This window comes from Apteryx mantelli, chromosome 33 (assembly GCF_036417845.1).
Source record: "Apteryx mantelli isolate bAptMan1 chromosome 33, bAptMan1.hap1, whole genome shotgun sequence".
NCBI classification, from domain to species: Eukaryota; Metazoa; Chordata; class Aves; order Apterygiformes; family Apterygidae; genus Apteryx; species Apteryx mantelli.
Genome location: NC_090010.1, coordinates 1,509,884 through 1,579,923, shown reverse-complemented (window position 1 = coordinate 1,579,923; position 70,040 = coordinate 1,509,884). Strand labels below are relative to the sequence as shown.

Below are 70,040 nucleotides of genomic sequence, written 5' to 3'. Positions count from 1 at the left end.
GGACGGCGTTGGGAATTAGGTGCTGAAATCCCAGGGGAGGTAGGAACTGGGCCTACAGGATCCCTGGGAGTCGCCTGACAGGCTTAAGGAGGGGAAGAAAAAAGAAAAGAAAAGAAAAGAAAAGAAAAGAAAAGAAAAGAAAAGAAAAGAAAAGAAAAGAAAAGAAAAGAAAAGAGAAAAGAAAAGAGAAGAGAAGAGAAGAGAAGAGAAGAGAAGAGAAGAGAAGAGAAGAGAAGAGAAGAGAAGAGAAGAAGAGAAGAGAAGAGAAGAAGGGAAAGAGGAAAGGAAAGGAAAGGAAAGGAAAGGAAAGGAAAGGAAAGGAAAGGAAAGGAAAGGAAAGGAAAGGAAAGGAAAGGAAAGGAAAGGAAAGGAAAGGAAAGGAAAGGAAAGGAAAGGAAAGGAAAGGAAAGGAAAGGAAAGGAAAGGAAGAATCCTTCCTTTAACCTTAAAAATTTAAATGCCCTGTGGGGAAAAATACCCACGGGTTCCCTCCGCAATGTTTGTTTTTGAAAAACATTGTTGCCAAACACAAACCTGGGCCAAAGCCGACAGGGCGTAAATTGGCCGGGCCCCAAAAACTTCAAAGGAGCCCGGCTGCCTAACGCCACCGACGCATTTGGCCCAAGGAAGACTTTTTCCTGGCACTTCGAGCTTCCAGCCGTGACAGGGCTGAGTTCGGCCCGGCCTCGGCGCCCGGCGCGCACGTCCCTCGGTGCCCGGGGTGCACGCGGGCTTTGCTGCGCGTGGGGCTCAGCTTGCTCCTACCGCCCAGCGGGCTGAGCCGCTAATTTATAGGGCAGGGAGCGAGACCAAGGCAACCTCCGCAGATCGGAAATGAGGGAGCGCGCACACGTGTTTTCCGCATGAAGGAGGGAAAAGAGGCATTTGCATGTGTTTGTGCATGCAGAAGCGTTGGCTTTTGCGTTAATAAAACCAGTAGAAATCCTTTTCTTTGCTCCAGTGCTAACCAAAGAGGTCCACACGTGAGCTCGAGAATAAATCACAGCTCTGCACTACAGAGGGAATTTAGCTTTTATTTCTATGGCCTCTCTCAATAAGTGGCAAAACCCAGGGCAAAACCAGCAGGAGAGACTTGTCCCCTGACCAAACTTTCCCATTGCCCCCCACCTCCATAGGGAGCGATCTCCAATGGACGCTGCCCAAATTTTATGCCCTGAAACACAGTGGGATTGGGGATGAAGAAGACGGAGATTTTTACCTTCTGTCTAAGCGATTTAGGTGCCGAAGAGTTAATTTCTTCCTGACTTGGGCACTTCTGAGGCTCCTGAGATGAACGGGCACTTTAGGAAAATGTGCCCCTGGTGATTTTCCAAGCCTTTGGAAATGGCATCCCTGCATTTTAAGTCCCTTGGCCATTTGGTGCCATTTTTTTCTCCATACTGCCTTGGAAAGTTTTGTTCTGCTGATGGAAATAAATGAGACAAAAATGTCCAAGAGAAGGGGAAAAAGAATTCAGATTTGGGGGAGGGTAGAAAGGTCTGGGAGAGGAATATTTCCAGAGGCAGCAAGTCATGGGAAAAATCCGACGTTTGACTGCAAAACACATTTTTAACCATGCGAGACACAGCGGAGTGGGACGCTTCCCCCGGCTTTGCCAGCCGAAGGCATATTTAGCCGTGGGGGTGTGTGCGAGTGGGTTTTTTTTTTTTTTTGTCTTTTTTTTTTTAGCCTTCGTTAATTTGTTCACATAACTACAGCAGATCCCATTACCCCCTGGATTCGCATCCTGCCGAACCGTCTCCCGGGACATTTTTCATCCGTCTGCCCTGCGGCCATCCCTCCATCCCTCCTTCTGCTCTCTGCTGCCTCCAGCCCTGGTCCTGGTCCTGGCACCCACTTTCCCCCTCCGTTTGCAGCAGCCTTTGCAGCCTTGGCTGCAAGGGTTTTTTTTAATACGGGGTCATCTCCAGCCATCAATTTTCAAGCAAAACCCCCCGTCCGGGTCAAGAGGGAACTTTTGTTTAAACCCGGCAAATGCAATGTTATCCTATCAAGAGGACTATTTCGTAGGAGCGTGAGTCATTTCTCTTCCTGTTGACATGTTTTATTTGGTTGAATTTACGCCTGAGAAATTTAGGAGGCGAAAGAATGAGCCTGAGAATCTCTTCAGGGTGGCGATTTTTCATAGAGGGCTGTTGTGAGAGGGAGGCATTTAAGGCAGAATAAATCTCGCCTCGCGCGGGGAAGCACAGAGGGACAAGTGGGAGAGAAAAAAAAAAACAACAAAAGCTGAAAGGTGGTATATTGTAGTGTTTTTCTTTGGGGAAAAAAAAGCCCTCGAAAGTCCCCAATCCCTGGCCATTGTTTCAGAAATCAGGGTTTTTTTGGCAACGGGGACAGAAGAAAGGGAAAAAAAGAACAACAGCAAAAAGTCAAGTGAAATCTTCCCACCAAGAGATAATTTATCCAAGATTTCATCTGCGGGCGCATCCAAAAGCAATTACCCGAGCCTCATTACTGTTATTTATTGAACCACCCCCTCTAGCTACAGGAAAAGCAAAATACCAGCGAAAACGTGAGGACAAGGGCTCTTACAAAAATAGCTAAAAATCCTTCAAGTTCGAAGGACAATATAAGGGAAAAACAACAAAGAAACCGCTCTGGAAACCAAATGAAATCACAGTATGCACAGCCTGAAGGTCCTAGCTGGGTCTGGGCACCTCAGGGCCTCTTCCTCACCGGGGACTGGAAGAAGGCTCTGCTCGACTTGGCCAGAGCAGGGGCAGAGTTGCTCCTATTGCTTCATGATGGAAAATGTCCCTAAACCCCACCAGGAGATGTCTTCAGCCTCCTGAGACCCTCCTTCCTATCCTTGGGGGTAAAAAGCAAATTTCTCCCATTGCTTTTTCGGCCAGTAAATCCTTTCCTGAAGCCTGCTAGGGCAGCAGGGAGAGGTGTGAACCTTCTCCGTTCACAGGAGGATGAAATATCCCAGGGAATATATAAAACCTTCCCTTCTTTTTTGTTGCCACTGGAATTTTCTTTGGAGACTCTTGGGTCTGTGAAGGGCACCCAAGATAAAATACACCAGCAACTTTGCATAGAAGAGAAATTCAACATTTTCAAAGAAAATGAAATTGTAAAGCTGTCGAATAAATACTGGGGCTAAGGCGAGAGATAGAGGTGAGTCTTGGGGGAATTTCTCTAGCAAAGTTATGGCCCAAGATTGCCCAAAGTAGGCAGAGAGATCTTGCAGAGGGCAAAAATATCCCCGCCAGTACAGCAGCATCAAGGGGGTCCAGGACCACGGTCGCAGCCTTCCTGGGGGGGTTGTCACAGCCCAGGTTTTGGGGTGGACCTAGTGGTCCTTCTCCCAGGACACCACCACTACTCCCCCTTCCCCAAATTCACCCGATCCCTAGCTTGCCCATTGCTACTTCAGTCTGGCGTTAGGAGCCTTCCTGGTTGTTCATCTGGGATCTTCTTCTTGGGAGGAGAAAGGGATTTCTTCCCCTTTCCCCCCAGCTGGATCTGGGATGTCCATCCCTCCAGGAAACCCAAGATATTTCCGGATGAACCCCTGGTGCACCATAAGCCAGGTCATTTGGAGTAAATACGTGGTTGCTTCCATGTCTAAATATTGTCTTGGCACTGGTTCCTGTAACCTGATTTCCTTGGAAAGCATCTTCAAGGGGGCTTTAGCATCATGGGGGCTGCAAGAATAACTCTCTGGTCCAACCTTCCTCTTGTCCTCTCTCTCTTTTCGCCAAAGGCTGGGAGGTTTTGTGGTATCCTCAGCTAGATCAAGAGATCCTGGGAATGACAGGCCTCCTTGGGCCTCATAACATGTCTATCTGGGAAGCCATGGAGAGGACCAGGTCTTCTGGAAGAAGCAGTACTTCTCGCCCTAGGTCTCCCACTGTGGGAAAGGGAGCCGTTTCCGCAGCCCGCATCTCTCCTCCCCACCCCTCCCTTCCCAGCTCCCTGCACACCTGGCTGGAAGCGTGCGAGGAAGGAGAAGGGGGGGTTCCCAAAACAACCAAAGGGGCTGAGACTCCCCAATGCCTTTGAAGTCATTAGCATAGTGGAGATATTTGTCCAACAAGACCAACCTGGTCTAATGGATGTATTTGAATGACAGACTGACCCGGTCTCTGCCCCTCCTGCCTCTGGGGCAGCAGAACTAAGATCCACTCCGGCCCCTGCTCCCATACGTTGTCCTGCCCTGAGCCTTCCCCTATATCCTTAAGAAGAATCAAGCAATCAGTCCTCAAAATCTCAACATCAGTCCTGCCCCAAAAGATGCCACATTTGAGTCCCATGCGAACGGTCTCCAGAGCTGGAAAACGCAACCGCGTCTGGTATCTCACAGACCTGGGAGAGAAGGGAAATGAAATAACTTTTCGTTTTTCACCAGGATCCTTCAAGGTTGGCTCAGAGGATCTTTGAAACAGAGCGGTGGAGGGAGAAGGCAAAGATGAAAACGTGACACGGGCAAGAAGAGATGGGCAACGTGTGAGGCTCATCCGTCGGATGGAGCGGGGCATAAGCAGCAAATGTCGGCGGCTCTAATCTGAGGGGTGGAGGCGCCCCAAGATCATCTCTGCACCCCAAAAAACTTCCTGGGAAAACTGCAGAGAGGACCGCGGCCCGCTGAGGGTCACGGATGAGCCGGCGAAGGAGCCAAACTGATCTTCACTCCCTAACACCCTGTGTCCAAACATCACCAACCCCATCAGGGCGAAACTGCACCTTTGTAAAAGGGACGTAACCAAATTTTGTTATTATGAAGAAAGGGGTGAATCCAACCAGGAAAGAGGGAGAGGGGAAGAAAACACATGGGAAGGAAAAAAAAATAAAAGCGAGAATGTTCTTTTTTTACTTTTCTACTGAAAATTCTCCCGGAGTTTCTTGCTTTTTGCAAAATTGTTGAATTTAAAGGTTATGGGGGAGGGGGGAAGAAGGGCAAAAAAAAGGGGGGATTTGGGCTGCGCAAATATTGGGGGCGGCGGAGGGGAAGAAAGGGCGGAAAACCCGCAGCCCAAATGCGCAGGTGGGGAAAGCGCGGGGCCCGCTGCGCGCCCGCGCAGCCCCGCGCAGCTCTGCGCGCGCGCCGGCCGCCGCCGTGCGGGGCCGCGGAGCGCTGCGCACCCAGCACCGCGCGGCTGCGCCGCCGTTTGCGCCCGCCGCTGCCGAGCGGGGCTTTTCCGCGCCCCCCCGCGGAGCAAAGGCGCAGATCGCTGCGGAAAGGGGAGCGGGGGGGGCGGGGGGGGAAGAGCTGCAGGTGCCGCTGCGGAGGGGGGCGGGGGGGGCGGCCCCCGCGGCCGGCTGAGGCTGGAAGCGCTCATCGCATTAGTCATAGGTCACCGGACCGGCTCCGAGTCAAGACATGCACAAACCACCGCGGAAATCTCTCCTCATTCCCACGGGAGCGAGCTGGCACCGAAACACCCAGCGAGGGCTTTTTTTTTTTTCCTGATTTTTTAACATTTTACTACTAATTTTTATCCCTAGGAAAGCCCAAATTCTGCCACCCGGAAAAAAAATTAAAATAAACACCCACTGACGGATTTGAAGAGCATCCGGATTCCTCGCAGTTGGGGAGGTGAAACGAAAGGGCACATGGAGGAGAGAGAAAAAATGAAGCCCGAAAAAAAAAATGAAGCCCGAAGAAACGATTTCCTTCCTTAAATAAATTATTACCAGTTCAAAGACGGGCGCGGTGTTTTCAGTGCAGAGAAAGATCGATTTTTTTTCTATCAGGACTTTGCTCTGCTAAATTAATAGATATTAAAAAAAAATGGATCAAGTAGCAAGGAACCTGCGATTTGTGTTCACTCGCGGGTATATATTCTCGAGGCTGGAGCCTATATTTGCGCTAACACTTGAAATTCCCGGAGGAAAAACACATATAAATATGTCCTGACGAAATATAACAGTTTTTATTAGTAGCTTAAAGCAATGGCGCATTTAAAAATATGGACCTTATACAGAAACATAACTTTAAGCCTCAAAGAACTATTCCGGGACCAGTTTTAGGTATTTTAAAAGCAGCTTTTCTTATTTTCGATGTTTCTCCTTTTAGTACCTGTAACCCCCCGTCTGGGGTATCTTCTCTACGAGATTAAAAAAGTCAAACTTTTTTGGAAGAAGAGAAACCCGACAAAAAGTAGGATGATTTAAGGCTTGCTCACTTTTTTTATGTTATCTCCGAAAAAGTTATTTAACACTTTTCTGGATTTCTTTTAGCACAAACCACTTTGCAAGGAGCACCTCATTTTTGCCCATTTTCGCTGATATTCAGGAAAGCCCCCTGCAACACTTTGGATAGACTTTGAACACTTGTCCTAGGCACATATATATATATTTTACATACATAGACATTTTATATATAAAAAAATATATATATATATTTTTTTTTTATGTGAGTTGCCCAAGGTATTTTGCATTTTGCCCGACAAATCAGAAAACAGCCCCCAGGAAAGAAAAAAAAAGCTAAATTAACAACTCAGCTTGAAAACTGGAAGGGAAAAGCCTGGGGATGCTCCTGGGAGATGTGGATATGGCCGGGGTGGGGGGGGTCCCACCAGGCTCCCCCCTTTCAGGAGGACACTGTGAGCGGTGAGAGGATGTGGAGAAATCAGGGAGAGCATTTGGGGTGCAGCAAAAGCTTTTAGGCCTTTGCTGGGAAAGAAATTCCCCCCCTCAAAAAATAAAAAAATAAAAAGGGGCAAAGGCATCAAATCCAGGGGAAAAAAAGGGAATAAAATGACCCAGGGGAGCCACATCGTGGTGTTTCTGAGCCAGGCAGTGCCAGAGAGAGCACCGAGACCCCCCTGTCCACAACAACTTCGGGGTGCCCCGGGGCCCCCCACCCTCCCCATGGCACCACAGCATGGTCCATAACTCGGCATCCCCTCTCGGCCGGTGCGAGGTGGATTTGGCCAGATCCGGCCACACAATTGGGTTTATTTTTCCTTTCTTTTTTTAATCTTGTTTTGTTTTTGGTGGGAGAGCGGGAGCACAACGCGCCCCCGGGATGGTTGCTCAAGTCATCCGGGGATGCCCGGCCCAGTGCGATCATTCCCTGCCAGCCGCTGCCTTTATTTCTTTGGCCATCTGAGTTTGTCCAGCTTTTTTTGTGGAAAGAAATGCAGCTTCTCCTTCCCTCGGGAGCCTCCCTAGTCTGGCACGTCCCCTCGTACCACCTGTATTTAAGTGCAGGTGTGTTTGCATGTGCAGATTTATGTGTCTATATGTACCTGGGAGGGGGCATATGTTTGCCTGCGGATGCATGCGCAGAGGCGTATGGGCACGTATAGGGTTTTATTTGGGTGGCTGGATGGCCATATAGGTGGATAAATGGATAGGGACAGAGGGACAGACAGATGTGCATCCGTATGGAGGGACTGCCAAGGAATGGAGATCGGCTTCAGGCTGTGCCTGGGCTCAGAGTGGAGTTTGTCACCCCAACGTAGGAATGGGACAGGGACACGGGACCCTGGAGCCCGCAGCGGGTCTGGCATCCATGGACGAGCTGGTGGCCCTGTGCCAGGAGGGAACGGGATTGCTCGTCCCCTCCTGAGGCCACCGGGGTCATTGCTGCAGCCTGGACTGTCCCCTTGTCACAGGGACAGAGGCCTCTTGACCCTGGAGGTGACACCTTTCCTGTCCATGAGTCTGAGCTGGATGAAGCAGGGAGGGGACGGGCAGCCGGAAAGAGGGACAACACATTTCACCAGGGTGAAGATGCACCTGGATGGGCCTAAGTGGCTCTTTGAGGGCTCTTTTTTGGGGCAGGGGGATCTCTGTGCTCGGGGGTCCCTGAAGGAGCCACCAGCCCAGACAGCCTGGGCAGAAGAAGAGGACACAAACACCCACAAACATGTCCCTGAGGAAGTGGCCAGATGTGGCTGGGCCTTGGCCACCAGCCACTCCCATTGTTTTGGGAAGGGAGGAGACGCCCCGTTGTTCTCCCAGGGGCAGGAGGGAGCCTCGGTGGCCGCGGTCCCCACGGCTGGTGGCACTGCTCCATTGTTTGGGGACGACGAGCCATGCAAGGCCTCGCTGTCCCCATGGGACTGGGAGGGCGGCTGAGATTTGAGAAAACTTGGAGCCTAAATATTCAAAGAGGATCAGTTGCCTCCAATTTGCGGATGGGGCAGAAGGGACAGTTCCCAGGGACTGTTCACTCTGAAACCTACAGACCCCACCCCTGAAGAACAACTCAGCCAGAGAAAGCCAACGGAGGGGGACAGGCATGGGGTCTTGCAGGAATGAAAGACCTCGGTGGCTGTGGTTTATACTCATCCAGGTCCTGGGGAGGCAGGTGGAGGAGGTAGAAAATGTGGGAGCTGAAAGAGGTTGCTGGGAGCACCAAGGGGGCAAAGTTTTGCGCAAGGTGCCCACAGCTGGGGCTCAAGTTGAGGCTCTTGGGCTCGATGTGCGGGACGTGCTGTGCCTCTCCCTGCCAGCACCCCAGGCCTTGGGGTGAAACCATCCCTGCTCCAAGCAGGGACTTTGTAGGTGAGCAGGATTAATCCTCCAGCTCGGCTCTGTAACGAGCTGTTTTGCTCGGCAGATCCCAGGTCAGAATTTGGCTGAAGAGGAGCAAATGGTAAAATCTGTCAATAGGAAGCAAAGAAAGAAGAACCGCAAAAAGCAGGTGGCAGAAAAGCAGCCGCTGTTGCAAAGAGAACATAATTCACAATTATCTGAAGCTGAAGTTTTGCCAGCAAAATTTTTCCTCTTGTTTCTCTTGGCTTCACTCGATCTCAATTCCCTTAAAAAAATAGAGATTATAATCACTGTCTCGTCTCATCTCTTCTCTTCTCTTTTCTCTTCTCTTCATTTTTCTTTTCTCTTCTCTCTTCTTTTCCTTCCTTCCTTCCTTCCTTCCTTCCTTCCTTCCTTCCTTTTCTTCCTCACAAAAGGGTCTGCCTGGCATCTAGCAACGAACTGCAGAGTTTGCAATGAAATAATCATTTTTTTCAACCGCAACGACACCGATTTTCATCCTTGCCTCCAAAACCTCAGCTTCGCTTGCCTGCCCGAATTCCCCAATCCGACCCCAAATTCCACTAAAAACCCCGTGTGAACATTCCCCAAAATCACGGCGTTGCTCTACCTAACCCGGGGCTGCGATTTAAGAGCTGGATAACTTCATTATCGCGTTTCTCCAGATCGGCAAGACAATATCCATGGTTATTTAGGGGGGGCGTTTGCCCCCCCTAAAAGCCCTCCACGAACCGCACGGTCCCTGCTCCGCAGCCGCCTGTTTTGTTTTGCCGGGGAGACGTGGCAAATTTTCGCATTTTAGCTCCTGGTTTGACAATAATTCCCAATTTCTCACTCCGTCGGGTTTCCCCGGGGTTGGACACGAGTGCAAAACCCGAGGGCTGGGGCTGGTGGCCCCCCCGCCCCCGGGGCTGGGGGTGATCGTGGCCCAGCAAAGCAAAGGGCACAAAAGGCACCTTTTTACGTCCCTGTTGGATTTGGGACCGCTCCAGCCCGGGGGAAGCGCCTGCCAGCGCAGAAGATGGTTTTATTGAAATCAGACGCTTTTACCCCTTAATTTTCGTACTTTTACTGCCCTGGTAAGGTTTGACTGTAACTGGCCAAAAAATAAATAATAATCACAATAATTCGTGCCTACGTTTGCACTCGGCATAAAACGGCGCTTTTAAATTATTATTACTATTATTACAGATTCGGTTTGCATTAAAATCGCCCAGCTCACCAGAGCTCCGACCTTTTTTTTTTCTTCTTTTTCTTTTCTTTTTTCTTCTTTTTTTTTTTTCCTTAAAGACATCAAATCCTCCCGATTTTTTTTCTACCCGGGTGCTTGGCACATCCCGGGGCTCTTTGCAGCGTTGCCTGAGCGAAACATCTTTGCAAGGAGGAGCAAACCCAGGAGTTTGCAGCAACCTCGGAGCAGGAGCCGAAGCAAGGCTGCAAAAGCAATGCAGAAGCGTTTAGGTGGGGTTTGGAGCAAGAAAACACTTTCACCGACAAATATTTGGAGCCGAGAAGCCTGATACAGGCCGGTAATTCCTATTTATTTATTTATTCGGCAGTTGGAAGTGCTAACAAGGCTGCTCTAAGACATCTCCGGCCAGGCTTCCCCCGACGGCAATGCAGAGCAGCACCGTGTGAAATAACTCACGGGCAGCTGGAAAAATCGGCTCCTATTTCGTGAAATAACCCACGATATTCGGTAGCCGCCCAGGTTTTGCCATCTCCCCGCACGGGGTTTTGCAGGCAAAGCAAAAAATGAGCCGGGTTTCCGTGAACTTTGCAAAAGTCCAAGCGAAAGGCTGGTTGCCTGCTATTAAAAAATAATAATAATTTTTAAAAAGACTGAAAAAAATCCTTTTCCCCTCTTGGCTTTCACTATATTGCTCAAGGGGCGAAAGGAGAGAGGAAAAAGAGGGAGGAATTAGCCTAGGTAGGATGTCAGAGCAATAGCGGGGGTGACATCCGCAGAAAATCGCTTTCTTCCATGGAAACGATGCGCCTTTTTCTATTTGAACGCACACGAGCAGGTTCTTCTTTTCTTCAATAATAAATCCATTGCTCTGAATGTATCAAACGCGTTGTATATTTAGGATTTTTTCCAAGGATCGATCCTTTTGCCCTCAGACCTTGCGGTACCGTTAAGGGAAGCCGGGTGACGATGAACGAGCCGATGAAGCTGGAGGAGATTGGTCCCCAGCAGAGTTTTTACCGGGGATATTTCTCAGTAAACAGCCCTAGGAGGGCTCGAAATGACAAGCTGCGTTTGCATATAATATGATATTGCGAAAGATGAATATTACACGGGGTAATCCCTCCACAAGCCACCAAACCACTTTCTTTCCCATCGCCGACACACTCCCAAGTTCAACTGTTGCCTAAAGTTTCCATCTTCAATTCCCTGTATTCCTGCTGAAATCCATTCCTTTTTTTTCCCCCGGGAAAAAAATAAATTCCCCATCTCTCTTTCCCTTTTCCCCTAAATCTCACACGTCGACTACCGCGATTTGGCTCCAAAATTAAAGCCTTTATAGTGGCCCAACTCTGATCCTTGTTAATGCTTTGACTCCCCCCCACCTGATACGCACTGGCGGAGCCAGCAAGCAAGAACAGGGGCTAAATGCCGTCCTAAAGAGGTGACAACCGGTAGCCAGGAGGCCTCTGTGCAAGTCACTAGGCTTTATTTAAAGGATATATTTGCAGATTCATCACTGTGAAGACACAATCTGCCACGCGACTTCCAAAGCGAGGGGTGGGAAGACAAAATCCAAAAGAGCATCCAAGATATCCTGGGTGATGTGCCAACCCGCCGAAGCGGGATTTAGCACGGATTTGTGGAATTACTGTGCAGAAAGCTCATTTTGATAAGTGACGCTTTCTTTTTCTTTTTCTTTTTTTTTCTTTCTTTTTTTTAAGTGGCAGGAATAGCATTGAATTAGAGAATATGTAAAGTAATATCTCGGAGGGTCTCTGCGCCTGTTTGAGGGTGCTATTTCCAAACACGAAGCCAAGAGCTGCATTTAAACCATCCCTCCCAGGTGGCATTGGAAGTTTCCTCAGGTCCCTCCTGCGAGAGGGACACAACCCAACCGACATACAGACATAGATAGACATAGGGGTGTAGGGAAGACGTATTGGAGAAGCAGACTGTAGGGGAGGGTCACAAATATTATATATACGGTATATAATCGATATAGGATATCCAATAATTGCATTGGTGTAGGATAGGCAATAATTGCATTGAGAGATGGAGAGATGTTTTGCACGGATTTTGCTTGGCTCCCTCGGGGTCTGGCAGCCTCACGGGTGTCGGGGGGGGGGATTAGGGACAAGAGGGGACCCCGGCTCGGAGCTGGTGACTCCGGCCAGAATCGCTCCGGCACCGTCTCTTCCCTTGCCGAAATCCGCCTGAATCACTGCGGTGCAGAGAAGGAAACCGGGCTCCCATCTAAAGGGCAAACCCTGCTCTTAAAAACCCACATGAAAGAAAAAGGAAAACAAAAAAAAAAGCTAATTTTCTCTGTTTTTCCCTCCAGCCCTCCCCCGGCTTGTCGGTCTAAGACGCAGCGTATGATGAACTCTAGCCCCAGCTTACAAACGGAAACGGTGTAATTGCTTCAGAAGAACTTTTTGGGGTAAACCTCCGTATTCTGCGGTACCCAGAGGACCCCCAGGAGCAAAATTTTAGCAATCCTCCGATTTAATTTTTTTTCCATTCCGCTGAGCTTAGCAGACGCAAGCTCACTGCCAGGCAACTCTCTTCAGCTCCTGCCTTTCCCGGCTTATTTGTAGCTGTCCCCAAGGAAGACTCTATTTTACGCACTTGCCGTTTAATGCGGATAAGCCCCACAGTGACAATACCAAAGCGGTTTTCTGGCTTGGAAAGGCACATCCTGGAGGAGGGAAAAACACCACGAGTTTTTTTCCCACGTGTTTGAGGACTGGAAAAGCTCATAGGATCTGTGCGGGTCACTCGTGACCTGCTGGAGCCTGATGGGAGGGAACCGGCGGAGTCACAGATGCCTGGAGGACAGGGGGAAAAGAGACTTTTTGGAGCAAAAAACATTTCCCCCCTTCGTAACCGAGTGCAGAAGGAGCAGAAAAAGTGTATCTTGCTTTTCCCAAAGTTTTGGTGGGGCTTCAGAGGAGGAGGCAACGGGCATGCTGCATCCGTATGTGATCTTGAGAGTGGTGAAAAATATTAGCAGCGATGCGTATTCCTTGATATGGCTTTTTTTTTTAGCCCATCTTCCACCCCAAAGTACATTTTTTGGGGGTTTAACCTTATAAATGGAGAACCTCGTCGGCCAGGTTTGGGTATTTCGGGTAGATTCTGAGTATTAAAATAAAATAAGCACTATTCATTTCCAAAAGTGCTGATGTTTTACAGGGAATATTAAAAAAAAAAGCCATACCTGAGATGAAGGCACAGTCCTGCTCTTGGAGACAAAAGCAGGTTAATCATATCCAGGTGCAGAAAGATCACACAAGGAGCAAACATGTCCATTCCCCCCACACACACAGCCAACACAAATTTTGAGGGAAAATTCAGCATTTTAAACCTCTCTATGCCCAAGCTGGAGCCCTGTAATGCTGTATTCCCCTACTTTCTTCTTTAAAAATTTCAACATAGCAAGCAATTTTTGGAACCGACTAGGATCTCTCAATTTACTAAAACCAAAAACATTTTACAGAGAGAAATGTTTGGGTTTTTTTTTTCCATTTTCTTGCTTCTTTGCTTATTGCATACATATTTTTTCCTAGCTAATGCCTAATAAATCCCAGGTTTTGCATAGCGAATTATGCTTCCCACATCACGATGTTGCTTGGAAATGGAGGACTTTGCTGCTTTCATGCTCAGTGTGAACGCATGTGCAGTTGGTCGTGCTTATCCGCAATTTATATTTCTCTATTTAATACACGGTGGAAGGTCAGCTTGGCAAACCCAGTTCATTTAAATTCAGTTTCTACCTTTGGCAACGAAGCCCTTCAGTGTTTTCCTTTTGAAAATGCGGATAAACTTGGCAAAGAGTTCACACTCTCACAATCCCTCCGAGCAACTCCGAGGAATGAAATATTTCAAGCCTAATTTGGACATCAAGCGGACCAAGAAGTAAATATTTTGGGTGGGACACGGGGAGAAACCGCTCTGAATAGAGAGCTCCAATATAACAGGTTCTGAATAAGATTTGGCAAAATAAAGCATAAGTTTCCTTACATTGGCCTGCTGTTGGTGTCCGTCCTTCCAAATGCATCTTGAGCTAATTTGGTATCAGGAGGGAGGAGAAAATAATCGCGGATCGCTGCAATCCCGGAACCAAAAAAAAAGGACTATATTTTAGCTCACTTGGCTTACAAATGAAGATAAAAAAATGACATTTGGGGGGGTGGGGGGAGAAAGAAGAAAACCCAAATAAAGTCTAATCCAACCGGCTCATGCAAAGGGCTATAAACCACCTGGCTGTCCCCGGCTCGCTCCCTCTTTCTCCCTCCGAGAATATGAAGGTAAAACGATGAGAAGTGATAAAGAACCGCCTCGAGATACGGGTTTGCTGACACCGGCAGGACCAAATGGCCCTCGCTCTTTTGTCAGGGCTGCAGGCTACCGCCTGTTTTAACTTGGAATTGAACTTGGACTTCCGACCAGACAGGGGCCCTAAACCGAGGCAGATATTTTATTTGTCTGTCTCCGGATCGCTGAGTCAAGAAGCCCCCGCTTGGCCGGGCCGCTGGCGGAGTAAGAACAATAATTAACGGGGGGGGCGGGGGGGGGGGGAATCGCCAGGAGCTGGGACATTCCGCACCGGCTGTAAAAACAAAAAAAAATAAAAGAAAAAAAGAAACAAAAAAAATAACCTCCTTTCCCTAAAAATGTGGTGCGGCCGGGCGGCGTGATGGGGAGAAGGGCATGCGGGTGGGAGAGCGGGGCTTCGGGTTTTGGGGAGCAGGAGGGGGCTCACCACCGGGGGGGATGTGCCACATGCTGGGGACAGAGAGGTGTTTATCCCTTTTTCCCCCTTTCTCCCTCTTTGTGCTACCGTATCTCGAGGGAAAACGGTGAAAAAAAAAAAAAAAAATAAAGAGGGGTGTGGGGGAATAAAACCGGATAATAAAGCCCCGGGGTTGGAGCCGTCGGGTTTTTTCTTTGCGGATCCGTCTCTGGAGGTGCCCAGGACGGTGGAGGCACCCAGCACCGGCAGCTCCGGGAGGAGGAAAGTCTCGGGCAGCCTCAACCCCTCTCACCGGGATGCAGAGTAACCTAATATTGTGCTTCCGTCCTCCAGCGATGCCTCTTTCCTCCTCTCTCTCTTTAAAATAATTGCAAAATAAAGATTAGATCGAGGGATTATTTTTTTGCACCATATATACATCTCCAGTGCAACAGAGCAGGGTGGAAGAATCGGCGATAAACTGGAAGAAACGCCGGGCTGGTGCAAAATTTGTCCCGTTTTGGGCGCAAGGCGTTAACTCGGGGAAGAATGCATTTAGTCTCATTTGAATGCGCTATTTCGGGCATCGCTTTTCCTTTTTCTTTTCTTTTTTTTTTTATTTTTGCAAGAATGTTCATGGGCTGCTGAGCCCGGCCGCAACCTCGAAGTCTTGCCCGGTTGCACTAATTCACCAATGAGCTGAAGCAGGGATCTTATTTATTTTTTTTTTCTCGAGAGAGCGAGCCGCGGAGCAGACAGCGCACGCAAACTTTGGGAAGACAAGTCGGCTTTGGCTTTTATTTATCCCCAGCACATTAAAACAAAGCCTGGGAAAGCTTTCCTTGGACTCCTCCACTAGAATATGAGCTTCAGTGTCATAGTTTCTTCACTAAATTGGTACTCCGGGGGGAAAATTATACGCTGATCGCAGACTTTCTCATACCACGGGCTCTAATTTCCCTGAGGGCTCCACAGCGAAAATTCCGCTCCTTCATTTTTTCCCTCCTCCAAATGCATAATGGGAAAGCAACTTTCCTTTCCAAATCTAGGTAAGGATTTTCTGGGCGTTTTTAGAGGCACTGGCAGCAAGGGAGCCGCTTTCCCTTCCCTGTAACTCGTATCTTGGCCATTTTTCTTTGTGCTCCACTTTTTGTCTGGAGGTGAGAGCAACTCTCTATATAGTTTTCCTTAAGACCATCGCTGATGTACCTGGGAGGATTTCTAAATCTTTCAGGCATCAATAAGGGGATAAAAAAGGAAATTAAAGAAAAAGGGAAAGTAAAAAAGCAAAAGAAAAATACCCAGTGTGGGACAGATTTACGTTGAATTATTTTCTTCTTGCCCCAAACTGAAATAAAGAATGACTTTCTTCTTTGCTGTCATCCAGCCCGTATTTTTTTTTCCCCAGGACATGTGGATAACAAAAAAAAAAAAAAAAAAAGATTTTATAATAAAATTCCGCAGCTGATTAATTTTATTTTAGCTGTAATTCCCGTGGCCTGGAGAAGCAGTGCTTGGCTTTGAACCATATTAGATGTGCTCGTACGTGCTTTCTAGGTGTCTGGGCACAAAGAGAGACGGCAGTATTTTCATGGAACAGTTATTTTCATGCGTTTAGGGCAGAAATCCTTCTTTTTGAGTGTTTGGCTCGAAGACGTACCAGTCAGCTTGGCTTTTTAACAAACACAGTGCAGCGAAAACCTTAAGTTCTCCAGCTGCAAACAGAAGTTCACCTGCAAGATTTTGTTCAGCCTGAAATCTCCGTGTATTTTTTTAAGGAGAGAGCGACAATACAGAAAATTGCTCATTTGAAGGGTAGAAAGGTTCAAGGGTAGAAAACCTCCTTAAAAAAAAAACAAGAGTTAAAACCTTGGAGATGCAAAAATCAGAGAGAACTTGCATTTTTTTTGCAAAGCGGAGCTGGACACCGCAAGGATATAATTGATTTTCCCATGGACTCTGAGATTAATCTGCTTCTCTCTTCCTTTCTAGTGCTGGAATAAAATTAAAGAAATAAACAACCCGTTTCTCCCAGGATCTCTCGTTAGCCCCGCTACTCCGCCACCCAGAAAGGGAAGGGTAATCAGACAAACCCATACTTGTCTTCATAAGACGAAAATTCAGCTTCTTTCTTTCCGGAGCCCTGCTGTAGATATAGAGGGAACCGCTCCCTTCAGAAATATCCATATAAAATATTCTCCGGATGCAGCGTGATCTTGGAGCAATCTGCTAGCCTATAGCCGCAGTGAAGAGGAGAAGGAGGATTTTATAAGTCAATATTATTTTATATTGCCCCATTTTTCCTCTCCTTTCCCTGATTAAAAAGAAAAAAGAAAAAGAAAAAGAAAAGTAAATGTGACGGGCTATTCCAATCATTGTGTGTAAGCGATGCACACATTTATTTCAGTCTTTCGCTTTCTATCTGAATGCACATGCAGAGCCAGGACTATTATATTTAAAGAGGGAGAGAGCTTGAAAAATGTTATACAAAAAAAAAAAAAATCCAAACTCAACCTAATGAACGCAATGGGTCTCACATCTGTTATTATTTCTAATCGCTCCTCTTCCTATATATTTTTTTTTAATTTATGGGTACCACTCTCCTAAGAGCTTTCACATTTCGGTAAGCATAAAGATCCCTGAGCTGTTTGGGGTTAATTAACTCGCTCGCAAGTCCTCCAGCTCTCAATGCCTCGCTATCGGAGGAAAAAATATATATATAGTTTAAATTAGATGCTGCCGAGCAATTTAGAGAATGAAATGGAGTTTTGGGGCTGAGGATTGAGGGGGACCCGGTTTGCCCTGGGTTATCGAGGCGGCTCTGGGGACGTTCCTCGCTCCCTTCCCAACCAGGGACCCCTTCTCGTCCCCAGGAAATTCCCACCACCACGGCTTAAATGTGATTTTCTTCTCTCTTGCCTCGAAAAAATGGGGGGGTTCTTCTTGTTTTGCCTCCCCTTCCCCGCCTCTCTTTCCCGAGTTTTCGCTTTGCAGCAAGCAATTGTAAAAATCGGTGGTTAATTGAATCTATATTTCACCGGGATAAGAATTGTAAATGTCCTTACACAAACCTGGAAAGGAGTGTGCTATTATTTTTATTTATTGCTTTGTCTGCTTTACTGAAGGCGGTATACCTTAAGCCCTTAATGTTCAGAAACCGCATCTTTTCGTGTTTGACGCCGATTTTGTCCAACAACTGCGTTGTTTGGCTCCCTCAATTATACCAGACGTACCACACCTCTATTACGCTTATCATAAATCTTTACATTTTCACACTGAATCCTCCCTCCACGTTTCACAGAGAGGACATATGCTAGCAAATGTTAACTACTTCATAAAATTAGACGCAAGGATCACCTGTAAAAAAAAATCAAAAACCTCGCAGCTGGGTGAGGGAAGGGGTCTTCGTTAGGAAATTGGGGGCTTTGCCCTGCCGCAACTCCATCCTTCCTTTGGTCTTTAATTTCCTTATCTTTTCTTGCTCTGTTTTTTTTTTTTTTTTTCCCCGTCCTCCCTCTGAACCATGTATTTCTGGGGAAACATTTCTCCTCGGTGATTTCTGGCTGCAATCAAATCGCCTGCGGGAATCCAATGCGCTCGGGATGCCGGGGATGGCGAGTGCAGGAGCTGGTTTTATATATGTATATATAAATAGAGAGAGAGATTCTTATTTCTTTCCTTGCCGTCGCAGCCTTTTTGAAATAAGGTTTTAAGCCCGGGTGGGAGGCGAGGAGAAGCGGCCGGTGCCTCCGAGGGTCCCGGCGCCGCTTCTCCATGAACTTCATTCCCGGCTGCCTGGACACTAACAGGGAACCGATTGGGCTCTTTTGCCTTGAACTTGGACTTCGACGGTTGGGTCGCTTGTGATTTATTTATTTATTTTCACTCTGGGGGAAGGATTTCTCAAAATTGATGCCTCTCCCCGACGGCTCCGAGCAGGGCAGTTTAACCGATAACATCTCCCCTTTCCGCGGGCTATTTTTTCGCACTGGGATCTCTTGGCCTCCTGGATTTGGGTGGGTTTTTGGGGTTTTGGGGGGGAGCAGAGGATGAACGGGGAAGAGAAGGGCCCTGCGGGAGGCAATTTCCCCCATAAACCGCGAGCATCGAGGCGGGTTATGGCTGGGCAGCGGGACACGGAGTGTGGGCCGCTATCCTGCGTGGGCCGCAGGTTCCCACGGAGTACTCTGCTATCCGAGGGGGTTCCCCCCCCCCCCGTGCCAAGCCCTCTGCGGGTCCAGCGTGGGGAAAATTTGGGGGAAATGCAGCCCCGGCAGGGCTGGGTGCGTAACCCCCTGCAAGCGGCTGAGCTCGGCTCCCCCTTCTGCACCTCGCCAGCGCTTCCCACGCTCTAGAAACACTAAATTACCAAAAATATATATTTTTCCCCTTTATTTATCTCTTTTTTTATTATTTTTTGTCGATGAAGTGTTTTGAGTGTCCCCCCCCCACAACTATTTCTCCCTTTTGTGCTTTCCCGACGGCTGCGAGCCCCGACTGCCGCCCTCCCCTCCCAGGGCACCTCGTGCAAACGCTCTCCCAGGCAGCAACCTGCGATTTTGCTTTTTTGCGCTTTTCAGGGAAAATCCCTCCACCCTGGAGCCCGTCCCTGGCTTAAAAAACATATATATATATATATATATATATATATATATATATAAAATAAAAGGGCGCTGCGTGGAGGGCGCTTGAATCAGCCCGGCCCGTCGCTCCACTTTGTTCCCCAGGCCGCGTTGCCGCGGAGCTGCCGCACGCTATAACGCCCTCTCCCAGCCTCCCCACGGCCCGCGTGTGGAAACCGGGAAAATTAACCATTTGGGGGGCTTCACGTAGAAAAAAAAAAGGAGTGGGAATTGCCTGGAGTGGGCTTTTTTCCGACGTGCGGGTTTGGGGGTGGGGGGGAAGCACCTTGCGACGGGGAAGAGCCGACAGGTTCAGCCCCGCACCCTGCAAAAGGGCGTAGCTGGGGGGCGGGGAGGCTTTCCTCGCCCTCCCCCCCCCCCTCGGAATAACGCGCGGGTGCAAAGCAGGGGTGGCGCCGTGGACGGTGAGTGGGGGGGCTCCAGTCCTCGGGGTGGGTGTGGGGGGGGGGAAGGAGACAGAGCTGCAGCGCGGTATAGCGAGGCGGGGGGGACCCCCCACGCGCGGCCACGCGCTCTCCTTTGTGTCGGCCGACAGCGGCGCCCTCCCAGGGGTGGGGGTGGGGGGGGCGCCCGCCACCTTTAAGAGCGGGCGGCCAATGAGGAGCGGCGCTTCCCCCCCCCTCCACTCCCCGCGCGTGGAGAGGCGGCGGCGTGGAGGGGGGGGGCAGGTCACGTGGGCGGGCCGTCGGGGGTATTTAGGGGCGGGGGGCGTGGCCGCGGTGGATTTCTTAATGGAGCGGCGGCGGCGCGGCGGCGGCGCATGCGCGCGCGGCGCCGATATGTTGGGGGGGTCGCGGCGCGGCGGGGCGCGGCGCGGCGCTTCCCCCGACGGCGGCGGCGGCGGCGGCCGCCCGGGCGCGGCATGACGGCGCCGCTCGCGCTCCCCCCGCGCTGGCCCGACGGGCTCGTGTGCCGCTGCGAGGACGCCCCGCATGACAAGGGCCGCCCGCGCCCCGCCATGGAGGCGCTGGGGCCCTGCCGGGAGATGCTACCCCCGCCGCCGGGGCTCGGCCCTCCGCCGCCGCCGCCGCCGCAAGCGGGAGGCTACGCGGAGCTGGCGCCCGCCGAGCCCCCCCGGCAGTGCCCGTCGGCCGCCGCTTCCAGCGCCGCGCTGGGCTACGGCTACCCCTTCGGCGGCAGCTACTACGGCTGCAGGTTGTCCCACTCCCACGGCGTGAACCTGCAGCAGAAACCCTGCTCCTACCACCCGGGCGACAAATACCCCGAGGCCGGCGGCGGCCCCCTGCCCAGCGAGGAGCTTCCGTCGAGGGCCAAAGAGTTCGCCTTTTACCCGGGTTTTGCCAGCTCCTACCAAGCGGTGCCCGGCTATTTGGACATGTCCGTGGTGCCGGCTCTCGGCGGCCACCCGGAACCGAGGCACGACGCTTTGCTTCCCATGGAAGGCTACCAGCACTGGGCTCTTTCCAATGGCTGGGACGGGCAAATGTACTGCTCCAAAGAGCAATCGCAGTCGGCACATCTCTGGAAATCACCTTTCCCAGGTAGGCTCCCCTCAGATGCTTGCCTGCTTACTAACCGCCGGCTAAAAACTATACGTCGGGCCGTGCGCATATGAGTGTGTGCGTATATATGTATCTCCCTGTATGCCTGTATATATAATTAAAGGGAAAGAAATCGCTTTGGAATGCCTCCTGTGCAAGGCAATGTGTATGAACATGTATAGGAAAGAAGGTGAAGCAATCATTTCTGAATCAAAATACACGCCGTGAGCTTGCTTGGAAAGTAACTTTGCCGTTTAATTCTCCCCCTTTTTTTTTTCCTCTCCTCCCTCTTGTTGCCTCACCTAACAGCGTCTCTCGTTGCGTTTCTCTACCTTTTTCCCCTCTGCTCGCCACTTCTCTAGAGCTAAAAAGAAAAAAAAGGGAAAAAAAAGGGGGGAAAAAAGGAGAAAAAAAAGAAAAAAAAAGAAAAGCAAAACACCCTTCTCTAATGCTTCGCTCCCAAAACGAGAAGCGTCTGGTGCTGGTACAGTAAATCATATCGCAATTACCCGCAATTAGAGCAAGAGGTGTCAAGTGACAAATGAAGCTGGTGAGGAGGGGAAGGAGCGAGGCAGAAGGGCGACCACCTTGCCGCCAGGTCGGGCATCCTGCGGCACTGACAGCCCCCCCAAAAAAGCAAAAAACAAACCCAAAAAAAAGGAGCTGGAGCATCTTTTTTTGTCGGGCCGCCAAGGGAAGAAGTCATTTATCGGCCACTTGCTCCGTTCCCCCCTTGGCCAAGCTCCCCCCGTGCCCTCGACGGGAGCGAGGGAGGAAGGTGATGGTGCCTCCTTGCTCCCGGCACCGCGCTCCAGCCCCGGGGGTCCCACCTTTGGGTGGGGAAGGTCACAGCCGCCGGGAGAAAAAGAAAAATTAACCACAACACGAGGGGAAAAAAAAACCAGCTCAGCTCCGTGGCCCTCTTGGATGGAGAGCGAGGATGGGTCGTGTTAGCCCTGGCTGGGTGGGAGGTGCGGGGGGGACGTGGGGTTATTTATTTTGCTCATCTGGGACAAAGAGGGCCGGAGGAAAGGGGTTTCTGGGGAGATTTCGGGGGGAATTTATGCCAGGGGGGCCTCTGGGATGGGGAAAACGCGGCGCTCTTGGATGTAGCGATGGGAGTGTGATTTGGGAGGGGGTTTGGCCATTCGAGCTTTGTTTTGGGGAGACCCCAGCCCCATTGCTTTCTCTCCCAGCCGCATGCAGCGCTGATGAATGTCCGTGAAAGGCATTTCTGCTCCCACCCCGTAACCCACCGTGGGCTTTTTTGCGGCATCCTCCGCACCGGGGACCCCCCAAATTCCCCTGCGCTGGCAAATATCAAAGGCACCAGCCGCCCCAAAGGTGCTTTGGGGCTCCCGAATTAGCTCGTGTCAGCAATAATTGGGCTTTGGCGCTTGCCAAGGAGAGAGGGAGCGCTCCCTATCCTCGCTTCGCTTCGGCTGGGTGCCACCCCAGCAGCCGCGGGAGGGTGGTGGGAAAGAGCTGGGGGTGCCCTCAGGGCTTGGGGGGGGCTCTGCACCCCCAGGACCAGCCGGGCAGGGGGGAGGATGCTCCCCACATCTCTGGTGTCCACCTCCCGGAGAGCCCCTTCGCGAAGCGTGGGGTATCTCCCTCCCTGGGAAAATGCCACCAGACGGGGAATTTGCGGGCGGGTTTTGCCCCCCGAGGGGGGTCTCGGCTGCCCCGACGCACCCAGGAGGGCGCTGGGTGCGGGGTGCGCACTCGTCTCCGCAGCGCGGCCGTCACGGGTGCGGTGGGTGGGAAGGCTCCTGCGAAAACTTGCTGCCGAGTAAATGGAAAAGGAGGAAGAAAAGAAAGGGAAGGGGGGGGAAAAAAGAAGGGAGAAGCCTTGTCTAAAATGCATTTGCTTGGAAGGCCCTTTCGATTATCTTTGCACATCGATTTGACTCGATGCCCCGTGTTTATTAGCGTAGACAGCCAAGAAAACCGGCCTTTCCCCAAGTGAATGTGTTAATATTCCCCTCGTTGCCTGCGTTTTGCCTTGCCTTTCTTTCCCTCTCTCTCTCCTTCCCCTCTCCTTTTCGCTCTCATTCTTCCACGCTCTCCTCCTCTCCTTTTTCTCCTTCTTTCTTTCTTTCTTTCCTTCCCGGACGTGGAGGAACCACCGTCCCACGCCCCGGGATGAAGTAACAGCGCCTCTTCCTCTCTGTTCATTTTTTTTCCTTTTTTTTTCTTTCTTTTTTTTTTTCGCAGACGTGGTCCCCCTGCAACCCGAAGTGAGCAGCTATCGGAGGGGGCGGAAGAAAAGGGTCCCGTACACGAAAATCCAACTGAAAGAGCTGGAGAAGGAGTACGCGGCCAGCAAATTCATCACCAAAGAGAAGCGAAGGAGGATTTCGGCCACCACCAACCTGTCCGAGCGCCAAGTGACCATCTGGTTCCAGAACCGGAGGGTCAAGGAGAAGAAGGTAGTGAGCAAATCCAAGACAGTGCACCTCCACGCAACCTGACAGAGGACGATTTCGGAAGGGAGGGCAAAGCAAGCAAGCAAGAAGCAGAAATATTTATCTGGTAGTTGGTCTGACCGCATCATTGGACCTCTGCTGATTGGAAATTATTTAAAAAGCGACATTAAAAAAAGGCACGCACACACACACACACAAAAATACCCAACGCATCTTTGATTTATCCCTCGGTCCCATTCGCTGACTGTGAATATCCGGTTCTTGCGCTGAGAAATCCATTGATGAGGTTCAACTGTGTATATTTTTTTAAATAATAAGCTAAAAGTGTAGTTACGTTAAAGGAGATGAACTCTGAGTGTCACCTTGTAACGCTGTATAGTCCGATCCCCTCTCCAGTGATGAGTCTTTAATATTTTTGGCTGTTTCACACACTGGTGTAAAATGTATGGAGAACAAAATTGCATCAGCTTTGTCTTCTTTCGTCACTAGGGACTGAAAAAAAAAACAGATAAGGCTGCTATTGTGGGAAGAAAATCGTTCCTCTGTATCACTTCAAACTAACAAACGCTAATTTAGGTCACACACGAAAGTGAGCTCCTATACAATACTATTTTTGGCCTCTTCTCATGAGGGCTTATCTCTCTCTGCCGTAAAACTGGAATGTCTGTTCACCGCTGACAATACGGAAAATGCACAGTATTGTCTTTGGGTTTTGTTTTGTTCCTTTTCCCTCTCTAAATCGACTAATTATCAACAGTGTTCTTTCGATATGTAAAAGCATCATTTTTTTTTATGTCTTGTATATGTATATAATATTGTGGTGTCCAGATGAGATGTACCGAATGCAAGATTACATTTCCTAAAAATAAATAGCTTTTTTTTTTTTTCCTGGAGAAAGGGCGGCCGCCAACTGTTTGTGCCCTTCTTCGTACGCCCGCGCCCGAGCAGCGCAGCCCTTTTCCTTTTTAATTCCTCCCGGGACCCCCTTTCGGGGTTCCTGCTCTTTACCCAATTGCAAATACAGCCCAAATTATAACCTCAGCCTAGCCGGTAGCCCAAAGGAGAGGAGAGGAGGACCTGAGCCCTGAAGATTTGGGGAGAAAAGAAAAAAAATAGAATAAAAGGGACCCCCCCAAATCGGGCGGAGGATGCGGGGCGCAGATGCGTGTGCCCCAAGGCGGGCTGCTTCCCACGGTGAGTAGATAGGAGAAAATACAAATAAATACGCGGAGGTTGAGCCCAGCCAAGACAAGCTTTTTTTTTCCTGTGTGTGTGTGTGTGTCCTTATTTTCCTGAGCTCCGCAATTATCCACCCGAGCAGGGTGAAGGCGCGATGACTTTCCAGAGACGCTTCTAATCTCCTTAAATCTCCCGGGTGCGAGAGGGATCTGGCTCAAAGGATGCCTTTTGCTAAACCTGTTTGACTCAGCTCTGGCCCGAGATAAAAATCTCGCAACCTGCCTCCGCGCCGCGGAGCAGGGCCGCGCCGGAGCCGTTCGCCCTGCCGGCTCCGCGCCCGCGCAGCCGCGCGCCCCGCAGCCCCGGAGAGGGAGCGAATTGTTTCCATAGGCGCATTGCAATCGACCTTAATATCTTTTAGATTGAATCACCTCGTTAAATGATCCAAAAAAAAAAAAAAAAGTGGGGGAGCGGTTTTTAAATTTATATAACCTAAAACAGTGTTATTGCTGCTGAAATTTGCGCTGAATGCGTGCGAATATTTACACGAGTGGGGGAGAAGCAGCGGGAGCAAGCGATATAAAGTCATCCGGGGAAAAAATTAGCATGGGTGTCTGCATAAATACGCGCATAGATCCGCTAGGTGTTCAAGTTCATGGGCAGAAGTGCGTGTGTGTGCATATATATATATATATATATATAGTATATATATGTATTTACACAAGTGTATATAATGGTGTGTGGTATAACTGTGTGCGTCCGTTGCTTTGAATGTTTTGGGCATCGGTATGCATACATAATATAAATGTAAGTCACATGTACGTGTGTGAAGCATAGCGGTGTGCATGTAATTTATATAAGTCTGTGTATTAAAACGTTCTTCGTGTATCTGCGTATACATAGGTATATTATATAACATACAATATTTGAAAACTTCTGCTTTATAGATATATATTTACGTAGACGTATGCAAGCACAGCCAGCTGTATCATTATATGAAATGGTGTGTAGCTCTCATGGATGTTCCTCTGTAGCGGTGTGCTTTAAACGGTGTGCGTGTACGCACGGGGGTACATATAGCTTTATAAACGCAGGGGATAGTTGTATATAGAGGATGTATAGACACGATGCATCTCCCTGCGTTTGGTGCGCCGACAAAGCCTGCACCTTGGAGCCTATATTGCCAATACAAAAGTCGGGAAAGCCCCATATGCGTTTGGAAATTTCCTAGAGGGATCCCAAATCTCCCGAAAGGTGGGACGCAGCTGCGATCGGTGGCTTATTTTGCACGGGTGAAGGCGGCTCTGTGTCCACCAAACCGGCCTGGATCTCCTCCTTCAAGCTCCCCATCCCTTTGGGTGTCCGTGCAAAAGAGAGGGATTTTTTTTTTTTTTTTTTCTTCCCTGCATTTAGCAATCCCGAGAAGATTTGGGAGCTCTTTAACCTCCTCGAGCTGATGAGCGGAAGCTCTTGCGGGGGTTGATCTGACTGTGCTTTTGTTTTGGTTTATTTATTTATTTATTTATTTTTGCAGGACGTGAGCTTCAGTGATTTGGGAAGACAGGCAGATATTTGATTTTTTTGTTGTTGTTGTTTTTTTAAGACGCTCAGCTAGTAAATGTTGCAATACCTTGAGAAACCCATCCTCGCTTCTAGAGCGGGATTAGGGTATTTTTTAAGAAACCTGCGCTGCGCTGCTCACGGGCAGCGCAGAAACACTTCACAGATTCACGTCTGGAACACGATAGCCGAGAAAATATGTGTTTTGGATTAAAAAAAAAAAAAGCTCACCCTATTGCTGTGTGTGCAGACATTGAAATGCATAAATGCAACTCCATACAAGCCCGAATCCGACATCCCGACGGCGAATATATTGCTCGGTGTGTGTCTATCTCTGTGGAGTCCAATTCTTCCTTATTCTACCTGAATTTGACCAGTCCTGGGAAAAGTTGATGAAATCGAGATTATTTAGCGCGGGTTATTGGAGGGGTTGCGGGACTATTGATAAATGCGCTTTTTCAAAAGTGGATTATTGAGCCCACGTTATTCACGGATCCTTGGGAGCCAGTTTCCAATTCTGGAAGTTTTTGTCAACTGCGGCTTAATTTTGCGTAGGGAAGAAGGGGCTGTGTGTCGGTTTGAGTGTCGTTCGGGCTTTCAAATCGCGTGGGAAGATTTAAAACACCGGCAGCAAGAAGCAGAAAAGAAGAAACAAGGAATTCATTCATTGCAGTTTAGGGCATGAGGGATTTGATGGGCTTCGCTGGCAGATATGGGCGAGACTCTAAAACGAGGCGCTCTCCTGCCATACCCATTACCCTCCCGATATTTTTAATATCTCTCATTGTTGAAAAGTAGCTCTCACGGTCGAAAAATATCCCCTTGCCTTCAATGCTTCCACATCCGGTGGCACTTGGCGTTGTTCGTCCCTTTAATGCCGTCGGATCGGGGGAGAAAACGTGTTTTGAGGGCTGGTCGGACCAAAAAAAATCCCCCCACTTAATTTCTGAGCTAACTCCTTCTTCCTGATCACAGGCACAGGATTTGTTTAACAGAAAAAGAGCAAAATATAATCTATGGCTCAAGTTATTTGGTCATCCATCCTCTTCCAAGATAATGGGCTTTGGAAGAGGCATTTGCCTAGAGGAGGAAAAAATAAATAAATTACGCAGGCGCACGAGCAAAACGCGCAAAGCCCCAGAAATAGGTCAGCTCATTTTTTCCTTGCTTAACTTCCGCGGGCGCGGACGGCGAGCTCACGTGGAGGTGCGAAGCGCAGGCTCAGGCGCTGCCACCTTTCCGCACTTCTTTCCTTGCTTCTCTCCTCCTTTTTTCCCCCCCCTTTTAGGAAATGATCGCTGACTTTTTGCTCGCTTATTTGCCCATTTCTCCATTTCGCTCGCCCTTCGGCTTGCCGGCTATTAGGTCAGCAAGCCGTGACGTCACTCCCGTATTACCCTTGACCGTGACTAGGCGTTGCTTGACCTTGACATCACGAGCTGCGGGCATAAGAAGCGAGGGGACCCCTCACCCTTGATCTTCCCCCTAACCAGCCATCTCCGAGCAGCTCCGGCTCCTGTTTACAGATAAACAAGGTGTTATTTGAAGTCTAGACAGCCGGGCTAATGGCCAACAATAAAGTCCTGAAAAGGAAGTTTCCCAAGTTTAAGCCTTTTCTTTCCTTTGTATCGGGTACTTTGAATAACTTCCCAACCGCAGCCTTTATGGTAAAATCCCGGACCAGGGATTTCCCTCTCCCTGCTTTTTTGTTTTGTTTTGCTTTCCTGACATTTTCCTTTTTTTTCCTCCCTTTTTTTTTTTTTTTTTTTTGCCTGCTCACATTTGCAAACCTTTTAAAAATGCACCTTTTAGAGACTAATTTCCTACTCTGGAGGGGGGAATTCTGGTTTCGCAGCACCGTGCTCGATGCTGAGGTGAGTATAATTGTTGCTGGTTCGCTGTTTCTATGTGTTTGCGAAGGGCTTGGCCTGAAAAAAAGGGACCGTTTCAGCAGCAATAGGAGACATCCAGAGGGTTTGCCAGGAAATTATTTCTTGAGACACTGACAGCCATCAATGGGTGCGTGTCTGTGTTCACGTACATCCCACAAACTTCTACAGCACTGTTTTCCTTGCTTAGAAAACGCCTTGCCTACGTACTTCAGCACACTGCCTGCTCGTTTGGAAGCCCCTGCATTTGCGAGAATTTAAGAATTATACAAAAAAAAGTCGTGTCTTTTGTCGCCTCCGCTTTGGTGGGAAGTTGCTGCCCTGGGAGGGAGGGGAGCTGAGCTGCGTTAGGCGACGCTTGGACCAGCCGGAGGTTTCATCAACTCTCTCCCTTGCCTCAAACTTTCTCTTCCTGAATAGCCAGGAACATTAAATAAGTGAGCTTACCCTTTTCGGGCTCTCCAGTGGAGGTTTTAAAATAGTCGTGAATTCGAGCCCATGAAGCGGTTTGTTGATACAGTTGTTGCCTGCGTGGATTTCTTCGCTCTCCAAGGGATTTCGGTACGAAACTCCAGCCCTGAGCCAGAGCAGAGCTGCGGACGAAGCAAACTCCCCCGAAGTTGGGCATAAACCTTTGCCTTACAAAGGATGCAGGCATCAGTTTACATTAAGCTAATAGGAGGAGAAGATCCTCTGCTGGCAAAGCTGGGGAAAATGTAAGGATATTCCAGGCATTTAACTATTAAGTGCACCGAGGAAAGCCTCAAGTGAGGTTTCGTAATGCTGTAACCTGCCTTCTTTAAAAATGAAAGCTGGCCCTGGTGATTTGTATATTCAATGAACTAAAGTGTCGGAGACATTTTTATTCTCATACATTTGCCAGTTTTCCATATTAATATTTTTTGCCCAGCTCCTTCGTATCCCATTTTACTACCCTCTCTCCATGCGCGCATATATATATATATATATATAATGCTGTCTTACATACTCATATATATAGATATATAAGGTGTACATAGACATGTAATTTCCACATCAGAAAAAATAACCAGGGCAGGCTTAAATGATATATAGCTAAGCCGAAATAAGAGTTCTGTGGGCTTGCCAAAGCCCGCCTATATTTTATTCCCCGTGTCATGTATCTAGATATTTATTCTAAATACTTTCTTTTTGTCCCTGGCAGCTAACTTCTTGTTCGAATCAAGGAGATTTTTTTACAAATCCCAGCCTATTTGGGGTGAAATTCAGTTAAGCAGGAAAGCTAAGCAAAGAAGGGATCTGTTCTTCCAACCTGCACACGCACAAGGACACATTTTAATTTGCGTCTCCCTTTTTTTCCAAGCAGAAAGACGCAACATATATATCTTAGACTGTGATTCTCCCTTCCAATAGGGTTAAATTTCATGGTCTTTTTCGGGAGAAAATCGAAAGAGGGGTAAATCCTTCCCATTTGAAACATAAATATTTTGCTGCGGCCATTAGGCTGGGGCCGTTTGTATTGATTTTATTTTTACTCTTTTTTTATTATTATTATTTTTTCAAGAAACCAGGCTGGGAGGAAAAAAGAGCCTGTTCATATAGGAGCCCTCCGCCGAGCTCAGCCCTGCGGGCTGGGGAGGGGGGAAGCTGAAACCCGGGAGGAGGGGAAGGGGAGATTTTCTTTCTCACACTTGCTAGAAGAGGGGGGGAAATGGGGCAAAATCGGGAGGCAAGGAGCACAGCGACAATGCCAAAGCAGGGGACAGCGCAAGACAGAGGGGAGCCAGCCCAGAATTCGTTTTTTTTTCCCCCCTCGGGCTCCTCTCAGTGCAATGACTGATGTTCATCCGAGACAGTCATTTGCATAAGATGTAGATCCTATTTATTACACTAGACAGTGACCTTGAACTGAGACGTTGCAATCTTGCTTTTGCACCGTCTTTTTCTTTCCCTCTTTTTTTTTTTTTTTTTGGAAGGGGGCTGTTTCCCCTGCCTCGGAGGTGACTGCTGCCATGGGCAGGGAGCGTCGCCCGGCTACTTCCTAAGGGGAATTTTTCTGAAAGCTTCGTGTGCGAGTGGTGGAGCTGGAGGAAAATAAACCCCCCCGTGGAGATTATGAAATATTTGGGTCGAAAAGGTCTCTACCTGAAAGCGGGGATCGCTGCAAATGGAGAAAACTCCACGATTTCTTGCACAAAGGGCTGGGCAACTTTTTCTGGGGGAGCAACGCGGCGAAAAAAATATATATATTTGTACAGGTTTGCTCGAAGGGACAAGAAATAGAAATCGGTCTATATTTTTGGAGAGCCGGAGCCCGGCGCCGGGGGAGCTCGGGGTGGGTTGTGCCCGAAGCAGAGACTTCCCAAAGCAGCAGTGTCAGTGCCCCAAGCAGGAGGACTCGGCTCAGGGTTTCGCTTTTAAGCACTGCTCAGCCTGCGCTTGCGTTTCAAAAGCACGAGCGCTGAACCTGGGCTGCAAAAATGCGTTTTGAATGGGGGAGAGACTCCCGGGGAAATGCGGGAGCTTTGCTAAAGAGTCGTTAGGATTTTTTTTGTTGTTGTTGTTTTTTTTCTTCTCCTCCTTGGACCTGCTCTCTGCTTGCAGCGGGAGCTGCGCCTTGCTCCGACGCTGATCCTTTTTTTTTTTCCCTGCTGGAGGGAAAGGCCACCGGAGCAGGGAGGTCTCCCTTTTGTTAATAAATTTCTGAACAAGGCTGTAGCCTTTCTTAGCTCTAAAAGAGGGAGTCGGTGGTGCTTCCCTGCCTCTGCCTTGCTCTGGTGCCCACCCTGGCAATATCCCCCCCATGCAGGACTCCAGCGCGCAGTTTGCGATTCACTTGCTCCGCAGCTCAGCCCTGCAGCTGCCTCCTTTGAGGGGACCGGGAGCTTTTTTTTCTTTTTTTCCCCTGTTTTTATTATTATTTGCAACAAGAAAAAAACAAATTCAATAAAGAAGACAAGCCCAAACGCCCGGCCACTCTTTCGAAGCTAAAATGTACTTTCCCAGGAGGACAAAGCCGCACTGCACCCGGACACCGTCTTCTGGGGGGGAATTTCTCACTGAAAGAGTAAGGTATAGCAAGGGTTTTCTTTCAAAAAAAGAGCACAAAGCCAATTCATATGGCCACCTCCAGGGATCACGTGCTCATTTTTATATAAACTATTCCCTTCCCCGGCTGCCCAGCGTTGCAAACGCTTATTCCGCACCGAGAAGACACTCTGGGAGAAACACTCTGGGAGAAACTGCGAGCAGCTTTGCACTTATACCTGCAGGGAGAAAAATTCCTTGGCAAGGTTAAAAAAAAAAAAAAAAAGCTCCTAAACTTTCATTCTAGCAAAATATTTCTAGTAGTCATATTTCTTCCTTTGCAGGCAGTGCGTATAGGAAGGTATGCACATATCTCTCCAAGGTATGTATGTAGCATAGCTATAGATGTGCCAGGGAGAAAGAGAGCGGGTAAACGTGGAAAAGAGGTTTTCAACCCTTAGGAGCTGTCCATGGAATATCAATAAGCACCTAAATTGGATATTTGATTGACACCTGATTTTTCTCCAGGGCTGGAGGGGGGGCGGGTAGTTCAAACTCCAGCATTTTTCTACACGAGGAAAGAGAAAGGAGGAAAAAAAAGATCTGGGGCTTCAGGACTACAAAAAATAGAGGAGAGGGGTGTCGTGTGCTCCCTGGGAAGGCACCAGGTCCGGAGGGGAGGCTGGGGCCGCGCGGGCTGCGCTTCCGCGGAGCGCGGCCGCCCCCGCGCAGCGGTTTTACCTCTACAGGAATATTTACGGTACTTCCGCGGAGTCAACCTGGCAAGGGAGCGCTTGGGAGTTGCTTGAGGCGGGGAGGAATGCAAAGCCATGCAAAAAATGGAGCAAACGGGGTGGGCATTGGGGTTTCTTAAGAAATAAAAAGAAAAAATAGAAAAAAAAAGAGCAAGACGGAAAGAAAAGAGCCGGAAAAAAAACACCCAACAACCCATAAAACACCCTCAACCGTCTGCCTTCCCTTGGTTCCCGGTTTCCATACACTGCACCTTTTTCCCTTGTTTTTTTTTTTCTTCCCGCCCCCAACATATTTATTTTTGCACTGGAATAACCCAATATTGATTTTTTTTTTCGTCCCCCGTCTTTCTTTGCAGCAGCTCTTTTCAGTGTCACCGGGGGAAGACGAGGGGTGGGAGGGAAGATCTCCGTGGTGTTACGAGTGCAGAATATATTGCTATAAGGTGGCTAGGCACCAAATACGTGTGTGTGTGTGTATGTGTGTGTTTATGCCCCTATATTTCTTGGGCTGGGGACCGGAGGACTGCGGGGAGAACTATATATATATTTTTTCTTCCTTAGAAATGAAGGCAGAGGAAATGATATATGAATAATATATTCTATATGTGTGCGCGTGTTTGTGCATATGGGCTATATACCGGATAAATTCAGTCTATAGACAGTCCTGTTCGCCTCTCTTCCTTATTCGACACAGCTCATTAATAAAAGCAATTGAGGATTGTTCAAAATCTTGCATCCTTCCTTGAAAGAGGGTCAGCAGCCTGGGAAGAGGCTGCGTTTCCCCAACCCACGACGGCGGCTGAAAGCCACCTAGTCTGAGGGGGGGGGAATAAAAAAAATGGGGGAAAAAACGCAGAAAAGGTCGCAAACAGCCTCCAACTCGCCCATCCCACCGCGCCTGACTATGAGCCTGTTGCGGGCGCAATCATTCGTCTCCTTAAAAAGCCAGTAAACTTTATATGACACAATATCTACTAGTAATTTATTGGGGAGATATTGTAAATTCGAACTGTTTTAGTTAATAAAGGAGCTAATTAATGAGAGCCCGGCTCGGGTCCGCAGCTGGTGGAGGGCCCCTAACAGCCGTCGGGGGAGGGGCGCGCTGCTTTTTTTGGGGAAAAACACCGCATATCCACCCTTTCCTAGATAAACGGCTAAATGCGATCTTCGCGGACGCTTCGCGTTTCTCAGGGCCAGCGCTCGGAGCCGTTTTTTTTTTTTTTAATAAAATGTTTTATGAGATTTTTTATGATTTTTTATTATTTCGCGGGGGGGGGTGGGAGAGGGAAGAGAGGAAAGACGGCGTAAAAAAAAAAAAGAAAAAAAGGCCCCGAAAGGCGGAACTTGCTGGTGTGTTTTGTCTCGGCTGCCAAGGGAGGGGAGAGCAGCCCCCCCCTCCCCTCCCCTCCCTGCCAGCGCAATTTGGGGGCCCACGTGACCCCCCTCGGACCAATGGGGCGGAGCCGGGGGCTTAACTATGTTTAATGTCAGATAGCAATAAAGTGAGAGCGCTTTTCGGTGCGGCCCGCGGAAATGGGCGAGCACAACCTCCTTAATCCCGGCTTTGTGGGACCTCTGGTGAACATCCACACGGGCGACACCTTCTACTTCCCCAATTTCCGAGCGTCCGGGGGGCAGCTGCCCGGTTTGCCCTCTCTCTCGTATCCCCGACGGGACAACGTGTGCTCCTTGCCCTGGGCATCCTCGGAGCCCTGCAACGGCTACCCGCAACCCTACCTGAGCAGCCCCGTCTCCATTAACCCTTCCTTCGGCCGAGCCTGCGACCTCGCCCGCGTGGAGGAGAGCAAATGCTATTACCGGGAGACCTGCTCCGACACGGCCGCGCTCAAGAGGGACGAGAGGGGTCGGGACAACCCCTTGCTGCCCCTCGAGCCCGGCCTCCCCAACGGCCTGGGGGCCAATTTCGGCAAATATGACTATGGCCCCGCCGAGGCGGGACCCCACGACCCTCCTTCTTGCCAGTCCTTGGAGTCCGACTCCGGCTCGTCGCTGCTCAACGAAGGAAATAAAGGCCCGGCCGGCGACCCGACGAGCCTGGCCTCCCCCCTGAACCAAGGCAGCACTTTAAGCACCGGTGGTAAGGCACAAGCGACCCCGGGGGGGGACGTCGTTGAGGCTTGCTGGCCTGGCTGCAAGGGGGTTTGCTTGGAAACTCCCCGTCGGGGGGTCTGGTGGGGGGGGGCTGCATTTGGGGGGCAATCCGTGGGCTCAGCGGTGGGAAACGCCGCGCCTATGTGTGCAGAGACCGCTAGGGGTAGCACCGAAATCCCGAATGTTTTATTAGGTGGTGCTTCTTTTAAAAGAAAAGGCTGTAAACATGTAAATATCCCATAAAAAAATAAAAGGAAAAAAAAGGCGAGAGATAGTGATTGTGCCTCCAGCTCCGGCTGGAAGACGGCAGGCGCTTTCGGCAGGGTGTCGGGGCTCCTTTTTTTTTAGGACTTCGCAGAGGTGTGTCTGCCCGAGGGAAGGGGGGAAGGCCGGGTCGGGGGGGGGAAGGAAAGGGGGCGACGCTTGGGAAAAATAAAAAGTAAATCACGGCACTCAGGGAAAGCTGCCCTTTCGGGCGCTGTCTCCAAGGTTTGCCCTATCCCAGCCGTGTTGGATTCCCCCCCCCCCCCGCCGGAGGGGTCCTAACACGGTCCCCCCGCTGCTTCGTGCCTCCCGTCGTGCCCGTGATGCGCTCCGTGCCCCGCTTATAACGCTGCCTGCGCGGCGATGCGGGGAAGCTCCGCTCTGCGCATCAGCGCCGTCCCGGGGAGAGAGCCGAGAGCGTCGTGCCACGGCCACGGCGGCGACAAGGGGGACACTGAAAACACCAGGGACACTGAAAACACCAGGGATAATGAAGACACCAGGGGTAATAGAGACACCAGGGATGATGGGGACACCAGGGATAATAGGGACACCAGGCATAATGGGGACAGCGGGGACAGCAGGGACGGTGGGAACACCAGGGATGATGGGGACACCAAGGATAACGGGGACAGCAGGGACAGTGGGGACAGCAGGGACACCAAAGCAGGCAATGCGGAGGTGGGGAAAGGAGAAGGATGGGGGGTCCCTTTCTTTGCTTTATTATTATTTATTATTATTATTATTATTTCGACGTTTTCAATCCCCCCCCCCTTCCCAGGTGCTCCCTGGTACCCGATGCACACCCGCTCGCGGAAAAAGCGCAAACCCTACTCCAAGCTGCAGCTCGCCGAGCTGGAAGGGGAGTTTATGGTCAATGAATTCATTACTCGCCAAAGAAGGAGGGAGCTCTCAGACCGATTAAACCTGAGCGACCAGCAGGTGAAGATCTGGTTCCAGAACCGACGCATGAAAAAGAAAAGACTCCTCCTGAGAGAGCAAGCTCTTTCTTTCTTTTAAAGTTGCAAAAAGCGTCCGTGTGGGCTAAACCACATAGACTGTCTAAGCGTTCACCAGAGCTCCCGGGACTTGAATAATTCCCCCTCCCAACCCCTAAGAAATAAATGAATAAATAAATACTATTAATAAATAAGCAGTTTCCCTTAAAAAATAATAATAAAAAAAGGAAATCCGACAGCGAGCAGATAAGATAAGGAGAATATGCAACTGCTACCCTGCGCCTGCTCGGGGGAAAACGGAGTGACTGCGACTGGCGACAGGTCAGCCCCGCCGGCCGGGTTTCTGTGTTTCCAGAGATGCTCAGCACCGTTGTTTCTGGGCTGCAAGGGAGCTTTGAGAGCGATTTAAGCAGCTTGTCCTTTGCCGGCAGCACAGGTAGGGTCTCCGTGCAGCGCCGGGGCCGCCGTGGGCTCGCTCCTGCCGCTGCCCGCCTCGCCTCGGCCGGGGCTCAGACCGCGGCGAGGGGTGAAAATTCCCAAATCTGCTCCCTGGCCTCGGTTGCCACTGAGGGTTTTGAGTGTCCAGAGCTTTTTTAGTATCGGTTTGCCATGCTCCGGGTTTAAAAAGGTGGAGGGAGGTGAGGGGGAAAAAGATAGCAGCAAGGGACAGGAAAATCTAACTAAGGGGATGCGGCGTTTCATCTTAAACCAAGTGAAGCTGCTCTGGTGGAAAACGCTTTTTGCAGTGCTGCGGTGTTACCCAGACGTGTTTTTCCAACGTAAATCGAGGGTTTGCGGCTAATTAGGGGAGAGGCTTGTTCAGTATCTCTAGCAAGAGGCGAGAGACAGAGGCTGTGTCTATGTACGGTATATATGATATATATCTATATAATAGGCGGTCCGTGTATCACACTGTGTCCCTATAGATATCACGAGGTGGCCGGTTGCCCCCAGGCTTTGATCCAATGTCAGTGCTAGGATGAAAATGCACACACACACACACACACACACACCTCGAGCAAAACCCTTCGGGGCAAAGCTGATTTTATCCGGGTGTTAAACTGAGCCTTTCACAGGTTTTCTCTGAAATCACTCAACGTGTGTTTACCGCGCTGCCCCAAAATCAGATTCTTCCTATCTAACTAGCTAAAATTATGTCTTTTTTTAAACGACTCCGCTGACGGAGTACTTAAGCTATTTTGATGTGTTTATTGATGACCAAGTAGAAAAATTCCTCCTTTTTTATTTATTTTTTTTTTTTACCATTCGGTAGTAACAGCTTGTTGGAGTCTTTTTGAGGGAGTCGCATCTTTCCTTCCCTGGGATACCTCCAAAGAGGAACTTTGTCGCTTGTCGCTATTTTCTGTATGAAAGAAGAGACTATGGTTTCTTGAAAGGCAATATTTCCTGTGTAGTTAGAGGAAAAAATAACTCGGTGGCTTCCCATCTCCTCTCTTTCCCATCGGGAACAGACCCAGGGAAGACCTAGGACCTCCCAGGAGCAATTCTTTCTTTACCACCCTCGAAAAATCACGACAGCGGTGACTGGAGGCTTTAAAGAAGTATTTGGGGACAGGGCGGGGATATTTGTCGGCTCTCCAAATCCTTGTCTTGATTCTCCCTTTCAGGGCAATAGTGAGGGCCTGGGGGGGATGTGATGCATTTTCTTTGTACATGCGCTCGCATTTTCTGCAGAAAAACACCCATTTTGGTGATTCCCCATCAGGTGTGTGTTCTAGGCGCTTTTAGGTGGTGGGAAGGGGGTAGGCGAGGTGGTGGCAAGGGGTAGAGAAGCAGGTTTGGGGACCAGGGGAGCTTTGCCTGCTTGGCAAATTTTAAGTCAGGATAAAACTGGGGGCGGGAAGGTGCCGTAACCTGGAGTTTCGCCACGACAGGCTTTGCTTCAATTCGGTTTTTACCTCGGTGGGATTACTTTTGCGGCAAAGCAGCGTTTTCTGGGAAGTCTGGATGTTCACCACGTGCTGCCGCTTCCCCGCGTTCATGGTCATGACCAGCCGCGGCGAGGAATGCTTTTATTTACGAGCTGCAAAGGACGGAGCCGACTCCTTTAAAATGCCTCCCTGGGCTGGAAAAAATAAGGAAAAAAAGGAAAAAAAAAAGCCTTTCCCTCCCTTCTGTGTCCCCTGTCAGCGTCGGGAGCATCGAGAAGCCTCTACCCGCATGCCACGCTCACCCCTTCCCCAGCTTCCCGGCTGCTTCCCCCTCTTTTTTCCCCTCCATCCTTCAACCCTGGAAGTGTCACAGCTTTATTTCCCTCCAGTTGCTTTTGCAAAGGAAAGATTCCCCCCTCCCCTTATCTCTTTCCTCAATGCTTATATATGCGAGGGTCGCTTTTTGCCCTCTCCCCACACACCTTGCCCACGACAGAGCCGAAAGGAGGGCAGCGCCTCTTGCAATGCCGTGCAATAAAGCCCAGGGTATGTTTGATATAGATATATAGACATATATAAGTGCTTCAACTGAACCATGTGCAATGAAACGAGGAAGGAAATGTGGTAGAATTTAGTTTATGGGGAAGGGGGCTTGGGATTTGGCAGCCCGGTTGTGGCTTTTGGGGAGAGGGTGCGCTTTTGGGGCGCCTGGCTCTCAGGGACGGGGGGATTTCAGGCTCCCGCTTGGACCCTGAAGCTGTGTAGAGTCGTGGGGACCCAGAAAACCTCAAGTTTTGTAATTCCACGGGAAAGGACCAAATCCACTTGAGTTTGACTTAATTAAACTCAGACCCGCTCGCCGGCTCTTGCCTCTTTACCCTCCGCACCGCTGCCAGGAGCCACCGCTTGGGAGAAAGGTTTGAATTTTGAGGAAAGTAGGAATTAGGGTGAGTTCCGGGGAAGTCTCAGCAATGCTGGGTTGGATTGCAGTGCCGGCATCTTAAAAAAACACAAATCCACCCATTTCGTTTTCCTTCACCCAGCGAGGGTCATTTCTTCCAAGTGAAAAACTCGCCGCCCCCCGAAACACAAAAGCCGAGACACCAGCAGCACCGGAGGGTTGTCCCTAGTCAATCGTGTGCTAAGAAAATCAAGAAGAACCCTAAAATATATGCAATATGCTCTTTCCGATTGCTTTACAAATGCTATTCGGTGGGATTTCTGTTCGTCCTGTGTTTGGTCTCTGTGTACGTGGCACCGTTTTTCTGCTTGTACCCCTTAGTCTAGTTGTTAATATGCATCCTTTGCGGTATAGTTCATATGTAATGTTTCTTACCTCAAGCTGTTATCTGTAGGGTCTATGCAAATGTCTGTTCTAGCACGTTCCGGCTTTATATAGTCATGTAAAAAGTTGCTTCACAATAATAATAATAATAATAAAAGAAAATTAATGTATTATTATGTGATTTCTTGATAATAAATAAAATTGCCCTAACATCCACTTGGTGATTTACTGCTTACTATTTTAATTTAGTATTAACTAGCAAGGTTAATAAAAGAGTAACAAAAAATATATGGGCCAGCCTCGCCTTCTGTGGCTTATAGATCATCTTTTCATAAAAAAATAATTAAATGAACGTGTGAAACGCGGTGTAAAAGGAGAGAAATATCGCTCGCTGCGTCGCTCTAAATATAATTAGAGAAATCCTGGGGAAGCAAGAAGCATAAGTTAATCTCAAAATCGCTGCTTTAATGAGAATATACTCTTGTGCATCGCATTAATTGGAAGCAAAATTCGACTGAGATGCTTTTTTTTTTTTAAGAAGAAGCTCGGGACTGCTTGCATGTTGCCTAATTGCAATTCTTTTGTCTCTTCTGGAGGGTGCAAGGGGGGGGGGGGGGAACTCGCTTGGAAGCAGCTCCTTGCCCACAAAGCCATTATGGACATACAGGAAATACTGTATGGATGGATTTCCCTATATGCACAGGACCTGGAGGAACGTCAAGGATATCTTGGGTCTGACATTAAGACTGGAACGAGAGGCGAAAATGCAGCTCTTAAATTGGAAATATATTAGAATGAGTTTAGAATCCGGCATGTTGATGCTTATTGTTATGATTATGGTTATTAGGACTAGCATTACGGCGTTTCTTCACCGTAAATTCCCAACAAATTCATTTAACAGCAACAACAACAACAACAAAAATAACCCCGCCAGGCCGATTGAAATAAATTAGATTACGATTTCCTCGATCTCTCTCCAAGCGGATATTTATATATACTGTATTATCTTTTTTATTTTTATTTTTTTCCCAGTGGAGGTACCATCAAGTTCTCAGAGGCAGGTACCATGCATTAGATAAAAAGCTTTTTGAAGCTCGATGAGGGATTTTAATGAAAGAAATGCCAAAGGAAACCATCGTGGCGGTGAATTAACTGGCTTTTTCCCCTCAACCCCGGCCTCATCCAGCCCCGAGCCCAGTAACTGGTAGCTCAGCACATCCCTCAGACTGGAGCACACTAGGAGGCTCGGCCCTAATCTCAGACTGATGGAGCTAAAATTAGTTTTTTTCCATGAGAGAGACACAATCAAGGCTAATTAATTGCAACTTTTTCCTATAATGTCCCTATTTTCTCAAGGAAGGCGTTGTGATGTCCACAAGGAGGGTGCGCTTGGGGGCTTGAGGTCTTCCAGGCTCACAGTTATGAGAAAATTCATCCAGGCCTTCACGGTTTCACTCCCCCCCCCCCCCCCCAGAATTTGCTTGATCTGGACAAGAGAGAAGGAAGGAGAAATCCAATATTTCTATAGGAATGGGCCACAGTTCTGCCATCTTCCCTATTTCCAGCAAAACCCAACCACCAGGGTGATCTAAGTCTTGGACACGAGGAAACAGTAATTGGCAAAATCTATAGGGTTTGTGGGGCTTAAACATATTTTTCTGTGAAAATAGACTTTTTTTTTGCTGTAGTCCTTGTTGTTTGTTTTGTTTTGTTTTGTTTTTTGCAGGATTGCTCACACTTTCCCGCTGTTTCCTCTGCTTCGGCGACCGGCTGGGTTGCCTTGTGGGTACACATATATTGTATATGCAGATTCAAGGTAGATTTTTATACACTTTTTTGCTCATTTCTATGGAGCAGTGCATGTGTGTGAGTGTGTGCGTGCGCCAATCTGGCATAAAAAATGGGCTGGAGGAGGAATTATGCCTAACAGGTCTGAACTGTGGAGGGGAACATAAATTGTGTATATTGTAAGTCGGTTCACCTTGAACAGAAATAGTCGGATTTCAAAGACATTCAAACACTCACCAAAAATAGATAAAACTTATTTATTACCAGCGAGTGGATAGAACAAATTGTTGCTTCGCCATAAAAATCTGTATTATTTCTGGGCCGGTTTCTTTTATTCAGCAGCGTATTTCATTGCTCCAGCTTTAAAATGAATTCGTTAGCGAGGGGAGAAAAACCCTCGTCTCTTTAATTGCGAGGTATATTTCTACAGATAATGACAAAGACCGAGGTACTATTTCACAACGGCTGCAAAATCGTAGAAAATATTAATGCGTGCAGGTCAATTTTAGGGAATTATTCATGCATCGGTGCTTTCAGCATACACTCAATATGGGAGCGATAATGTGCCAAGTACGAGCACAAAGGACTTCTTTTTTTCTTTTTTTTTTTTAGCCAGGAGATATAGTCTTGCTACCTTTGTGCTGAAGAAATGTCGGATTTCTTTGAGCGCCCTGGCCCTTTGCAAAACCCGCAGGATAAAATCCGACGCGAGTTAGCGCTGAGCTTAATTTCAAAGCCATTACAGAGCCAGTTTAAGCCAAAGCAACACCGAAAATTCAACGCGGAGAGCGAAATCCCCCAACCACCTTGTTCTGAGCCAAATAAGTGCTTTCTACACCCGAACCCTGACCGACTCGGAGATGATTTAGCAGAAAGCGAGCTCGAAAGAATTAAAAGTGCAGCGGAAAATAAAACCCGGCTCCACTGCGGACACACAGCGCAGGGCTTTTACTTAGCGGGCAGGGGACCTGCTCACCATTTCTCCAGCAATGCACCCCCCAAAAAAAGAGCAAACAGCGCTGAATGCCCCACGCTGTGGGTGTATATAGGTGTCTATATGTGCGCGGGGCTGCTCAGCTTGGTGCGCGCTTCGCTTTTGGGGCAACGCCGGCAGCCGCGCTGCTGGCGGAGGCAAAAAAGCGGCGGTTTAAAGCGGAGGAGAAAACTGAAATTTGGGCTCGTCACCGGCCCTTGGTCCCGGGTTTCAAGGAAAACACCAGGAAAAGGAGCTGGACGAGACAAAAATCGAGTGCGAGGGCCCGGGGGGGATGCAGGGCTGGGGGGTCCCTTCGCCCCCTACCTGCTCCCGGGGGCTGAGCTTCATTGCAATGGGCGCTCAGCGCGTAACCTGCGCGCACAAATAATCTCTCGGGCTTCATTCCAGCATCTCGGAGATGCCTGTGTGGAAATATTTTACATTCCCTCCTCACATCCCCCGCCCACCCCCCCACCGCCTTTCCCCAGCAGCTCCCACAGATAAAAGCAAAGCCACCTCCTTGCATCTGCATTTTACAGGGCTGCAGCTTAAAGTCTTAGCGTAATTAACAATAAATGCAATAATTCGCATTAGAGTAATCATAAAGACTTTCCTTCACCTCCTTATTTCGGTCTGTGTGTGGCTGAGCCTCCGTCCTTTGGCTAATTCTGTGATATATTAACTGTTTGGTTTCCTCCCCCGTGCTATTATAGGGGCTGTTTTCAGTCACATGCCCCCTTTTCATTAATATGCCAGGGCGTTATTAGCGAAGAATGCCTTGTTTTGATTCCGAGTGTGGGTTCATAAATATAAAATAAACACAGAGTGGGAATAATTAGCAGCATTTATCAGCATATGGCCACCCACCCCACTTTGAAACCTTCCAGACCCTGCGAGAGGAAAATGAAGTACATTGCAAGTAATTAGTTTTAAGCAAATCATTTCCAATGGAAACTTATAGGTAAAGCCTAATGAAGTGCAGAGGGGAAAGGGGGGGGGAAAGCCTCTTTTTTATTGCTTGGTAGGTAGCAAGTAGACACAGCAATATTTTACTGTTGAGAGAATAAATTAATTAATATATCTGTAGCTAGCAACTACAATGGCTCCATGGATGACTGCATTTAAAGGAGATATATGTATCCAGTCTCATTGGTGTTGTTAACAAGAGTGATAATAAAGATGAAAAGGATAAGAAAGATAAAAAGATCAGTAGGCTTGTACTCCTGACTGCGGCCAAATTGCGTGGATTTTCTAATGGCTGCATCTTGTTGACTCTCTGCAAACTCCCCCCCTCCTCTTTTTTTTTTTTTTTTTTAGGCCAGACTTCATTAAATGACTTGATTTTCATGTTGTTCAAATAGAAAATAAACATGTGCACCCCTCTTCCTCCAATAAATCTCGTACTAACTACCCATCTCCTACACTTGGGAGGTAGGGGAGCGTTGTCTCCCTTCTCCGTTCTCGAGATGTAAAAAATCGCTATTTTGGAAAATATAGTCTTTTTTCCTTCTTTTCTCAGTCTGGAAATGTAAATGCCTTGTTTTCCCCAGATCTGTGTCTTTATGGTCCTAGGAAAAAGCAGAAAACTTATACCTCCCTCATTCAGAATAAATCCTATTTCTCCTGTCTTTTGGTCTACATGGAATATGAAAGCATGTGCCCCAAATCCGCGTTAAAATCTACCTGTAATTTTTTAAGAGAGTTTGTGCTTTAATTCTAGACATGGGTTAGAAAAACACTGCCACAGCGAACATATAAACCGTCAGGATATCTCATTATAACAACATTTGCCAAAATTAATTTTTCCCTGCGAAGGTGTATTAATATTCATATTTTGCTCCAGTCCATTTCTGTGCCTCCTCAGACGTACATATTCGGCAGAGAAGTGTCGATAATTGCCGAGAGTGTGGAAATTCATTTTATTTTTATGATTAACTAGTAAACTCTTATGAGGTGATACGAGACGCTGCTAAAGGAGAAAGCATTTAAAAAATTAGGTATGGAAAAATACAGTTGGAGACCCAAGGTAGCAATGAAGAATGTCAGGCAGACTTCAGGTCCAGTAAAAGGGGGGGAAAAAATGAAAAAGACCATACAGATTACCTCAAATCAAAATATTTTAAGCTAGAAATAATAGAAATAAGATTTCCCCGGGATATTTTAATAGATGGTGTGGGCCAGCGCTTATTTCTTCTTTGGAAAATAAGTCCCGTGGGGTTTTGGGGCGGCTCTGCAAGACTAAATCTGTGTGTGTGTGGGGGGGTGTGGGTGCATATATGAACCCCCGGCGCCTGTATATGGGGAATGTATATGCCTAGCCCCGGTGCGCAAATGCGGAGCGAAGGTGCAAAAACAGCAGCGCTGTTAATGCGCTGGGCGCGCACCCGAGCCCCGAGCAGCTCATCGCACCCACGGCACACGCGGGGACTCCCGGCACCCGAGGGTACCTAGGAGAGGGCCCAGCTAAATCGGTATTTAGACCCTCGGTGGTCTTTTTCCCGCATTTGGGGAGCCGCTAAGCTCCTCAAAGCTCCCGGCCAAGGCGTCGCTGCTCCAGGCAAAGTTGGACTATTTCCCCCCATGGCTTTTTACAGCAAATCTCCTCTCTCAAAAAAAAATAATAATAAAAAAAATCCCTCTTTTCCCACTCGGCTGTTACCTTGCAGAGCGCAAACACGGACTTCAGGCGTCTTTAACCCAGCCGCCTTCATCTGTAATTGTGGATGAGGAGTATTTATTGCTTAGGTGGATAAATAGAGAAATAATTGTCTCTTTATGGAGAGAATGTGAAATAAAGCATCTGTCTCTCCCCCCGCGCACCCAGACACCCGGACACACACAAAGGCGGTCAGACACAGGCACGAGTTACACATCTGCACAACTCCCTGCTTTTCCGAGGTATTTCCAAAGGGCCTTCCGAAAAGCGGCCTTTCCTCAAACTTAAAAAAACACCCCAAGAAAATCAAATTGCTCTGGCATGTTTTTTATTTTTATTTTATTTTTTTCCTGCGTGGGATAAAAGCGAACATCTATTTGCCAAGAGGAGCCGAGCTCGCTGCCGCGATTCCCGCGTGAGAACATAAAAATTTGGGGGATTTTTTTTTCTTTTCTGTCGGAAAACATGGGTTTCTGCGTGAAATAAAATGAAGCGCCCGGGGGGCTCGGTTTGGGGGTGTGAAAAAGGGGGGGGGGAACCCGCTGCGGGGAGGCTCGGTGCGGTTTGGGGGAGATTTCTGGCAGTAAGGAGTCGCGGGCAGGCAGTGTTTTTTTTCCTTTTTTCCCCTCGGGATGAGGAAAGAGGGAGAAAAAAAAAGGGGGGGAGGTTTAATCGAGACTTTTCTTAAGGGAAAGGACAAACCTGAGCTCCCCCCTCCTAAAAAATGATAATAATAAAAAATCCCGGGGTGTGTGTGGGGGGTGTCCCCTTTTTGCAGACCGCTGGGATTTTCCTCAAAGCCAGGCGGGTTTGGGGAGGGAGAAGGGGGGATCGGGGTGCAGAAAAGGGGGTGCAGGAGGGTGGCGGCCCCCATGACTCCCCCACCCCGGTTATTCCGCCCTCCGCCCCCGCTATACCGCGGCCGGGGGTGGTTTGGGGGGGGGGGGCGGCTGCCTCCCGTCGCCCCGCCGGCGCTGCCCGAGGGAAGGCTGCCGTCTGGGCAGCCCGTCTAGGGTGGGCGGGGGCGGCCGCGGCAAAGTGAAGGTCAAGTTAAGCCGCCCGCCTACCTTCCGCGGCCCCGTCCGCGCCGCTCCGCCGCAGCCCCCGCGGGCAATGCCATTGCCGGCCGGGGCCCTTCGCGACCTGCCCGCTCGCTGCGGGGTTTGCCACCACCCCCCCCATTCCTTTTTTTTTCCCCTTCCGCTGGGGAGGGATGGGGGGGAGAGAGGAGGATGATGATCCAAGTGCATGGTGAGGAAGGCGGGGGGTGGAAATTGGAGAAAAGGGGGAGTGTTTTTTTTTTTCCCCCACCCCGATCCCAAAAATTTTTTTTCCCCCCTTCCCCAGTGGGGTTGCAGGCTTCAAACAAGGTTCTCCCCCCCTTTTTTCCTTCTTTTTTTTTTTTCCTTCTTTTTTTTTTTTCCAGCAAGATGCGAACACGTCTGCCGTGGAGGAAATTAAACGTCATAAAGAAAAGCCCAATTAAGGTTTAATGTCTGAACATTACCATTTCCTCCAGAAAACAATGAAGTTCGCTCGGTAAGGAGGGAGAGACAGAAGGGGGGGGGGACTGGAGAGGGGGCAGATTTTTTTGTCTCCAAGAGGGGGAGAAAAAAACGGGAATGGGCGCTAATCATTAAATAAAGGGACGGGGAATAAAGCCGGTAGGGGAGATATTAGGAGCTGGCGGAGCTAAGCTCCTCTCCTGCCTTTTTCGCGGAGCTGGGGACAACTTTAACAAAACCGTGTGTATTGTAATGCGGGTGTGAAGCTGGTTTCGGGTCATTTTTGACTCTTGCGACGTGGAGAGGGCGTGGGCAGGAGCTGGCCCGCAGGGGGGAAGGGGTTAATAATAAATAAGCGCTAGCCCGGGTCCAGGCAAGGGGGTGAAACGGGGGTGTCGGGATGCGACGGTGTGTGGAAAAAATTGGTGAGCGCCTCACGGATTTTCTCATCTTCCCCTGTGTTAAGTCGTGTTGTCCTTCTCCTCTCTCCTTTCACTCCGCGCGGTTTCACTCTGAACATTTGCACTGCAGAAAGAAAAAAAAAATGGGGGGGACCTAAAAAAAAGGAGAAGTCAACCCAACACACCAACGTTAGAAACGGCAGGAACTCCCCAATGCAACGCTCCTGGGCTATGGGAAAACGGCAGAGAGCTAAAAAATAATAAATGAAGCTTGGCCGGAAAGGGACTGTCGCCAGGGCAGGGATTGTGGCTTTGCACCCCCCTCTGCCGCCCTCCTGAACCCCAAATCCTGCCACCCCTCTCCCACCTCCTTTGGAAGCGCCGGGGACTGAGCCGGTGCCGAGCCGGAGCCCGGAGTGGGGGGGAAAAAAACGAAAATGTGTGTATTCACAGCACGTTGGGTTTTCTCCTCTTTCTCTTTCAAACAGCTTCATCTTTGATGGCGGGGGGGCAGATGGGGTAAAACAAGCCCTCGGTGTCTGAGAGAGGTGAATAAATGGGGGGAAAAAAGGCATAAAGCGGCAAGGAGGGAGCCTGGACCCGGCGCGGCCGGACTCGCGGCCCCGCACGCCCGGTGCAGCTCGCCGGGACTCGCCGCCAAAGCCTGGCTTTGGGCCGGGATTAGCCAAAAAAAAAACCTCCTCGGGGCTGCCCAGGGGGGAGCAGAGCAACCCCCGAGCAAACGACCTTCAAACTCCCTCTCCGCCCCTCCAAAATTCCCGAGAAGAGGGAAAAAAACCAAAGTGTCCATATTGCTTTATTTTTCAACCGTTCCTCATTAAAAAAAAATCCCGGGAAGTGTTTGCCCTCTTTTTTTTTTTTTTTTTGGCGTCTGCTTTAGGCAGTCGTAAATGGGAAAAGAAAATTGTGTTGATTATCCGGCTCTTCAGAGGAGGGAAGAATAAAATACGCGATTAGTGTTATTGAGAATAGATGCACAGATCACCAGTAATGCATATAGAGGAATCCATGTCTTATGAAGAAATAAATACTTATACAGTTATTTAGATATAGCTATGCTACAAGGAATATAAACCCATAATTAAACAGAATATATGTGCGTGTTTAATCTAGGAATGAATGAAGAATTCTGCATGTTTATGTGGATAACAGCAAAGAACTTAATATTTCTCCATAGAGTTGCCCGTGCAGCTATAGACTCCCACCTTCGTAATAAAAATGGAAAGAAAGAAAGAGGATATAGAGTCTATACACTTATACACTAAGGTATCAGATGGAGGGAATAGTTAGAGTCCAAATCTTAGACAGACTTTGAATTCACAATTTCTCTGCTCTCGAGTATTACATGAGCTATTTTCAAGCCCCGTACCTTATTAGAGGCGAACTCCGACCACATTAATTTAAATACATATTCTTTCCAACTGAACGTGGCACCGAAAAAAAACAACCAAACAAACAAAAAAAACAAACTCAAACCTTCAGTCCCGGCAGAAGAAAAAGCTGGGAATATCATCTATTATTCCGCAGAAGACCTTGAGGAGCCGTGGTGCCTAGCGGAGGGCGAGGGCAGAGTAAAGGAAGTTTTTAAAAGAGATTTTGTGCCCGGATCCCTTTGCTTCTCCATAAATAAATAAATAAATAAATAAAAATAATTTAAAAAAGGATATTATTTCTCCCCCCCCCTTTTTTTTGCATGCATTTTATAGGTAAAGAGGGACGTGCACGCATAGGGAAAGGCAGGTACGCGCCGGAGGTAGACGGACAGATGGGCAGGGACGGACAGAGGCATTTTGCACCCCTGTACCGTCCTCTTGGGCAGCATTCGTGCACTGGCAGCCTTTCGCCTCGAAAAGCCGGCTATAGGTTTGTAAAATGCCCCCGCGTGAAGCAGCTGGAGGTTTTTTGTTTCATTTTATTCTGATTAATGTGGGGATGGAAGAGAGAGCCCAGCGCCGCCGCTCCCTCAATCGCGAACTAGTCAAGTTTATCCCCATAAACTCTTGAGATTCCCCTTTGATCAATGGGCGTCTGAGGGAAATACATCTAGGTGTTAGCTGTTGTGGAAAGGAAGGGAGAAAAAAATAAAAAAAGGGGATGCGGGAGCCAAAGTATTAAAGTGCAATCCTTGGAAATGATTTCCTGGGTATTTAAGGATTAAATACCACGCATGCAAACGTGTGTGCGGTTTTAATAAGGCTGGAGCGGATTAGTTGCCCACCTCCCATTCTCAACTTTGCGTATTGGGGCTATTTTGCTAAGAAATGGGCTACCCAACAGCCAACATATTTTCCCTGCCACAATTTCCGACTTTTCTTTTTTTTCCTAACACAGTTTTGCACATTTTAGTGTCGCTGCTAAAGTTATCAAGAGGGAATGTCTGGCGAATAAAGCATTTTTTGAAGGTTCGGGGGTGTTTTATGTGTCTTCCTTTGTGTTTGAATAAGCATTTTTAGAGATTTGGACCGGGGGGGGGGGAAGGGGGGGCTATGGAATAGAAATAGGTGTTGCTTAACGAGCTCTCTTTTGGGTTTCCTGTCTCTCCTCCAGGCTGAATTTTGCAACGGCCCCAGGAGCACGCTGCGAAGTCTTACTTGAATTCACCAAACCTCGCTTTTTCCCATGCTTCAGCAGCTCCCTGAAATGTAGCTGTGCCGAGAGAAAAAAAATAAAAGTAAATAAATAGATTAACACACACACGTTTATATTCCCCCTGGCCTCGGCGCAGCTCAGCTCTTCCCGTAGGTAGGTAGGGAAGGACCCATGCCCTGGACCGGGGCTGATGCGAAAAAATACAAAATAAATGTGCAGCCCGATTGGCTTTCGCACAAGAAAAGTGTTAGTTATATTGGTTATGATTAAGTCCTACTCTTCTTAACGCCTCTGCGGCATCGCTCCCATTTGAATCCGACACCCCGTCGCACATTTCTATCCCAGACAGTCGCAGCGTTGCCTGCGGTTGGGAAACATAGTTTATCTGCTTTTATCTTGATTAAGTCCACATGATTTTGAACTCGCAGCTCAGGTCTAGAGAGATCTAAGTCGTTTTTTTCCCTTTGAATTGTTCACAGCTTATATAGTTTTCCTTAGCAGCCTGGCTTACCTCCAATTAAATTTATCTTTGCCATTTGGGGACAATAATATTTCCCAAGCGCTTCCCACTTGTAGCTATTGTCTCTCTCTTCAGATTTCCTCTACACATACGCGGTGTCTAGTAAGCTGTTTACTGGCCTGGGTTTCCTCTCTTTCGGTCTCCCTCTCTCCCCCTTCTTTTTTTTCTTAGGAAGTAATTGTAGTACCCGAGTGGAAGGGAGGGAAAAATGAGTTTGAGAACATCTGATAGGCCAAAGTCATTAGACATCAGAAGTTTGAGCCTTTTTTTTTTTAAGCAAAAGGCAAGTCACATCTCTTTGCAGCTGCTGGGGGATGCGTCTGTGAAAGGAGTGATTTTTTTTGCCCTCACTTGCATTTGCGGCCACGAGTGAGCACAGGTTAGGAAAGCAGGTTTGCAAAGGCTCCCTTTTTTTTCCCCAAAAAAAGTGTGAGCCAAAGCAAACTTTGACCAACTGTCCGAAATAGGGAAAGATGCAGGGTATAAATAACTCATCAGCTATCTTGAGACCACAGTAAGTAGCAATGAGTAACATGGTAAGTCAAGTTGGTATAAAATCTACTTTTCTTTTCTTCTTCCAGCCAATAGTTTCCATACTGTATGGGCACGTCTCGGACAAAGACTTCTTTATGGGAATACTTACAGAAAGGTTTTGACCAGAGTTGGGAGATTGCTAACGAATTTACATTGCAGTCAAATTACTATTTTTTTCTGGGGGAAAAAAATATCTTCTTTTCCCAATGAGAGAAAAAAAATTGGGCATGATTTATTGAGAAGAGTTCAAGTGCAGGATTAACCTAAATCAAAATATAACTTCAAATGTTTACATAGACCAGCTAAAGCCAACTTTCACAACTCCGCGTTTTTGATTTCGGGGCAAGCGCTGCAATATATTCGGTGACGAAATGACTCTTCGCATAACCCTAAAATCCATTTTAGCAACCCAAAACACATCTCACAAGCCTTGAGCTTTGTCCATTTGCCTGCTGAAAACGCTGTTAAACGTGTTAACTGTTTTAATTATATCAGGCAAAGGAGTGCGCACCGTGGAGCAAGAGGCGATGGGTTTGGGGAGGTGGTGTTTTTTTTTTTAATTATTATTATTTTTTTACTTGCACTTTGCTGTTTCTGGTGGAGGCAATTTTGGTAGCCTGAAGTCCTTCACGTGTAAACGGCTCCGGTCGAGATGCCGGCATAAACCCACCACCCAGCTAGGTGAATATTTCTGTATATAAAGGCACAAGGAGGGAAAAGCTCTGCAGTCTCCGCTGCCTTTTCCTTTATTCTACTGCTGAATTAACAAATTTGAGAAGTTTCTTCCAGACGGGGCAATTGAATCTCATGTTCACAGTCACATCGGAGCAACTTCCCGCAGCAAAAAAAGATCTTTCCCCCCTCTCAAGTTCGGCTGGATTTTTTTTTTCTTTAAGAGACTAAATACAGGTTTTATTTTATATGTGTTTTTTTTTTCACTCCACGCTCTAAGCTTTTCCATTCGCCTCGCATTCACGGCTAGGAAATGAAGTAGGTTAAAAATGAACCGGCTTCAATGTTCTGGATGCCTATAAGGGATATGGCTTAAAGTCATTTGACTTTTTTTTTTTTTTTTTTAAGGGGAACCAAAAGGAATGCGAGACGCCAGCCCTCATTCGGTTTTATGGTAGTCACTTTGGTGGTCAAATTCAAGTGCTGTGACTCCACAGCTGTCTCTTCTGTGCTCCCTTGCAGGAAGCGGGCAAATCCTCTCCTTTAAACTGGGTTTAAAACACAAAACGACCCCGGGGCTTGTTTCAGATGCATTTACCTACGAGCAGCAATAAATTATTCATGCACCTAGACGTTGGGTGTTATGCCACACATGTATTTTTGTTTGCTCTTCGGGTTTTCTTGGTGGTGGTGGTGGGGGGATTGCTTTGTTTTGTGTTTAAAGAGCAGCCCTTGTCCTGTTTGCTAGCAACACGCTCAGTCCCTGCCCTGGATGCAAAGCTTGATGCCTGCAACCTTGTTAGGGAATCTGCATTGAAATGGCTATGGAAAAAATAAAATATATATTTAACAGCCTTTCGCGTTTTAATCAGTTAGAATAATCCGCACGCAGGTTGCAAACAGGAGGGAACTGGGGGGAAAAAATAATTGCGCTCATAAACAATAGCTTAACATTATTAGTTTGTAGTTAGTATTAATATTGGTCCATAAAAAGCCAAGTTAAAAGATCGCTGACACTTTAATTAAAAGTTTTGCCCAAAACGACGTCCAAGTCATAAAACAGGGCAGACTACAAACCCAAGAAATCCATCACGCCAGCCAGACTCCTTGCGTCTATATTCATCAGCCAAACGGTGTGTTAGAGAGAAAATCGCGGTTCATTTTGGAATTACAGACATATTTATATGGGTGTATATATTTATCTCTGCACACACACATTCAGAGAGACACGCATGCCCCGATCCCTTATAAAAAGAGTTTTATGAGAACGGCTCTCCTTAAATAGAAAACACAAAGCTAGGGTGGGGGGAGAAAGCCATCCATAAATAAAAATAAATAAAAATGAATGCATTGCTGCCTTCGGAGGAAGAAAAACGCTCAAACTGAGGAAGAGCACACAACCTTAGCATGTGAAGCCGCCATGTTTCCCGTCCAGGTTTCGGGAATAAATACATGGAAATCCGGGCATCCTGCCTGATAAGCACTACAGTTTTGAAAGCCCTCCTGCAATATCCACTGTAATTTTGCTCTGTGATCTTTAAATCCTCTGCTCTCTGCTCTGCTGCAAGACACGGACTTGCCAGGCTGTTTTTTTAATTGAAAAAAAAAAATTAACTTTTTTCCCCTTTTGCTGTGCATTGCTTCAGAATTGCAGGATATCTGTGTATATATACTTATTTATCAGTGCCTGAAACCTTCGTGCGATTGAATGAGGTGCATTTTCCTCTCATTTTCTGGCAACCTCGCCTAGGAATTAAGCAAGCCCAGGGTTAAAACGGGGCGGCAAACATAAGGTTGCATGAAATGCGAGGAAATAACATGCAAAAAAATGAACAAGGGAAAGGAAAACGGACCTGTGCAGGGGTGCCCAGCTCCAAGAGGGACAACCCCGAGCAGGACTGGGAGCCTCTGATGCTCCTTGCTGGTGAATTGGTTATTACTGGGCTGAGTTTGGGACTTGCGTGCGGGGAGCAGGGCAAAACACCGCAGCTTTCCCTCGTCCCACCGATATACCCAGGGTCGGGGAGTTGCCTTTTTTTCTCCTTGCTGCTTCATTTGCCTGCAACTCGATTTGACAAGATAATCCCGATAAAAGCATCTCACTCCCTCACGGTGTGTAGGTCTTGCTGGAAGGACTCTGCCACCAAACTGAGCCCATGATAGAGCACGGTTCGGGTTTATGTGTAGGCAATTCAATATTTTTGTTTATTCTTCCTTTCGCTGGGCGTTTGAAAAGAGTTAGTTCAAGGGGAAAAGAAAAACTCAGTTGCATCCTGTAAAGAAAATGGGGGGGGAAAGAGTGGGGGGAGATGCACTGCATTATTTTCCTATAGAGACGGAAAAAAGAGCCACCTCGGTTTGAAATGGAAATGCTGCGAACCGTATTTTCCACCTCAGCCGGATGATTTCTAATCCAGGTGAAAAAAAAAACGATCAGCCCGCAGTTGTGGCAATGTCTCTCGGACAATTTTGCTCCCCAAAAGACTTTTTCAGCTCAGCCCCAGGCTGGGCTACCTTTCGGGAGCGCTGGCAGCTCCGAGGTCCCCCGTCCTTCAGGTACACCTTTCCACACTGTCTGAAGCAGGGATTTTAGACTACCAGTTATTTGGGAAACCCGCAAAATATCTGGCAGCCCTTCCGTACCACTGTTTGCTTGGTGTCAGCATGCAGAAATACAGAGAAACAGGGAGCTCTCGGGGCATGGAAGGGAAGACGAATGGCTTTAATAAGAATATCTTTTTTAATTCAGCTGGAAGAATAAATGATGAGAGCATTCCTGCAAGTGCATTCATTGATTGTCAATAAACAATTGCATTAAATATTCAATGCGCCACTCTTCCGTAATAAATATTTAACAAAACATTAAAGGAGGCTTTCGAATATTTATTAGGCGGTGACTTAATTCATTTGTTCTATTCCTTGATATATTACTAATTCGATATCAAAAGGCATTAAAGCCAGGCCTGCGTTGGGTCGGAGATAACTTTAAAGTTTGAAACTTTACACGATCCCCCTCCCAACACACACACACACACAAACTGTCATTGCTTAAATGGTATATTCTCTATAAACCCTGCCAAGCTGCTTGATGTATAGTTGATGTGCACATAGAGCTCAACATCATTAGCGTATGTTAGAAGCTTGTTAATTAGCACCAGCCCCCTCACTCCCCGATAGATAGATAGATAGATTCACTTCTAATTTAGCAGCCCAGCTGTACGAAGAGCTGCGCATTCCCCACTGCAGCGAGATTTCGAGAAATGTTGGAAAACTTACTTCTGCATCTCCAGCGTTTTCCCTGTGATTTTACTGAACACTTCTAAGATAGGGCTAGGATAGAAAGAGTCATAAGAATAAATTATAATAAGAGCCGCAATTATGAAAAAGGCTGGAAAGATACAGTTCCATCGCCCTAAGACCCTCCCTCTCTCCCCCTCCCTCCCCGGCCCAAATCGCCCCCTCCCCGTACCCAAATCCTCGACCGAAAAAAAAAAAAAAAACCCACAGAAAGCAGAATCCGAATAGGAAGGAGGTAGGAAAAAAAAAAAAAAAGCAACTTCACAAGCCGCCCCTTGTACTTGTCCTGCTTTGAATGCTTACAAGGGGTGTGCCTTCGGGAAAATGAATACAAATCTGCGATTGATTTTCATAATGTTTCTGCGGTGTTGGCACACCAATCGTTTGAACCTCTGCGATCTTACCTAAGTGAACCACTCCTACGCATCTAAGTGCTCCAAACTGATATATGACAATATCTACTTTGGATCACGTGGCCGCCGGAGCGACTAAGACGGATAGCGCGTCATCTCGCCTTCCCAAATTTTTTCCCCTCCGCACATCGGCTCCCAAACCTCAAGCCCTAGGAGCGCGGAAAAAGGCGAAAGATGTTTAACTCGGTGAACCTGGGCAACTTCTGCTCGCAGTCGCGCAAAGAGCGGAGCGCCGAGTTTGGCGAGCGGGCAGGTTGCGCCTCCAACCTCTACCTCCCCAGCTGCACCTATTACGTCCCTGAATTCTCCACCGTGTCCTCCTTCCTGCCACAGGCCCCCTCTCGCCAAATCTCCTACCCGTACTCCGCCAACCTCTCGCAAGTGCCGCCCGTGCGGGAGGTCTCCTACGGGCTCGAGCCCTCGAGCAAGTGGCACCCGCGCGGCAATTACGCGGCGTGCTACTCCGCGGAGGAGCTGATGCACAGGGAGTGCCTCCCGCCCGCCACCATGAGCGACATGCTAATGAAAAACGAGAGCGGCTACGGCCACCACCACCACCACCATCATCACCACCCCAGCTCCAACCACCCGGCCCCGGCGGGTTTCTACGGCGGCATGAGCAAAAACACCGTCCTGCCGCAGGGTTTCGACCGCTTCTTCGACAACGCCTATTGCGGCGCCGACACCCCCGCCGAGAGCTGCCTGCAGAAAAGCGAGGGCAAGCTGGAGCCCGAGGCGCAAGCCCAAGCGCTGGCAGCCCGCGGCGAGCCCGGGCTGGACCCGGAAGACGAAGAGGAGAACACGAACCCCGGCTCTTCAGCCTCATCCTCCTCTGTCAACAAGGAGAGCAGCAAAAGCAGCAACGCGAGTAGGTAGAGCAGTAAACGTGTTTTTTTTTTCCCTTCTCTAAAAAAAAAAAAAAAAAGAGGTTAAGGGGACTAGCCGGCGTGTTTTGTCGGTCAAATTTTATGTGGAGTTTTATAAGCATTCAAAGGATTTTATTATAACCTCCAAAGCTCTTTCTTCCAAACGAGAAGGATTTTTACGATGGGAAAAGCGCTTTGAAAGAAAAAAAAATGGAGATGTTAGGCGCAGGCACGGTGTCTTAGAGTCTGTGAAATTTTAAAAGCACCACCGTCGTGACAAATATTAACTTTGATCATGAACTTACGTGAGCGTTTTAAAAGGATTTGGTCCCGGGTTGCTGAGGGTAAAAGGCAATTGGGCAGAACACTACTTAGGCTGCCTGTGCTGGCTTTTAGGCACTAAGATGCATGCAGAGCGGGTTTTTTTTCTCTTTTTTAATTAAAAGTGTATGTCGAGTCTTTGCTCTTGCTGGGGGTGTAGTGCTAAGGGGGGAAGATGCAGGATTTTCCTTCCAAGCTGTGCATTTTCTTAGACTTTCCTTTTAAAGTGGCATTTCTTCTCCTCCAAGCCTAGTGGAGCGCCTAGCTTTTGTCAGGAGGGTCTTTGCCTTCCGTGCTTGTTTGCTTGGGTCTTCTCGTTATTTTGGTTTGCATGCACTCAAATTTCCAGGCAGCCTTGGAGGAGCGTTTCAAACGCTGAATCCAGGCAACTTTGCGAGCTGCTGTTCAGCGTGGGGCTCTTTTTTTTTTTTTTCTTTTGGCAGAGGGGAGGGTGGTTTTGTTTTCCTATTTGCCTCCGCAGAAAGCCCCCCTTTTTCTGCAGCTCGGAGGCGAAGTTCTCTTTGACTTTGATTCCTTCTTGCGTGTGTGGCGAGGACTGGAGTTAATCAAAAACTTGTGCGGAACATAATATCTAGTGCCTATAATTCCAACCTTGCTCATGCTGTTTCTCTACAGATAACAGATTTGCAGCTGAGCGTGGGTTTTCCTCAGCCATCGGTCCGCTCCAAAGCCTGCTTAAATATTCCCGCTGCTTGGCTGCTCTTTGAAAATAACAGAGCTGCGCCTAAAACGGGTGTGTTTCGGGGGTCTGAATCCTGCGCAGTGGGGGAAATAATTGGAATATGGGGCTCCGTCCTTAAGACCCTGGGCAAGCTCACCTCTAAGAGCACCGACAGGCAAACAGCTCAGTGGTGGGAGCTATCTCCCCGTGCATTAATAGCCAAGTGCGCCCCAATCTGTGGGATCAGCTGGGAAGACGAGTCTCTGGTTTGCCTTTTCTTAGTGTATTTACACTGCCTTCTGGTTCTTTTAAGGTGCTCCCAGAACAAGGAAGAAGAGATGCCCCTATTCGAAATTCCAGATCCGAGAGCTGGAGCGAGAATTTTTCTTCAATGTCTATATCAACAAAGAGAAAAGGCTCCAGTTGTCCAGGATGCTAAATCTCACCGACCGACAGGTTAAAATTTGGTTCCAGAACAGAAGAATGAAAGAAAAAAAATTAAGCAGAGACCGCCTGCAGTATTTCTCTGGAAATCCCTTATTGTGAACAGCTTTTTAAATCCCCTCTGCTGGCGAGGTGTATGTGTCTGGAGGAAGGAACAGTTGCAAGCATGGGTTTGCCCTTTGAGTCGACAAAGCAACCTCAAAGTTTAAGCCTTTTCGTTACTTATATTTGTATGTATGGGACAGTTCTGAGTAACAAAAGGAGTGAGATATTCTTGCAGTTACCCAACCGTTGAAAGGACTTGAATTCCACGGACATTTTATTTAACGTTTTTGTCTAAACAGTTTGGGATTCCTTTTTTTTTGTGTGTTTTTTTCAATTGTTGTTATTATTATTATTTTTATTGTTATTATTATTATTTAGGCACCCCTGTCCGTTTGAGTGCTGGGCGTTACGACCGCGGTGATTTCGGGATGCAGATGTGTTATCACAGGAACGGCCAAAGTCTCCCTATAGGATCAGTTCACTTCTCTTCATCTGGGGTGAGTGTGTGTGTGTGTGTGTGTGTGTGTCTGTGTGTGTGTCTGTGTGTGTGAGTGCACACACAGACATGTGTGTCCGTGTGTGTGTGTGTGTGTGTGTGTGTGCGCATTCACACCCACCCCAGTCATTTGTGGTCTCCTTCTCCATGCCAAGGCTTGTTGTCGAAACCTAATTTAAATACTCTGTCCTTAGCAGAAGGACTGTCATTATTTCCACCTCCTCCTCCATACCCCCTTTATATAAATATATATATATATGCATATCTATATGTCAAAGTGTGCACATATATATACATATATATATATATACACTATGCAGTATCGTGTCTTCATTTTGAGTGGGGAGGGGGGGAAATCTAGAAGAAAATACATTTGCAACAACTGTTTGTAAATAAATTTCGTAGTGCGTTTTTTTTTTTCTTCCGGAAATGGGAAACGAAGAACACCAGGAGAAAATAATCTTGAAAAATAATAATACAAAAAAAAAAAAATCTTTGTGTATGTAAAGTGAGTCCCCGGGATATTCTGTGAAATTCTGTGGCAAATAAAGACATTGCAAGCTGTTCTACATTATGATTTTATTTGACCATTTTATTAGAATTTCCCCTCTTAAAAGCCTCTTTGCGGTCATTGTGGTGTGGGTTTCGTCTCTAGAAGTTTAAATACCTGAATGCATATCAGCAATATCATCATCCATATTCATGTGGCTCGCTGCAGTATGGGATAATATGACTGGTATTAATATGAAACCTCCACCTTGGAGCACACGTTAGTTGTGGAGTTCATTGTATTCATCATCGGATTGAAATTTATAGGATTTTTCTTGGCCCAGTAATCCTACTCTGAATTTGGCTCCAGATGTCTTTCGCTGTTTTCCGGTTGTAGTTAATCTTTTTTGCATTTTCATGAGAACGCTATATTAGCCTTTTTTTTTCCCCCATTCTTTCAATGAATGAAACTCTAATTACACCAAGAAACGAGCTGCATTTCCATAAGTCAAGGATAACCCACCTTATACCTACAAAGCACAAATGCAAAGTCAAGTACTTAAATTCCTGCTTAAGGAAAACAAGTTCAACTCCCAGGCACAGGGCATAAAAGTGATTTTTTTTTTTTTTTTACGTTTGCACAGTGACTTCTTTTCTCTCAAACTATGAAAGAAACACAATTTTTTCAAGGACAAAGAAATGCAGAAGATTCCTTTGGTGACGTGGTGCATGCATTTTGTGTAAAAACAATGATTTGGAGGGCTGTTTTTAGGGATTTTTTTTTTTAGGGGGGGTATGTTTGGGGTTTCCAGGCTGAAAGCTCCTTTGCTTTCTGATGTGGAGCGATGGGATTTTGCATATGGACGGGAGGGGGGGTGAAAAAAGGAGGAAGGGGAAAAAAAAAACAGCAGCAAAGAAACAACGCATTATATTCCCATCCATTGAGCGTGTTCTTGTAAAATTCTCATGCTTGCTTTTAAATACAACCCTGTGGAAGGAAAACGCTTTGATGGTGTCTTCTGATTTGATTTGACAACGGCAGGGGAAAAAATATTAGAACCCGCAAAAATGCTCTTAGTTTGCTCGCACACAAACACACACAACCCGCACACAAATAAATGAAAAACAACTTGGGCTTTCGTGATAGCCCCTCGTTACGCCACGATCTGCTCTTGGAAGGATGTTCACAGGCATGTTTCTCATTACGGGAGTGGGAAACCGGGGTAGGGAAGGGGGGAAAAAAAAGGGGTGGTGGTGGTGGGTGGTGGATGGCAAAGCGGGGCTTTATTATTATTTTATCGCTATTTATTTTTGCAAAGCCTGCCAGCTCAAAGGACGCTTGTCCGCGGCCTAAAAATCCCGCCTGAGCTTCCCCGTTTGGATAAGCTAGCCCTAAAAGGGGAGGGAGGGGGAGACCTTGCAGGGGTGCACGGGGCTTTCCTTAGCTTTAAAAAAAAAAAAAAATCAAAATAGACAAGATGTGGTTAAAGGAGCCATCTTCCGCGCAGATGTCGCGGGGTCCTGCTGCACTCCGGCACCAGCCGGGGGAAAAAGGCGTTATGACTCGCAGAAAGAGAGAGAGAGAGAGAGAAAAAAAATCACCTTTCTTTAATGAGTGTTTGCCAAACCTTCCCAAGGTTAGGAAAACCAAAGAGAGGTGCAATAAGGTGAATATCACGAGGTCAGAAACGGCAGTTAATGCTCCGTAACAGCAGCGGCTGTCCGGACAAAAGCGGCTAGTCTAGACATTGTAATAAAGACTGCAGCACTAAACAGCTTAATTTTTCTTAATTACCCCGTCTGGCTAAAGGAAAAAGACTTCCGCAGTAAATAGTAAACAAATAAGGGAGCCTTGCCCAGGGATTTTTTTTTTTCCCCTCTTCCCCTCCCTCTTCCCCCCCCCCCCGGCAAGTCTTCAGTTCAACTGCAGCACAATGAAACTGTAGGCCTAGTTCAAAGTTTTCGCGAGCTAAAATGGAATGCCAGTTGTAAAATCCAAGTTTATAGACCATGTGGGAGTTTACAGCAGCATTAAGCATCAGTGCCATGTAGGAAAAGGGCTGTTAATGTTCTGCGGAGGGTGGTAGGGGGGGGATCTGGCGGCCCTGGCTGTGTGTGTGTGAGGGGGGTCAGTGAAGATGCTTCGGGTACCACAAGGGGTGAACAAGCAGAACAGCGTTTATACATCTGTATGTCGCCGTAGAGGCACCTATAGGGTGGGTTTATATGTGCGCAGAGCAAGGGGAGGGTCCGGCGCCGGCTTTTGGGGCCGGCTGCCGTTGAAGCGCGGAAAAGCCCCAAATTGCCACCGCGAGGGGCTTCCCGAGCCTGCCTGGGGAAGCCGAGGTGGGAGCGAGCCCCGCAGGAAGGAAAAATGTGAATATATGATGTCTTTGAACTTCAATAAAGTCAAGTCCATCACCTTTAACCCTTTTGTAATAAAGCGGGATGGGAGCGGGTCGCGGGTCCCCGGCCGCCCCGCCTCCAGGGAGCCCGGAGGGGAGGTGGGCCCGGGGTGGGGGGGACCCACATTTTCCCCCCGGGTGGGGGAAAAAAAAAATCCAAGGGGGGGAAAAAAACAACAAAAAGAAAAACAAATTTTGCACCCCGTGCGGCGTTTATGATGCTTAATATTTAACCCGGGCGCGCCGCGTTTCATGCATTTCGAGGAAGGCTGCGCACACGCGGCGCGCACCCTTTATTATCGTTATAAACCTTTCGCTATCTCAACGCATGAAAAGTTTTTACAACTTTGTTTGGCATAAAAACTTTTACAAGTTTTTTTTTTCTTTTTTCTTTTTTTTTTCTCTCCTTAATTCCCAGCACGCATTTAGGGTTTTCCAGCACGCAAATTTACCCCTGCCGCTAATGTCCGTCCCAAAGAAGCCTCCCTCATAGGCTGGGAAGCCCGCTCGGTGCCTACGTTAATGACACATAGACTAATTACGGAGGACCTTTGCGCGTGACGTACGAACACCCCAACCCAACCTGTTTCCCATTCCTCCCTGGATTTCATACCCAACATATTGGAAGCAGCTCGGGGGTTACTTTGTTGTGAAATATTGCCCGGAGGGAAGGAGGCGAAGGGGGGGGGGAGGCTTCTAATTGGCTTCTTGCGGGATAATAACGTTCGCCGATGTTGGCTTGCATACAAAGCAAAGCATTTCCACTTTTGCAGAAAACGCGTGTTTTTTTGGGGAAGGGGGGGGTAAATGGAAGAGGGGGGGGAACCGCAGGAAGGGCAAATGCTGGAATAAAGTGGCCGGAGATGTTCGCTGGGGCGGACGAGGCTGCACGCACGGCACCCACTCGCACCCACTCGCAAGCGCGTCGGCTTCACTCGGCCTCTCGGAGGGGTCCTAAAGGCGCAGCCTCCTCGGTGGCCTGTAAATAACCAACTTGAGCTGAACAACTCAGCAAGAGCGGCACACAATAGCCGGGAGGGGGAAATCCAGCCTTTTTTTGACCGTTTTGCACTTTCCTCCCGGCTTTTGACGTCGGGCTTGGATCTTGGCAGAGCGGGGAGTAGAAAATGCCGAGAAGAAAGCCAGTGGTTTTGGCAAGTGGACTCGAGTCGACCAGCAATTGAGCTAATTCCGCGCCTGTGGATTCCCGGGTGAATTCATTTATTTGTGTGCGAGTGACTTTTTTTATAGGAGCCGTGGCCGTGGCCGGCGGAGAGGCAGCAGCAGCAGCAGCAGCCCCCAAATCCAGGGGTTCCCCTCTCCTAGGCGGCCCCTCATCTGGGCGGAAAGCGATTAAATCCGGCCTCCTGAAGCCCCTCGCCGCTTTCGGCGGAGAGTTTTCCGCTGAAATATCGTAGACCCACGAGCAGAGAGAGGAAAAAAAAATAGAGGGGAAAAAGGGGCAAAGGGGAGAGGGGCAAAAACTTGGGCGAAATGACTGAAGATTTGAGGCAAACTTGCACTTCAATTTAACCCCTCCCTTCCAAAAAAAAAGAAAAAAAACAACCCAAAACCAAAATGCCCAAAGTTAAACCCAAAGGAAGGGAGAGGCAGCGTGTCCTGCTGGCGGAAAGCTGAGCGCCCGGCCGCATTGCCCCTCCGCTGCCCGGGCAAATATTAAAATATGACTTATATGATTTTGCCCCAAAATGGCGGCTCATTAAGGCCTTTGCTTCTACGCCTTCCATAAAGTCGGGGAATATACGGATGCGCAGCATATGTTAGGCTGAAGCACGTTCCTCTGCTTTTGATAACTTCTAAATTACAACATGAAACCACGAGAATGTGGTTTGCAACCTCATAAGGCTTTTTTTTTTTTTTTTTAATCTGGAGCTGAGGAATTAGAGTGCAGCATATTGCTGATGGAGCCCATAAAAAAAACTTTATTCAATTTAAGAAAAAAAAAAAGGAGGGGCAGAACTTAATGTAAACATTACAATTGTTTATGTGCTACAAGTAGCAGAGAAAATTCATTCGTTTTAATTGTTAAGAAGCGGCCTAATCCCTTTCTTTGAATTAAGTGATGCACACTTAAGCAAATCTGCTCTCCTCTGCTTTAAAGATGTGTTTGATATAAACCGTATGTTACTGTACAAATGCCTGTTAAAAGAGCCGAATCTCTGTGTAACTGTTTTGGGTTTTTTTTTTTTGAAAACAGCGTGTGATTAAGAAAGCAGAAGATATTCGAGGTTATCTCTGAGACTGAGGACTTCAGGTATGGAAAAAAAAAGAAAAAAGGAAAATTCCGGTGTTTTTTTAATAAATTCTCTATGTGCGCATATGTTTCTCAGTGCTCTGAACCTCTGCGGCGGTATGTGTGTTTTGAAGGTAGAGATTGTCAAATCTGGGCAAATCTAGCAAGACAAAATGTTCATCTTATCGCTCCATTATCTCCAGGTTATTTCACTACTATAGGTGTGAAAATTTGTATTTATTCAGATTTTTTTTTAGTTGCCTTTTTTTTTTTTACTGGAAAGATGAGTGTTAATATTTCGTGTCTCATGTGGCTCTCCATATTCTGTTAAAATTGTAATTGAAAACAATAATGTTTATTTTGAAGCGCTCAGCAGACCGAAGTTGCAACTTCAAAGACGCCTTAAGTAGACTGCTAAATGATCAGCGTTTTAACAAAGTTTGAAAGCAATGATTTTCTAATCGTCATATGTGAAAAAATAGGAATTCTTTGAGGTTTGCTATTAGCTCCCTGAGCAGACCAACATTTTAACACGTCCTTCATTGTTTTCAATTTTACCTTTCAGTGTTACTCTTCGCCTCTTTCAACCTCACTTTTTTTTCCCTCTCTTTTTAATCTTTAGAAGAAGGGGCTCTCCAAAAACCCAAGGAGCACCAAATTTTATCTCAAATGTTTGGTTGTTTTTTTAGCTTATTAAATGCAACCCAGGCCTGACTGTTACCCAGAAAAGCACTCCTAATTCCCCAAATGTGCCACAGTCCAGCTTCCCAGGGCTCCCACATGGACTTCCCAGCCTCTGATATAAACTGTTCTCCTTTTTGAGGTACAGCATGAAAGTTTGTGAGCGCAGTTGGAAAATTAAAGGAAACATTTCAGCACTGAATAAACTTCCCCAAAATCCCCGTGTCACGTTATTGGGCTCTGTCACCCGCGCTGTCCTTTCTTATATATGAATTACACTTCCCAAATTTTGTCCTCGGGATCAAAGAGAAGGGAAAGGGTCCAAACTAAAACCAGTATATGGGTGTCCGCCGTCTGCTGTGTTGGGGGTAGAAAAGCTCGAGCACGGTTTTCAATACCACCTCAAGGAACATAATATCATTCCATAATTCTTTGACTTAAGTTACTCAGAAAGAAGGAAGCAGGGTAAGAGGGATTGTAAAGTTTGATAGATTTCTTGTGGTGATAGTTTACAGTTTCTAAGCCAACATATAAAGGCGTGGGTTTTATTTTTGCATCGCTGTTATTGTACTCCAGTGTACTTTGCCATAAATCAGAATTATTTCCGCTACAACATGGGGCATAATACCGGGCAGAAATACAAATTTAAGATAATCATTAAAGGGTTGCTACCAAATACTTCCTCGGCGCGAAAATGAATGTTTGCAATAAAAACGTACGAAAACTTGGTAAAAAATACAATGGGCATAAGCAGCACTTTCTATCCATAACTCACGGTTAAATAATTAGATTGAAAAGGGGGACAGGTAAAATATTGCGTCGAAGTCCGCGAGATTCTTTGTCTTTGTGCACATTGAGACACTCTCCTTGAGAGGCAGAGGAGGGTGTTTTCTGGCATCTTTTCTCCCCACCTTATTCACTGAGTGCAGAGCAGACACCACGGGCTCTTTGGGCTCACGACTGCGGATTTCGGGATCTTTGAAGGCAATTTTTCCCTCCGTGGCGCTCAGGGAAGCGAGGACAATAGAAGGACATGGGGACACTTGGCTCCCTACCTACCCCCTTGGAGAAAAAGGGCCCAGGGGAAAAACAAAGCCAAAAAAAAAGGGGCAAATCCCACTTTTTGGTGCCCCTCGCAGTTCAGTGAGGGTAGCAAATCCCCTGGACTGGTCCCCCCTCCGGAAAAAGGCCAGGTTGAAAACAGGGACTTTGGAGGAAACGCAGCTGCGGACGGGGGAGCGCAGCGTGCGGAGGTGACCGTGCCCCGACCACGGTGCACGCAGGGACCCTGAGCCCTAAAAGCATGTAAAATCCAAAGGAGCTTATTAGAGTCCTTACCCTCTCTCCCCTTTTAAGTTTTAATAGCGTTTGTTCGTATTTATTCTCCGTAATTAGAGCAAGGCATTTCTCCCAACGGGGGTTCCACTTAGGCTGATGAATTTTATTTCTCCTTCCATTAATGACCCATGTTTATCATACTTCTAATGATTTTTAACTTTAAACAATATTCGGTCTCCTGGAGACTCCTCTGGGTTGCTCGCTGACGCCAGCTTCCCTTTTTGCAGGGCCAAAAAAATAATCGTGCTAAAGTTTTGAAATATATCCATATCATATTTTTTATGATATATGTGATTTTGTGTGTGTGTGTGTGTGTTTTTGAATTCAGCCCTCTGTGCTTCCAAAGATGCTAGCTAGCAGCAGGCAAAACAAGCCCTGAAACCTCTCAAACATTTGCATCAGTAGCTCGTGTTGGCAAAAACTGGTAAACAAAACGCCTGCGAATGGTGTAAATCTTTATTTTATACTCCCAACATTTACACATTCATAAAAGATGAGGTTTCCACCATCGTTTTGCCTCTCTTGCAACCTGGACAGAGATATTTGCTCGAGAAGCTATTGTGAAGCGCCTGGGTCGACGAAGAAGAAAAATCCAATTATTTAAGGGCACTTTTCCCTCTGATGGGCTCCATGCAGCTCGTTAATATCTCCTTCGACAAAAGCACACCAGAATACACGGCGAAAAACCAGGAAAGCATATTTAATCTTTAGGCAGACAATACAGGAAACTATGAGGTCAAATTTTGGTGTCCCAAAAAATGCACATGTGTAACTGTTTGACTGAACAGCATAAATTATTGGCTAGCCACATCAGCTGCAAAAATAAAGTAGAAGAGGGAGGAAAAAAAAAATCAAACCGGGGGAAAAAAAGCAATATAATACAAAATTGCATTGGTCTTTAATTTCATCACCTATAAATGAGAAAATATTGGCTCCCATACTAAAGTTTTATTCTTTGCTTATAAATATTATGTGGAATTTTCGTTGGATATCATAAAACCGAACGATTTCTATCAAACTGTTTTAAAAAGACCTATGCAGATAACACAAATAGAGGCAATAAAGTCGCAAATAGCTTTCCAGGGGAACCAAATGGCGTCTGAAGCCTACGAAAGCTTTTACTGTGCTGGAGAAGAGGGCACGCGAAATAGTATTATGCACTTTTAGGCTTTCTCGGCCTAAGATATTTAAACTTGTCCCACTCGAGGCCGCGGGAAGACCCGCAAGTCTCTTGAAAGTTAAGTAGAGGGGAATTTTACAGCCCTGCTTGGGCAAATCTTTGGGAAAGCAGGTTTGCAGACGTGAGAATATTTAAGCAGGACTTCACTTGAAACCGTTACAAATCACCCCAAACGGTCAAGTTCCACTTTCTGCGATACAATGTACTTTTTTTTTTTTCCACGCATTTGCTCCCCTTGCTTTTCTTTTTTTTTCCCCCCCTGTTTTATTTTCTTATGAAAGGTGGCGTTTTCTTTTTGTTTCCCTTGAAAGTGACTCTGAACCCGTGTCTTTCGTAATCGCTCGTAATGATCTTGAAATTCCGGGCTATTTGGCTTTTTCATTTATTTATACGCGACTCCCCTAATTCGCCGCTTCGCCTCGAATCAAAGTTCACCGACTCTCCCTGCAACACGCCAGGAAAAAAAAAAAGGTAAAACTCTTGAGTTTAATTGCTACACGATTTAGAAAATACCCAATAAAGAAAAGAGGCGGAGGGGAGACACACACACGCACGCACACAACAACAACCGCGGAGGTTGAAATTCCGTCGGATTTGAAACATCAATTCCGGCTCGGGGACGGTCCAGTTTAAAAGAAAACTCCAACTTCAGCTCCCACGGCAGCGAATTGAGGCACAAAACAGAGAAAAGACCGGAGGGGAAACTAACTTTCTGCGTGAAATCTCCCCAGGAAAAAAAAAAATAAAATAAAATAAATCCAATCCAATCCTACCCAAATCGGGAGAAAGTTTCAGTTTGAAAATCCTCCCGCATGATATTTAGGCAGTCGCAGTTTTGATTTTTGCCCCGTGGCTATTTCTTGCAGAGAGACCCAGAAAGAGCAGCCAGAGACAGACAGACAGACAGACAGGAGGGAGGGAAAAAAAAAAAAAACCACCCACAGCACAGCCGCACTCTCGCAGGTCGCCATCCGAAACTCGCTCGCTTTTAGCAAATTTGACCCCGCTTTTTCTCTCCACGACGAATTCTGCAAGGTCTGTGCGCGACACCCCACATGCCATTTTAGCCCAGAAACTTAAGACAGTTCAGAATGAAAGTGGATAATTAAAAAAACCTGTCTTTGCAGAGCCTCTTGCACTCCAGAAAGGCGAAGCTGCTTTGCTGCAGGGAAAAAAAAAAGGGGGGGGGGATAAGACAGAAAGCCTAGGCTTTTATTGTATTTTTTTTAATCAAGAGCTGCCTGGGAAATATCCAAACAGCTCTAAGAAGCGTGGGCTTCGGGATTTCGGGGAAATGCCTGACTGAAAGACAGAAAGCAGGTCCCTGCCTCATTTCCCAATATTTCCCTCCGTTTCCACATCTCTAAGAGGGAGCGAAAAAACAACGCGGCGCCGAGCGCATCCCCCCCACCCCGCGCACGACCCCTCGCAGCCGCAGCCCACCCGGTTCCCCCCCCCCTCAAAAAAAAAATAATTTCCAGCCTCAAAATCACGACCAAAACACCCACGCCGGCAGCCGGCCACCCCGGCAGAGCTGCGGAGGGGAGGCAGGAGCAACCGAGGGGAAAGCAAAGCGGGGAGGGGGGGGGTCCTGCTTGCTGCGGGTGTAAAAAACGCTTTTTTGGAGGGGGGGGCGCATGCAAAGCAGCTCCGCAAGGGTGAAGGACGGACTGGGACGGGGGGGGGTGCCGAGATTTAAACCGGCGTTTGCAAGCGCTGCCCCCCTCCGATTTTTTTTTTTTTTTTGCAAAATTTGCGGAGTGGGGGGAGATTTTTTTTTAATTTAAATTAATATTTTATATACATATATTTTTATATATAATATATATATATTTTTTGCCCCGCTGCAGACACGCGTGGCTCCGTTGGTAAACAAACTGGCGGGCGGGAGCGGGGCGCCCGGGGACGGCCCGGGGGGGGGGGTCTCTGCCTTTGTTCAACGTGAAGGTCCCGGCCCGGTGCTGGCAGATGTCGCTGTTGCTCCACGGTGCCGCTCCCGGTGGCGACAACTTGACCCCCGTGACGTCGGCCCCGTCTGAATCATCAAGGCCATTTTCAATCCTCATTGGCCTGGGCATCACGTGTCGGGGGGGGGGGAACGGGAGCGATGCGTGGATAATTATGGTGCTTGATATTTTTTTTTTTTCCCCCTAAAAAAAAGATGTCAGCCCCTGGCTGGAGTAGTCCTCCTTAAAAACCCTCTCTGAAAATGTCATGTCCCAACAATGTGACTTCTAACTCGTTTTTGATGGACTCGTTGGCCGGTACCTGTAGAGGGGAGAATTATTCCTCCAGCCAAGGGATGTACATGCAGCCTGGGAGCGATTTCAGCTGCGGAGTCATGAGGAACTGTGGAATTATCCCGTCTCTTTCCAAAAGGGACGAGGTGAATAGCGCTACCTTGTCTCTCAGCACCTATCCATCTTACCTTTCGCAGCTAGACACTTGGTGTGACCCCAAAAATACGTACAGGATCGAGCAACCTGTTGCAAGACAGCTCCCATCCTGCTCCTTCCCCACCAATGTCAAGGAAGAGAATGTTTGCTGTATGTATAACGCTGACAAAAGGGCTAAAAATGCCACAGAGGCAGCCCTCTACCCCAACCAAATGCCTGAGTCTTGCCTAAATGACCATGAAGTCCCCGTTCCTAGCTACTACCGAGCAAGCCAAGGTTACCCCTCCATGGAGAAGACGCCCAACTGCAGCAATCCAAATGAGTTTGAGGCAAGTTTTGAAGCCAGGGCGAGCCTGAACCCAAGGAGCGAGCATCTGGAAGCAGCACCACCGCCACCTCCTCCACCTCCGCCGCCGCCCCCGGTGGCCAAAGTGAGTTTCCCCGAAAACACAAAACCCGATCACGCTCAGCACCCCTCCACGAACGAAATTAAAACCGAAAAAAGCGCCCCGGCGCCCAAAACCGGTCCTTCGGAAGCCGAGAAAGACCTGCCTAAAAACACTGACACCAGCACTGACAATTCTGACAATGAAGCAAAAGGTAAGGGAATCCTTCATTACCGCTCGCTAATTGCAGAAATTAGTAGTCATCCGTAGCTAATAAGAATAATAACGACAACAATAAGGCGAATATTCAGTAACGCGCTCGCTGCCGTGCCAACTTCTCCTCCAGAAATTGGCATAATAATGTTCTTTATTGTCGCTGTCTTAAAAAAAAAATATATATATATATATATATATACACACATATATTCTTCCTATGAATGTTTGTTGGGAAAAAAAAAAAATCGGAGCTGACAAAATGGAACAGTCGGTTATTGGAAAACCGTCCTCTCGCTGTTTACACGGAGAAAAATTGCTGTGCATGTACTTATGGAAAAAATGTCCTTGCAATCCACACTGCAGAATGTAATAAGATGAGGTGGCTTTCCAAAGGCTCCGAAATTGCAATGACTTGGGGTTTGCTTGGGGGAGGGGTTGTTTGGGGGGTTTTGTGTTTTTTAAGGCAGATGAAACCAGTCTTTTTTTTTCCCCCTTCATATTGTTTTCCTTTGCAAATGCTTGCTTTCCTTATGCTAAGCCAATTTTGCCTTCTTTGGGTTTGCTCGGTGTTAAATATTTTGGAGGAGACGAGAAAGGAGAATGCGTTGAGTCTCATTTTCAGTTGCAAACGTCTCAGGCTGGAGTTGTGTGCTGTGATTCATTTCAGTGCTTAGAAGCTCGTTGAAGACTCAGAGAGGAAAAAGCTTTTTCTTTTTGTCTTTTATTTTTTTTTCTTTTTTTTTTTTCCTGGAGAATTGAGGTCTCGTTGGCGAAGGCGAAAAAATGTTTCTGTGTGTTGAGCAGATGTTTTAAGTTTGGGATTGTCTGAAAAGAGGCTTTCAGTAACCACATTTTATTTTCACTGTAGAGATTGCCTGTGGCTTGAAATCTATGTGTTATTTGAATATTCGGATCTGTTGCTATCCGAATTGGAAGCTAGGTGGATTCAGAGGCTTCTGGTAGGGCAAGAAGTGGAGATAATGTGGATGGACGCGTGGAATTTCCTAAAAAAGTTGGTGTAAAAAATTGCTTGGTCTAAAGCATTGTAGCGGATAGGGAGCTAAGCGACGGATTTCATTAGTTGGCCGGGCTCTGTGGATTAAAATATCTGATCTGGGCTCTAATTAGGGCACAAGGAGGGTGGCGGGGGTATGCGGCTCCGTGTGTGCCCGGCGAGCTGCGTGCATGTGCTCGTGGCGTCCCCCCATGCAGACATGCCTGAGCTGGGGCACCACATGCCCAAATCCTCTGGCGTTCAAGGGAAAGGTTTCCCCCTACCCAAACTGGCCTTTTCCAAAGCAGAGTCCAGAACCACCTCTTTACCCTTTCTTTTTTTTATTTTTTTTATATTTTTTTCCCCGCTTTAACCATGTCGCATCCCAACGGGAAATTATATTAGCTGACAGCTGGGTTGCAATTACACCAAAAAACGCAAAGTCAAGGTTATCAAAACCCCTACAAAACTTATCTGCACAAAGCGCCTTCGACGTTCGTGTCAAGAGAGATTTTGGTGGGAGTTAACCTGAAAGAAGGATTATGTTGGTTCGGGGTCATAATTGGGGCGGAAATAAAAGAAAGATAAAGGTTTTCTTGTGGTTCAGATGCTAAACTTAAAATGGGTGTGTGGATAAAGACGTTGTTTCCCAGATTTGTTGCGTTTTGGAAGAAATCTTACGTTGTTTGCAGTGTTTCTAAATGGTCAGATCCAATCTGGGGCGGATTTTGTTTGCTTCTGTTTCTGTTTTTTCCTAAAAAAATGTTTCATAGCTTAAGTTTTCGTTTATGTTGAACCAGAATTATTATTCATGCAGAAGGTAAGCTATCTTCCTAATGTAATTTAAGAATTTGGGGGAAGCTAGCGTTGCAGAGGGGATTTCCAGGGCTTGGTTAGCATAAAAGGTTTTCTGCAAATGTGAGCGTGGTTTCATGTCACAGCAGCTAATTTTGAAGAGGTAATTGGCTAAATAAAGTTTTCCTTTCTAGCAAGCGAATCTCCTGAAGCTGGCATTAGTGCAGCGACGAGGGGATTGCTACAATTGTAGAACACGCTATGCCCTTTCCTGCACAGTTTAGACATAAATATTGGCCGACTGCTGGTGCCAGAATTTTCTCATGACCAAATTCAAAGCCCAAGTATTTGCCGTGTTTATTTATGTACGTGTGAAATACGTTTGCCTTTGCAAAGTGTATGTGTGCATATGTATATGCGTGTGTCGAGTGAGGAGAGTGTATATGGGATTACAATTACCTCCGAATTTACCTATACGTAGCCACACAGCTCATAAAGGCAAATCTATTTCATACAGGCTCACTTTACGAAAATAATAATAATAAAAAAAGATACACTTGACACAAAGGGTACTTAATAGATCTCCGGGACGAGTGAAAAGCTATTTCTTTCCACAAGAAGAATATGCCTCAGCGAGGCGAATATTTCAGCCTCTGGCGTACATTTTGGATTATTTTGAATTATTATTCTATTTTTTTAATGCAGTAAAAGTGGGACTGCGAGGAGGAGGCACGAGAGCTGCGGGTAGCTAGGAAAGTTACCTTGCGGCTCGCCAGCTGCTTTAAATTTTTTATTATTAT

At 47.6% G+C, this 70,040-nt stretch overlaps 4 protein-coding genes across 4 annotated transcripts in view; all 4 read left to right on the top strand.

Moving 5' to 3' along the window:
- Window positions 1-19,910: 19,910 nt before the first annotated feature.
- HOXC13 (homeobox C13) lies at window positions 19,911-23,024 on the top strand. The gene is made up of 2 exons (XM_013945345.2): window positions 19,911-20,550; window positions 22,768-23,024. The coding sequence occupies exons 1-2, from the start codon at window positions 19,911-19,913 to the stop codon at window positions 23,022-23,024; spliced, it is 897 nt and encodes a 298-aa protein (XP_013800799.2).
- A 9,877-nt stretch (window positions 23,025-32,901) lies between these two features.
- HOXC12 (homeobox C12) lies at window positions 32,902-34,764 on the top strand. Its single transcript, XM_013945349.1, has 2 exons — window positions 32,902-33,466; window positions 34,526-34,764. Exons 1-2 carry the CDS (start codon window positions 32,902-32,904, stop codon window positions 34,762-34,764), a joined length of 804 nt encoding a protein of 267 aa, XP_013800803.1.
- Window positions 34,765-53,426: 18,662 nt separating this feature from the next.
- On the top strand, window positions 53,427-55,667 carry HOXC11 (homeobox C11). Its single transcript, XM_013945347.1, has 2 exons — window positions 53,427-54,120; window positions 55,435-55,667. Exons 1-2 carry the CDS (start codon window positions 53,427-53,429, stop codon window positions 55,665-55,667), a joined length of 927 nt encoding a protein of 308 aa, XP_013800801.1.
- A 10,995-nt stretch (window positions 55,668-66,662) lies between these two features.
- The window catches only part of HOXC10 (homeobox C10), a 4,777-nt gene continuing 1,399 nt past the window's right edge, over window positions 66,663-70,040 (top strand). The window contains exon 1 of the mRNA XM_067314094.1: window positions 66,663-67,449. Coding sequence (XP_067170195.1) covers window positions 66,663-67,449 — 787 coding nt within the window. The remainder of the gene's footprint in view (window positions 67,450-70,040) is intronic.

Bases quoted from the DNA above. Each gene is read 5' to 3' on its own strand.
- HOXC13 (XM_013945345.2), top strand. From the start codon at position 19,911: ATGACGGCGCCGCTCGCGCTCCCCCCGCGCTGGCCCGACGGGCTCGTG. The intron at 20,551-22,767 runs GTAGGCTCCCCT...TTTTTTTCGCAG, and splicing joins CTGGAAATCACCTTTCCCAG to ACGTGGTCCCCCTGCAACCC.
- HOXC12 (XM_013945349.1), top strand. From the start codon at position 32,902: ATGGGCGAGCACAACCTCCTTAATCCCGGCTTTGTGGGACCTCTGGTG. The intron at 33,467-34,525 runs GTAAGGCACAAG...CCCCCTTCCCAG, and splicing joins CAGCACTTTAAGCACCGGTG to GTGCTCCCTGGTACCCGATG.
- HOXC11 (XM_013945347.1), top strand. From the start codon at position 53,427: ATGTTTAACTCGGTGAACCTGGGCAACTTCTGCTCGCAGTCGCGCAAA. The intron at 54,121-55,434 runs GTAGGTAGAGCA...GGTTCTTTTAAG, and splicing joins CAGCAAAAGCAGCAACGCGA to GTGCTCCCAGAACAAGGAAG.